Source organism: Sus scrofa, chromosome 16 (genome assembly GCF_054392235.1).
Source record: "Sus scrofa isolate SSC_HxYL_T2T_F1_AM1 chromosome 16, Sscrofa_HxYL_maternal_Yorkshire_Landrace_v2.0, whole genome shotgun sequence".
Classification (NCBI taxonomy): Eukaryota; Metazoa; Chordata; class Mammalia; order Artiodactyla; family Suidae; genus Sus; species Sus scrofa.
The window spans coordinates 14,209,352-14,281,440 of NC_139398.1; positions in this window are offsets into that span (position 1 = coordinate 14,209,352).

Consider the following 72,089-nt stretch of genomic DNA (forward strand, 5'->3'; position numbering starts at 1 on the left):
AATAATTTAGATAAATAAAATAAAATTATAAGGATTGGAGAAAAGCAATAACATTATTGTATTCAGAGATAATATGATTGTATGCTAAAAAATTAGATACTGTATAAATCAGCTAGCAATTTGTATTGGTTATGGTTACTGATTTCTAGATCAATATAAAAAATCTACAGCTCTTTATATAAATAAAGAAGTATATAAGAGTTCCTGTTGTGGTGCAGTGGAAAGGAATCTGACTAGTAACCATGAGGCTGCAGGTTCAATCCCTGGCCTTGCTCAGTGGGTTGAGGATTTGGTGCTGCCGTAACCTGTGGTGTAGGTTGCAGATGCTTCTTGGATCCCATGTTGCTGTGGCTGTGGCATAGGCCGGCAGCTGTTAACTACATTTGATGCTTGTCCTGGGAACCTCCATATGCTGTGGATGTGGCCCTAAAAAGATAAATAAATAAATAAATAAGTATACAATCTTCTCATAATACCAGAATATAAAAAGTATAGATGAATCCATTTAAATATGCATATGGTGTATTCACTGAGTAAACCAGAAAACATTTTAAATCATGTAGAATTCTTAAATAAATATAGACGTATACAATGTTCAAGGATATGGAGGTAAAGTATGAGTACATCAATCTTCTCCTAATTAATCTATAATGTTTTACTATACCAGCAGAATTTCACACAAAACTTGGCATGTTGTTCCTAAAATTCCCATAGAAAAATAAATAAATAAAGTGAATAAATATAGGAATATTTTGTGGTACACTTGTTATAAAGAGGTATAAAATATGTTATATAACATAGAAAAATATATTATTAATTAAAGCATAGAAAAATAGATCAGATAATAGAGATCAAACAGACTTGAGACTATGCAGAATCACAGTATATTATTATGATGACATCGCAAGATGTGTAGATGTGATTTCAAATAAATGTTGCAGAGATAATTGGTTGGAGAAAAAAAAAAGAAAAACTAAAATGACCCCAAGCACATCTTCTAGTGTACACTCAAAAGAGTACCTGAAAATAAAGTTGAAAATATTTTCTTCAGTTTGTACAAAACAATGTCCATTCAAGAAAACAAAATCCATGCCAGATAGCTTAGTTGATGGGATTTAATGCAGCAACTGGCTACAGAACTTGTAGAAAAGTTAAAAGGCTATATTAATCAGACATCTCTGATATTAATAACAGCAATATGGAACCGAATGGGCAGGAGAGTCGGGTAGTGAATGAAACCAAATATGAGGATTTGGAATTGCCCAAAAGGGGGAAGAGTTACAGTGGGACTCTTCCAGTGGAAATAAGGCCATAATGGGAAGGGCTAACTGAGGGACTTGAGCAAGCAACTGTGGGAGAGGACATCACCCACTGTCCAAACTTCTCCGTAGTTATGGAAGAAATCAAGCTGGCTAGACCTGACCATAAGTTAGAAAATTTTAAGGAAGTGTCAACATCCTATAAAACAAAACAGAATAGGAAAAGGTGGTAAGGAATATAATAGCAATATGACATGAAAACAAAATGTCAGAATATAAGATTGTTAGACATATGAAAAATAAAGGATATATAACATATTTTATAATTGACCACTTATACGTTACGGAAATTTTTACTGAGAAATAATTTTTATAAAGTAACAAATTCTTATACATATACAACTCATTTCAAGATAGAGAGCATTCCTAGCACTGTAAAAATTCAACTTAGCATATTTTCTAACCCAATAAAACTATACTATATATTAAATTTACTTCACTTAACAATTAAAACTAATATGAAATACAACACAGTTCATTTTAGATAAATGTCTTCACTAAAATATGGGGAAATTAATTTGGGAATGACTTTCCCACTTGAAAAAACTATAATTTGCCAAAATGAAACAAAGCAACAGTGCATTTTATTAGCCACAAATGTAGAGAACTTTGGCAAAAAGAAAGAAGAGTATGCACCTGTGACTACTGAGTTGTGTGAAAATTTCATTTCCTGATATAAAATTCTAAAGCACTTGGCTTATTGTTCAGGCACAATTCAAACAGCAACACCAGCCAAGTTTCATTTTAGTTCCCCAGAGTCTCATGCCAGGCAATCCACACAAGTTTTTGGATTTTTCTAGTTAAGTACATTTTGTAGTAAAAACATTTTTTTATATATACAATGCTTTTGATATATTTCCCTGCAAACTCTGAATGACATTACATTCAAATCTGAAAATTATTGTCATTAATATTAATCCATGATTTTCAGAAAGATTTATATTTGTAAACAATATGAAGCTTCTAATTTTTTTCTCCCTACCCAGTATATTTTGAAATTCAAATGGTAACCCTGCTAAAATTACTTTTTATCATTTTAAAATAGACTTATATAATTGGGAATTCAAAGTGTGATAATTTATATATATATATATAGTTATATTTATCGAATTTATATAATATACTGAAGTGGGTTTGTGTATTCATCGAATTTATATAATATACTGAAGTGGTTTGTTATAGCATCAACAAACCACTCTCCCTGACAGGTGGCACAAAGTTATATCTGGTGATGTCTAAAGATGCTACTACATATATTATATTCTTTTTTTTTTTTTTTTTTTTTTTGTCCTTTTAGGGCCGTACTCACGGCATACGGAGGTTCCCAGGCTAGGAGTCTAATCGGAGCTGTTGCTGCCAGCCTATGCCAGAGCCACAGCAATGCCAGATCCGAGCTGTGTCTGCAACCTACACCACAGCTCACGGCAACTCCAGATCCTTAACACACTGAGCGAGACCAGGGGTTGAACCCACAACCTCATGGTTCCTCATGTTTCTGCTGTGCCATGATGGGAACTCATCCCATATATTTTATTCTTTTAAGACATTTTAAGTTCCCTGGAAGGAGATAAAGAAGGACAACTGGATAAAGGAAGAAATGGCTCCTTTTATATCTGGAGCATATTTTGAAATGTCTTGGTAAATGTAACAGAGAAGTGTGAACATACTTATAACATATTAGATGTGCAATCTCACACCATAGTGCAAGCCTATTAAATTATTCTATTATTAAGTGAAGATTCTTGTGCATCTTTGACCCTGTTACCAAATAATAGTAATCTAATGGTAAATTGATGATTTATTCTATAACCTTATCAATGTTTCCAAGGTCTCAACTTTTTACATTCTATCTCACTACTCTAGCCAGTTCTTCCTTATCCTCATAGAAATCATCAAACTAGTTTCATTTCCAGAATTCTGAAAGGAAATGTAAATTCTATAATTCAGGAGTGGTAACAAAAATTAAAAAGATTCAAGTTACTGAAATTCATGTTACTAAAAGGTGATAAATAATGTGTTTTCACAAGATTTCTTTTTCTAAGTGTTTGGTGGGAAGTAGTCTTTGAAATAATTGCATCAAAATGTGACTGGTTGGATATAGTCCACATAATATTTGAACAATGACAGGTAAATTGCTTACTTGCATAAACAAAAGCTTATATCATTACATCTTCTAGTTAAGTAGAATATACCTTACATTTGAGGTTAAATTTAAATTCAATATCCTTCCAATAATCTAAAATGATTCAGTTTTTAGAACTTCAGAAATAATGCCAAGAGTTTAGTTTAGCTTTAGTTAAAAAAAAATTCCCCAGAAAACACTAAGACTTTGCAAGAAAATTTGGACATGAAAATTTAAAAAGATTTCCTATTCCATAAACCCACATAATTTAAATAAAATAATCTAAGAATGAAAATGCCAGACATTTAAATGTACTGCTATGGTTGGTGGATATGGACAATGACTATTTATTTAAAGAAAAAGAAAAGACTAAGTAAGGAGGTTGCTATAAGCAACAGAAATTCTACTTAGCAAATATAGATTAAAATAGATCATTTTCTTTAATATGTAAGTAGTTTATCAAAAATAAAATAGATGTTATATAGACTAATAGTGGGGATGGAATTTCTCTTATATAATTGATTCTGTTAAACCTGTAATGTGCAAGATAGTAAAATGAAAGGTATAACAGTAAGAGCATTTTTTTTTTTTTTTTTTAGGGCCAGCAACATATGGAAGTTCCCAGGCTAGGGGTTGAATCAGAGCTACAGCTGCCAGCCACAGCCACAGCAACACCAGGTCGAGTCCCTTCTGTGATGTACACCACAGCTTGTGGCAACACTGCATCCTTAACCCAATGAGGGAGGCTAGGGATTGAACCCACATCCTCAAGGATACTAGTTGGGTTCTTAACCCACCGAGCCATAATGGGAACTCCCTTAAGAGCTTTTTGAATTCACTTGATGTTAAATTTTTATTCAATCTTTTTTCTATTGTTTAATTAAGATGTTACTTTTTGGCATTAGATTAAAGATTATAGTCTAATATATATATAGTAGATCATGAAAGACTAGAAAAGTATCTGAAAGTAGTATTTTTGAGACCACTTTAAGAATAGAATCTTAAAGAGAATGGCAATCTAGCATATAGGTTATCTAAATATCAAATATCTAATAATGAGTGACAGAGTTGGAATCCAATTCCAGCAACCAGTCTCTAAAATTCATATTCTTAACCAATACTACAATGAAAAATATATATGGTACATAATTTAAAGCAAAATATTAATAATAACTATTTGGACTTCCCATACCAGTGGTTTGTATAGAGGTAACTCATTCATTCATATCAGAGAAAAAGAAATTCCCAGACTGATTCTATTTACAGGTTTAATAAGGGGAAAGTAAAGAAAGCCTTATTCAGTTCCCCCACACCCTTAAACAGTGAGTTCCAAAGGGATGGATATTTGTTTAAACCTACAGCTAATAAAGACTAGAGACATTAGCTAAGTTGCATGATAAAATGGAAGATGTGACTATTAAAGATATTTCCTAGAAAACAGAAGAGCAAGAAGAGCAAATCAAGTTGCGTGCATGTCTTATGATCTAACAATTCTCCTCCATGTGTATCCACAACAGAAATGCATGCACATATTTACCAAAAGATGTGTGTAAGGAAGATCATAACAGCAGTAATATTCTAAACTGTTAAACTACTCAACGTTCATCAATAGTGTAAATATTTAAAAATAATGATGCATTAATATACTGGACAGGTATATAGCAATCAAAGGCAATAAACTAATACTGCATGCAACAACATGGATAAAACTTACAAACCTAGTATTTGCAATGAAGTTTATACACATTTCAAAACCAAGATGATCTAGTCTATATGATTATGAGCTGGAATCATATTTCTTTTTTTTTTTTTTGTCTTTTGTCTTTTTTGTTGTTGTTTTGTTGTTGTTGTTGTTGTTGTTGCTATTTCTTGGGCCGCTCCCGCGGCATATGGAGGTTCCCAGGCTAGGGATTGAATCCGAGCTGTAGCCACTGGCCTATGCCAGAGCCACAGCAACGCGGGATCCGAGCCGCGTCTGCAACCTACACCACAACTCACGGCAACGCCGGATCGTTAACCCACTGAGCAGGGGCAGGGACCGAACCTGCAACCTCATGGTTCCTAGTCGGATTCGTTAACCACTGCGCCACGACGGGAACTCCTGGAATCATATTTCTACTGGGGTGAGGGAGTGGTGTAACTGGGTTTGAACATAAAGAGCTTACACGGATCCAACAATGTTCAGTTGCTGCCATTGTTATTCATTTCCATGATAATTACATGGTTGTTATCATTTGTAAACAATTCTTAGAGCAGTACACTTATGATTGGAGCTTTGTTTATCAGGATTGTTGTATATCAATAAAATGTTTATATAAAATTATCATCTAATCAAATATTTCGCAAAATTAAAACACACACACACACACACACGGGGCTATGATTCTGGAGTGGTGAGAACCACAGGAAGATTGATTTGATGTTTCCTTTTCTTGGGGTTTTTCCAGTTATGAGAAAATGCAAACAGGCTTTCTCAAGGCAGTTGGTCAATACTGCGTAGAGAAGTGGACAAAGTGTTTGGCTTTAATGTCTTCCATAAATTCATAAATATTTCCTCTTAGAGATGAAATCATCTTATCTTTACATATTATTTGTGACTTTATTATCTTGATATACCACTTGATATTTCAATGGTATTTTGAGATAATTGATATTGCTGGATGTCCACTATTTTATTTTCCCTTAGATTCGTCTGCATTTTATTTCTTGAGATTTTATTTTAGGAATTTATATTTCGCTCATGTTTTCTTTTATGGAAAGTACTCCTCACTGTTACAGCATTTATCTTTCAAAGTATTTTTATTTCACCCACTTGCCAATCTCTGGCTTACTTCTTTGCTAGTTATTACAGCATTTTTGACAAAATGTGATTTACATATTAAACCCTAATATTTTATTGTTTTTAATAACTGATATACTTCGCCACCACAAAATTTTACTTTATGACTCACAGTTTGTCTAGTAAATGACATAATGGAAAGACCATTTCTTAAGTCCTTTGAGTATTTCAATTTTAAAAATAATTATTCTATATAAATGTCATATTACTACAGAAAATATGACGTCTGATTCTTTCAAAATCCTCGAATCTCTTTTTATATGTTTTTAAAAGTCATTTTTGTATTTGATTCTACATGAATTATTTATATTTTTTACCAAGAGAAATGGCATCAGAATTATCACACATTTTAGGTACTCATAACTTCATCATATAAGATCAGAAATACTTTTTGGGGTTATACACAATGGTTCCAAAGACTCTGTGTGTGTGTGTGTGTGTGTGTGTGTGTGTGAGTGTGTGTGTGTGTGTGCATTTAAGAATCATTAACTTCTGTCTTCATTATAGACAGTTTTGGTTTCTTTTTTTCTTTTTTTCAATCAGGGGTTGAAAGTGGTTTCCTGCGTGTGATACATACAACATTTCTTCTTATATGGTAATTTGCAGTATTATGACTATCTCTGTCTAATGTAATAATAGAGAGTAAACATAGAATTATGACTGAGTTCTACACTATTGTACTACTAGTAAATTTTATAGAAACGTTAAGGAGACACATTTTGCTTCTGACTCCGAGTAGGTCTCAGAATCACAACATCCTCAAAATTGAACAAAACATTAGGAACTTTCTTTCTGAAATCAGACAGGAGGCAGTGTAGCACAATGACTCTTAAGATATGGGAAGCTAATAAAGTGAGCTCCATGTTGCTCAGTTTGAGGCCATGGAAATATCTCCGTAGTGGCTGAGAGAGGAGGAACCCAAATAAAACCCAGCAGTCTTGAAGAGAAGAGTTCCAAAAATCTGCATAGGTTTGGCCTTGAGCCTTTGGCATGCATAAGGCGAAATGCCCCAAGGGAAGACAAAGCAAATCCTGAAAAAGAATTATGAAGCAGCTATAACCAAATGATTCCCAGAGCTCACAAATGGCAGGCAAACTTTCAATCTCCACCAGTAAGAGTATAGTAGGAACACTCACTCTGCTTGCAAAAAGAAACTTAAACAAAATATTATTATCCCTTCAAAAATAAGATTTACTTAAAAATCAGTTCTCTTTCAATGATCTTCACTAGCTTTTGGATTTGATGTGAAATCTTGTATAGTATTTTGGAGAATATTTTTATCATTCAGAAGACTTTACAAAGAAGAAATTTTTATAAGCAGAATTTTGAAATCATCCATCCATAAATTTGTCTGAACCTGTAAATTTTGAGATGATATCTTTTAAAGCAAATCTATTTTTTAAAAAATTTGGCATATGACTTCAATATGTTAATTTTAATAACATTAAATAAAAGATAGGAGTACCCCATATCTATGCTCTTTGCTTCAAAACTCTTTCTTTCTAAACAACAGTATAAAACAAACATGTTTTCCAGATATGTAACATATTCTAAGACATAAAATTTGATTGTTATTTTGCAAATTGTTTTTGTATATTCTCTTGCTTAAAATAATAAACTGTTTAAAGCTAAGCAAAACAAACAAAAGAACAAATAAACAAATTCACCTCATACATACAGAGAAAGATAGTGGTTGCCAGAGTCAGGGGTGAGGGGCCTGGTGGAAGCAAAATGGTTGAAGATAACCAAAAGGTATATGCTTGTAGTTATAACGCAAATAAGCCATGAGGATGCCATGCAGAGCATGGAGACAATAGTTAATAATACTGTGCTGCATATTTGAAAATTGCTGGAGTTCCCGTCGCGGCGCAGCGGTTAACGAATCCGACTAGGAACCATGAGGTTGCGGGTTCGATCCCTGCCCCTGCTCAGTGGGTTAACGATCCGGCGTTGCCGTGAGCTGTGGTGTAAGTTGCAGACTCGGCTCGGATCCCGCGTTGCTGTGGCTCTGGCGTAGGCCAGTGGCTACAGCTCCGATTCGACCCCTAGCCTGGGAATCTCCATATGCGACGGAAGTGGCCCAAAAAAATAGCAAAAAGACAAAAAAAAAAAAAAAAAGAAAAAAAGAAAATTGCTATAAGAGTAAATCTTAGAAGTTCTCATGACAAGAAAAAAATTCTGGTGAATGTAAACTAGACTTATTGAGGTGATCATTTAGCAACATATACTAATGTCAAATACATTATGTTGCACACCTGAAACTAGCATAATGTATGTCAATTATACCTCAATAAAAATATAAACTATTTACTTTCAGTTTTTTTAGTTATAATTAGTATGTGTATTAAAACACATGTAAGTACATTTGGCAATCCCTATTCTTTTAAAATAGCTTTCTGCATTCACTAAGTTACATTTTCAGAAAGAAATGATAGGTGATAGCAGACCAAATTCAGCTGTTCTTATAATAAACAAAATTAAGATAATGTAATTTATTCATTCATTTTCCTAATTTGGGTCATCTTGCTATTGGTTTTTATGAATTCTGCTACAAAATGACGTTTCAATAATGATCTCTGAGTGTGTCTCAAATGCATGAACTTGGAGTTGAATTATTCAATAATTGGATATGCAAAAATTAGATTGAATATTCCTCAAGTTTTTTCCAATTATGTATAACATATCTTTGCTCAAGTAATGTATGGATATTGCTATTAACAAATTACTCAATCTGGTATTGCTCAGTTTTTTTCCCATTTTTCCCAAATCTGGTAAGTTGAATACATACTGTACGATAAGCTTCTCTGCACATGATTATATCAGTGTTTGTTGCATGTATTAAGAAGCTTTGCTATCATATTAAACTATATTTATTGCTATATCTTATAAATTGATCATTAGCCATTTTTTTTTTTTTTTGTCTTTTCGCTATTTCTTGAGCCGCTCCCGCGGCATATGGAGGTTCCCAGGCTAGGGGTCCAATCAGAGCTTTAGCCACTGGCCTACGCCAGAGCCACAGCAACGCGGGATCCGAGCCGAGTCTGCAACCTACACCACAGCTCACAGCAACGCCATATCATTAACCCACTGAGCAAGGCCAGGGATCAAACCCGCACCTCATGGTTCCTAGTCGGATTCGTTAACCACTGCGCCACGACGGGAACTCCAATCCTTAGCCATTTTGAAATTGATGTTTTTATCTATGCTAATGTGTTATCTCTGAATATCAATTTTGACTGATTTTAATATAATCATTAAATGTCTTCTTACACTCAATTCTTATCCGTCATTTGACTTTCAATCCATCTTCATTTTTATTTTTTATTTTTTATTTTTTTGTCTTTTTGCCTTTTCTAGGGCCGCTCCCGTGGCATATGGAGGTTCCCAGGCTAGGGGTCTAATCGGAGCTGTAGCCGCTGGCCTATGCCAGAGCCACAGCAATGCAGGATCCGAGCTGCGTCTGCAATCTGCACCACAGCTCACAGCAATGCTGGATCCTTAACCCACTGAGCCAGGCCAGGGATCGAACCCGCAACCTCATGGTTCCTAGTTGGATTCGTTAACCACTGTGCCGCAATGGGAACTCCCATCTTTATTTTTAAAATGCAGCTTCTCTGGAGCATGATAATGTGTAAAAATAGAATGTGTACATGTATGTGTAACTGAGTCACCATGCTGTACAGTAGGGAAAAAAAATGTATTGGGGAAATAACTATTAAAAATAATACTAATAAAATGCATCTTCTGTGGGTTGCTTACAATTGGTCTTTTAAAATTTAATTTAATTTAATTTAATTTTTTAAATTTTATGGTTGTACTCATGGCATATGGAAGTCTCCGGGCTGGGGATTAAATCTGAGCTGCAGCTGCAACCTATACCACAGCTGTGGCACCATCAGGTGCCTTAACCTACAGCACTGGACTAGGGATTGAACCTGGACTTCCACAATGACCTGAGCCGCTGCTGTTGGATTCTTAACCCACTATGCCACAATGGGAACTCTGGTCTTGTTTTATTTTAAATCAAATGACAGTCTTTGCCTTGTAATAAGCATGTTAAGTCCATCTATATTTAATTTAGTTATTGCTATTTGGGGACTTCATATCAAATTTTCCTATTTTTTTCTCTTTTCAACTTACTTGCTATTCTTTGTTTCAAATGTCTTGCCTTATTATGAGATTACTGTTATTTTCTGTGTTCCAGTAAATTTCCTTTATTAGCTTTTACCTAACCTGTGGGTTGGTTTGTTTATATTTAAGTGATTCCCCTGGGAATATAAAAAATTCACTATTAACTTATCATTGTGTTAAAGTTAATGTATAGCACTTTATGCAATGTCTAAGGATCTTATCACATCACATTTTCATTTGTCAGCACTCTGTCTTTTGTGATAATATTTTCTTCTAATGTAACATCTATCTGTGATAAAATACCCACTGGAAAATGTTATAATTTTCATATAATTTGTTGCCTTATTAGTAAATTAACAAGTGAATTTATATTAAAAAAAGACATTCTTGGACTTCCATTGCTAGCAAAGATGTATAATAGGGGACTTTCCAGTTGAAATAACAAAGAAAAAATTAATAACATGGACAAAATATATGTCAACAGCCTTCTACACCCAAAACATCAGGCAATGAAGAGCAGAGACCCCTGAGAAAACGGGGGCAAATAATGTGAATTCTAAAGTGTGACAGCTTACTGCCTTGAGAATTTCCAGACTGCAGCACTGGAGGGATAACCAAAAAGGAGCCTTGCAGACTCCTGAGTTGAGGAGATGGAGGTGAAGTTCCAGGAGGACTAAGGCAGCTAGATAAAGGACAGAGGACCAGAGAACACATGCGGAATGTAGAACCTCTACTCGCATGGTATTCAACAGCTTACTGATAGACATATTCAAAACTCCTGCAAGCAGGAAGGAGAACAGCATCCTCCAGGACTATACAGGGCCTCAAATACTTCTTGCCCCACCATTCAGACTGGAAACTTGTTAAATAATGAACCATGTAAGGAGTTCCCACTGTGGTACAGTGGGTTGAGGATCTGACTGCAGCAGCTCAGGTCACTTCTAGGCATGGGTTAAATGCCCAGCCTGGCATAGTGGGTTAAAGATCCAGTGATACTGCAGCTGTGGTGTAGGTCACAGCTGCAGCTAAGGTATAGGTCATAGCTGTGGCTCTGATTTGACCCCTGATCTGGGAACTTCTATATGCCATGGGTGCAGTCAATAAATAAATAAACAAACAATGATGAAACACATGATAGAGTATTTAGAAGTCTCTGACCGTAGCAGTGTGTAACAATTAAGCCCCAGACTAAAAATCATTCAGATCTCAACTAACAAATTTTAAAATCATAATAAGTGATCAAGAAACTTAAATCATCCCAGAGAAAAGCTAAAGCATATATAGTTCCATATATATATTTGTGCATGTGTGTAAAATTATTCAGCATTTAAGAAAATAAAATTTATAATTTGTGACAACCAATAAAAATTTAAAAGACGTAGAAAGTAGGAAAATATGACCATGGTTATGAAAAAAATCCATCTGTTAAAGCAGTCTCAGAAGTGACACAGATGTTAGGATTAGAAAACAAGGAAAACAGAAAGTTATAACTGCATTCCATATGCTCAGATGTTAAATATAGATATATTCATTATAAACAAACCAGACTCAAACTTCTGGAAATTAAAATCACAATGTTTGAGATGAAAAATAAACTGGATGGGACTAATGGAAATTTTAATCTTGCAGTTGAAAAGATTAGTGAATAAGAAGACACAGCAAGAAAATATACAATAAGAAATAAGTTAAAAAAAATAAGTAGAGATCAGTGAATATGGTAAAACTTCATTAAGAATAATTGGCACATCCAAGGGGGAAGGGAGGAAAATAACTGGAAAAATAATAGCTGAAAATTTCCCAAATTTGAATGAAAATGAAAAACACTGAGATCTAAGCAATTCAGTGAATCTTGAGTAGAAGAATACGGAGAGAAGGAACAAGAGGAAGAGAAGAAAATTATACCAAAGGGCAAAATAATAAGATTTTTCAAAACCAGCAATGAAAGTAAAGTCTTAAAAAAACTCAGATAGGGTGTTCCCTTTGTGGTTCTTTGGAAACAAACCCAACTGGTATCCATGAGGATGCAGGCTTGATCCCTGGCCTCACTGCTGTGTGGGTTAAGGATCCGGCGTTGCCACGAGCTGTGGTATAGGTTGAAGGTGTGGCTTGGATCTGGCATTGTTGTGGCTGTGGCATAGGCTGGCAGTGTAGCTCTGATTTATCCCCTAGCCTGGGAACTCCCATATGCCTCAGGTGCGGCCCTAAAAAGCGAAAAAAAAAAATAATAATAACTCAAATATAAAAGACACATAATGTACTGAGAAACAAAAATAAATGTCAGCAGATTGCTCATCAAAAACAATCCAAGTAAAAAGAGAAAAGGGAGCAATATCTTTAATACGACGAAAGAAACAGATCTTTCATCTTAGACTTCTATATCCAGCAGAAAGAAAATCTTTTAAAATGAGGACAAAATAAAAGACTTTTTCTAAACTTACAAAACCTGAGGGATTCAGCTCCAGCAGATCAGCAGTACAAAAAGGCCTGTACTTATTGAAGGTACTTCTTCAGACAGAGGGAAAAGACACCAGATGAATATGGATTTTCACAAAGAAAAAAGAGTATTAAAAAAGAGATCTCCATCAATAAATATGTATAAGTATATATTTTACTATTTTATATTTTAAGTACTTCAAATTATTTATATCTTTAAAATTTATTGTACTTTTTAAACAAAAGTAATAGCATATATTATTTATTTACTAATTGTACTTATTACAGCTTTAGGGAAACAGGACCTACAAATTTAAATTTATAGAACCACTACTTAATACACTTGTTACTTCTCAACATCATTAAAGAGATATTTCTCTTTGCAAATAAATACGAAATTTTTCTTTAAATATATTTTTTCGGGGAGTTCTTGTCGTGGCACAGTGGTTAACGAACCCGACTAGGAACCATGAGGTTACGGGTTCGGTCCCTGCCCTTGCTCAGTGGGTTAAGGATCTGGCGTTGCTGTGAGCTGTGGTGTAGGTTGCAGACGCGGCTCGGATCCGTGTTGCTGTGGCTCTGGTGTAGGCTGGTGGCTACAGCTCCGATTCAACCCCTAGCCTGGGAACCTCCATATGCCGCGAGAGCAGCCCGAGAAATGGCAAAACGACAAAAAAAAAAATATATATATATATATATATATTTAAATTAAATATTTTTTATAAATAAGAATGCTTAGATTAGAATATCAAAATTCTAATCTATTTCTATCAGCAACAAGTAAAATATGCAGCCTCTGTAATTATTCTGAAAGTTAAAATTAAAAGTAATTTTTTTTTAAATTTGATAAACATTTTACTGTTCAGAAATTTAACTTAATTACCAAAAAAAACCCTGTAGTTAGCTTTGACTTTTACCATAATGTATTTATTTTCCATCTACTTCATATTGATCATCATTTTTTTCCCTCATTGACTCAATAATTCAAATATCAGCAGTGATTTGCATGACACTTACTGCACAGCTCCCACTTTCTTTCTCCTCATCACTGCCCAAGTGCTTTTTTTTTCCTAGAATAAATCTTATTACATCACTTCTGTCCTCAAAAACTCTTGTAAGTTTCTTTTTCCAATAAAGTATTATGGTCTGGGCCCAATTGAATGAGTTGTCATATAGAAAGCACACTGGGCAGCATCTGCACACAGCAGGTGTTCAAAACAAGTCAGTTCCTTGAGTAACTTTACCTCATTTATCATTTACTCTGATCATAGTGAACCCCTATCAGTTATTTGAACATAATTCTAAAGGCAACCATTTTTACAAGTTATACCCTCTGCTTCAAAGGCCTTTATTCACCATTGACCCTTTTAATAGTTTCTTTGGAAAGATCCACTATCTGCCTGATTTGGAGCAGTTTCTATCTTCTCTGGATTCTTAAGTCCTTTCCTTGAACAGTGCTGAAACAGTGGCTTATGGATTTTGCCTGTTGTACATTTTCAACACCCATAAAAGCATTGCATGTGTTTAGGACCGTAAGTGATTTCTGAAACCATGTCACAGAAATAATGCAGAAATTTATTTATGGAACTGAATAAATCCTGGTTAGCCTTTAGAATTAGTTGCAATGGGCTCATTTATAAAATATATTTTCACCCTTTAAATATCGACACCCCTACAGCTGGTGCTGTAAACAATTCAACTGGCAAGAGAAACTTGGTATCCTTAGGAGAAGAAAAAAAAATGATTTTAAGATGCAATTTTGGTTGTTTATGGTAGCCTAAGATGAAGAGTGGCAGGTATTTAGAAAGTCTTTGTGCTGACATTTCACTAAAAATTTGAACATCTTATAAAAGACTTTAGAAAATGTTCTTCCAAAGACAGCTCCCAAGGTGTGTGTTAGAAATTGGGAGTGGATACCCCCCAACCCAGGTGACACCCTGGGACCTGGGGGATTTCAAGAGTTACAGGAGAGCAGGATATGAGGTGTCTCAGGTGTGTTTAAATTGCAAGCACTTCGGCATTCTTTAGGAGCTCTTTAATCTTTAATCCAGTCTGCTTAGAGAACTGCTAACACAGTCAGGTTAACCTGTGCCCTATTTTTAGCTTATTGAGAAATGAAATCTTCAGATGTGCTTTGGGTTATGCCAAAAATCTGCCATCAACATATTTACGGGTGCTACAAAGAGAAGAAATATGACTAACAATTTACATGTTAAACTAAGATTTTTATCATAACATATACACTGAATTTAAAAAATATCATATAGTACTGAAAGGATTATATGGCAGATATGAGTCCTTTCTCTAAACCAGGTGCCCAGGCCCTGGCATGTTTCCCAGAATGAGTGATTTTTTTTTTAACTTCTTTATTTTGATCCTTCTATTTAGATAATAGGCTTATGATTTTTTCTTACATTATCAATTTTAGACAGTTATATCTTTTGGCTTTTCTTCTATTGGTTAAATCTTTCTCGAGTTTACCCAACCATTCCCATCTCTGTTTTCCTCATTCACCTAGAGTTTGGCTCCATTCCAATATTTAATTTTATGTTATTACCATTTTAAACTATCATCTTGAATATCCTACTCTACTCTAGGCCAAGTGGTCTAGTATGACGGTTTCCCTTTTTTTGTAAAATTTTTGCTTTTCCTTTAATTAACAATGACTTTGCTTGAAATTTGTTTTCTTACTTTTACATATAGCTGCTACTAAAATACTCTGAAAGGAGTTCCCATTGTAGCTCAGTGGTAATGAATCCAACTAGTATCCATGAGAACCCTGGTTCGATCCCTGGCCCCACTCATTGGGTTACGGATCCAGTGTTGCTGTGAGCTGTGGTGTAGATCACAGACACAGACCGGATCCCACGTTGTTGTGGCTTGTGGGCTACAGCTCTGATTCAACCCTTAGCCTGGGAACTTCCATACATGGTGGGTGTGGGCCTAAAAAGAAAATAAATGATTAAATAAATAAATAAATACATACATGAGAGAACTGTCAATCACCTAGATACGACCATCCCCATGTTTAAAGATTTTAAATGATTTACTAGTGATGTTTTGCGTGTTTTGTTTATAGCAACTCCCTCACTTGGGAAGCCCAGCCTGCTTGGTCTCTGGACTTGGTATTCACTACCATGCTCTTCAGCTGGATCTCCTGTTTCTTGGGTCATGGGTCTCCTTTGTTTTTGATTTGCTACCTCTTTAGAGTGGTGCATACTCTCCAAAATTTCCTGTGTAAGAGGAGGGACCCTGTGCTCATTGCGATGAGCTACATTTTGAAGCAGTGGGACACGGCGGCCTCCAAATATCACAAAAGACCCTTTTAACTCAGGCTGTCTTTCTAACATGGTGCAGCAGGAGGCACTGCACATTGTAGTCAAACAGGGATGGATGCAGCTACAGGCTTCTTTGCCCCAAGTTTCCACTTTTCCCCAGCAATGAGGTTGGGAAGAGGATGTGGCCAATCTGACAGTGGCTGTGAAAGCTCTGAAAGAAAAAAAAAAAAAAGCAGCACACTATTTTCACACACAATTCCTTGGTCAAAGTAAGGGACACAGACAACATATAAGCCTAAGTATGGAAGAAAAAATCCTCCTATGTGCTTGGGAAGTATTCGAAATATATTCAGGGAAATAGAAATAATGGCCAAAACTGTAGTCAACTTATGCAAAGGTCCTTTGAGACCATCTAGTATCTTGATACTAATCAGATTGTCTGGGTTTTCCCCACCAAGCCAAAGACAGAACTAACTTCCATTCAGATGTTTTAATTTCCCCAGTTGCTGTCACATTTTGGCCACTCCTCCTTCAATGCCACATGCAAATAATGACATTGACTTTATGTTCCTAACCATACTGCTGATGACATTCCATCTTTCTTATATAAAACATAACGCTTAAACTCAATCTGATTAATTTGTTCATCTCTCTTTCCAGACAATATTGCTTATCAACCTAGGAAAACTTTTTCCTATATACACCCTACTAATGAAATTCTGTCACTACTCCCCTACACTCATGACCTTTAAAAATCATGACCAAATTAAGAGATTATTGAGAAGTGATTGCTGTAAGATGACATATGTTTACATAATCAGACCTTGCCTTTGATGCCCAATGTGTCTCCAAATTACCAAACAGCCAAGTTAATGTGATCATTTACTCCACTGCAGTGTTACATCTGGGATCTGAATTGGGATGTCAGTGGGGTTCAGCCCCTCCTGTGCACAGCTCGACCACCTCTTACAGGCCTAACTTTCAGACTTGGTCACAATTATTGGGTCTACCTTCTAGTAATTTCCCCAGAAACCTGAAATGTTATGGAACCCTCCAAAACTAGGGAGAGTCATGTCCTTATTGAACATATTTTCAATTCCACTATCAAAGTATTGATAAAAATGCCAAAAGGCTATTATAATTGTTTCTATTTAGATTGGCATTGAGCTGTAACTGCTCTTTAGCATAATCCTTCTATCATTTGGAAATCTGCAAAGCTGCAGCAGAACCAAAATGATTTTTAACTTGATTGATGAGTAGATCATTTTAGACAGTATCAAAAGCCATTTTTATAGTTAATTTCACTGCCATCTATTGATTTTTCTCAATAATATGGAACTGGAGGAAAATATTCTCAATTTAAGGTGCATACTGGTTGCAATGAATAATGCAAATACACAAGATCATTGATGATTTATTTATCCAAAGTTAGACATTTTGAAATTTTCCCTTAGTAGTGTGGTCTGAAAAAAAATCTACTGGTGATTGTGAGAAAACAAGGATATCATTTTATTTAATATGTAGTGGATTTGAAGTATGATCAAAACTCCAAAGCAAAGAAGGACTTATCTCTCACCTCAGTAAAGGCCAGATATAAGATAACATGTAAGGATTTTTAATAATGCAATTATAGTGTAATCTCAAAGCATCTAGCAACATGATACTTTCAAACAACCACATGCTCCAAAAGCATAAGGTCAAGGTTTTTGTTGCTGTTTAAAAGTTTAAAGTGTATAGTATTAAAGATTGCTGAAACCTGTAGCTTATTCCATTTTACCCTCCTCTCTTTAGTTAGTGGTAATGTTTCCTTTTCTTTAATTAGTGAGATTTGATTTTAGATTTATTATAAAAATGTTTCTTAGAGACAAAACTTAAGAGTCCACAAGTCAATATTTTGTCACTAGTTAATAAATATTTCCAAGCACATATCAGATTTTGAGAAATAATGAATAATAATGATTTTTTTAAATTATGACCACTTTTGAGCAGGAACATTTTCTTTGTGCCCCTGATTTGCAAGTTCCTCCATGGAATTTTCAAGACTCCTGTGGCTTTAACAATCTAGGGGTAGGAGTTCCCGTCGTGGCGCAGTGGTTAACGAAGCCGACTAGGAACCATGAGGTTGCGGGTTCGGTCCCTGCCCTTGCTCAGTGGGTTAACGATCTGGCGTTGCCGTGAGCTGTGGTGTAGGTTGCAGACGTGGCTCGGATCCCACGTTGCTGTGGCTCTGGCGTAGGCCGGTGGCTACAGCTCCGATTCAACCCCTAGCCTGGGAACCTCCATATGCCGCGGGAGCGGCCCAAGAAATAGCAACAACAACAACAACAAAAGACAAAAAGACAAAACAAAAAAAAAACAATCTAGGGGTAACTGTCAGTGTGTTTATGTTACATATGTAAATTGAGTACCCACAATCAAAGGTATCACAGCTTTATACATTCATTCATTTATTTTCAGCAATTCATTGATTTACTTGAAGATTAATTTCTCCAATGCAGAGCTTTGGACAATGGAGAAGTAAGCTTTTGTGGTACTTGCATGGGTCAGAGAGAGAAACTCTTCTTTAAGGAATAGGGCTACTTTCTTCCAAATTTCTATCTTGAAAAGCTTAATTCCATTCTACCTATCATTTTGGCTTTGTGCCTTATGCTTCTGTAAATTAACTCTCACCACTACCTGTTCTCTGCATCCAGGATCTTGACCTGTTTTGATAGCAGCAAGGCTCTTCTTTGCTCCCTGCCTTTTTTGTGTGTTTGGCAAATGGGAAGCACTGTCAACACTTAATGGGGAGAAGAGGGTGAGTTCAATGTGAGGTATCCTCATTTTGGATCCCCCTCAGCAAAGCTGCTTTTCTCTAGCCGTCTGCATCTCACCATCTGCAAGATGGTCGTGCCCACACACCCTTTCCATTTCCTGGTCCAGGTAACACAGCCTTCTTTCTACCCATGAGACATAGGGTTACTAACAGCCTAACTCACCAGCCCAGGGTACACCAAAATTCTCCATGACATTGCCACATTTTGTTAAAATCTACAAACTCAACCCTTTTAGTCAAAATTGCTTCAGAATCTCTTAATTTGAGTATGCCATATATTTCTTGTTTGGACTGTGACCAATTCAGGAATCCTAATGCTGGCAGTTTATTAATAGAGAAATGCATTTTTTTTCTTTGTTCAATGATCTCTCTCCGTGTGTGTGTGTGTGTGTGTGTGTGTGTGTGTGTCCATGTTAACAAGAGAGTGAGGACAATCCCTACCACCTACTGACAGCAAATTACTACCATTGTATGCCCTCCCAGTGCCAGGGGCAATGTGGGTGACTGGAGCTTAGAAAGAAAAGGCTGTATTGCTGTATTAGCTTTTTCCTAACTATGAAGGGTAGGGAACAGTCAGAGCCTGTGGCTCAATGACCTATTTCAGATAAATAAATAAGAACACGGCCAGATTCATCTTAAATTTGGGGGGATGAGTGATTCAACTGATTCTGGCTTTCATTTTGGAGTAAGAAATTAAATTATTCAGAAAATGTATAAACACTGCTGTGCTAGAAATTGGCTGATACTGTAATGATAAAATTTAATTACCAATGGTCAGATAAATAAAATATATGACTCACAAATTCTCATATCAATTATAATTCACAGACTAAAGATGCATAAGGAGAGGGTGAGAGTTGAGACAAGATCAGACAAGACGAGCAAATGAAGGAAAAGGCAAGAGCATGGAAGGGACAAAACCTAATGGGGTGACATTTGCTCAAGTCCTTCTACAAAGTCTAACACCGTAAGGCAGTTCCCCGCCTTTGTAAGATATGCAGGTACACAATTAGGCTGTAGGAGATCCAAATTTATATGAGGAGCGTCTGCTAATCACTCTGAAGTCTACCTTTTCCCGAGCCAGATCAAAATGACCTGCTGCAGACAGAAATGTTTTCTTCAGGACCAAGTGCAGATAAATTAATTGAATTTTCCTAATCCCTGCCTTAATCCCAATATTATTTTTCCCTGTGTCGAAATATTTTAACTTTTATCTGGTTTCTTGCAGGAAATGTTTACTGTAGTAGTGATTCTATTTGCCAATGTAAAGGTTTTTTTTTTTTTTTTTTCTATTTTCCTCTTTTAAGGAGATTTATAGAAAATTTCAGAATTTATTTTACAAAAGAATTATACAACGGCCTTTCTTTAGGTTTTAGTATATGGGGCGAAGAAATATTGTCATGCAGTGCAAGTGATGTTAACAGTGGTTTCTGATTCTCAGAAGGCAAATAAACTTGAAAGATCTAGTGAGACTTAGTAGCAGGTCAAGTGGAAAATATCGGTCTACTCAGAGCTGTGTATTAAAAATAGCAGTAATTGGAGTTCTTTTAAGGTGCAGCCAGCTAAGGATGTGGCTTTGTCACTGCAGCTGCTTGAGTCACTGTGGTGGCTAAGGTTCAACCTCTGGCCCAGGAAATTCCACATGGTGCAGATGTGGCCAAAAAAACATTGTAGTAATTATAGCTGAAATTAGTTGACAACTTGTCTTGATTAGGCATAGGAATTGTTCAAAGACTTTTCTTTCTACCAAATGCAGACTTTTTTTTTTTAACACATTTTCCACTCTAGAAGTGTGCTATCATAAACTCTCACTTTTTAAAAAAATAAGTAGACAAGATAAAACTCCCTTCATTCCATATTTTCCCACTTTTTAATGTATAAAATAATTGTCATCTTTTGGAATAAAATAATTTCTTCCAAAAATTTTTGGAATTTCTGGTATTTTCTATATCATATAGACATATTTTTATTTATTTATTTATTTTTTTGTCTTTTTTGCTATTTCTTTGGGCCGCTCCCGTGGCATATGGAGGTTCCCCAGCTAGGGGTTGAATCAGAGCTGTAGCCACTGGCCTACGCCACAGCCACAGCAACGCGGGATCCGAGCCGCGTCTGCAACCTACAACACGCTTCTGCAATGCCGGATCCTTAACCCACTGAGCAAGGGCAGGGACCGAACCCACAACCTCATGGTTCCTAGTCGGATTCGTTAACCACTGCACCACGACAGGAACTCCAAGTCATATTTTTAATATATGTTCAATTATTGTGATATTTCTTTGGACAGGTATAGACATTTTTTCTCAAAATCATGTTGCCTATTTTTTAATATTTCTATTCTCAAATTCCATGAAAAATCTAAGATTTTCATTACGTACTGATGTTGCATTTGCTCAATTTATTTAACTCTCCATTTTGTTTATTAGAGAGAATTTAGGGAAATAATAATTCCCATGTAAAAATATTAAAAATACCCTGTCTGGCTTATGAAAGAGAATGAACACATTTTTAGAAAATTTTGTTTTAATCTGAGACATAATATCATGTGGTTTTAGAATGTGGACTCAAAGAGCAAATATTCCTAAATTCAGGTCTCAATACTGCCCCTAATTGGCTATTAATATTTCTAAGCTTTATTAACTGTTATGAAATGAAGACAGATGTAGTATCTAAACCAGTCATGTTTTGAACATAGGAGTTGATAATGCAGCTGGAATAGTAAGGGCTTGTAAAGTCACTATTTTTAGTCACCATTCTGATAAGAGTTAGTTTAGGTGATTTTTTTATTAAGAATAAAATTAAGTAGACAAATATCTATATTAGATCATCACTTAACCTTTCTAATGAAAATAGAGAATTTTCTTTTTTACTCTTTATTATACTTTCAAAATGTCCCAAGGACATGATACAAAAGAAAAATTTAACATCTCAGATATAAAGGACATTAAAACCATCCCAAACTCTTTATTTCATATACCCATAAAGATAATTAAGAGATGCAAGGATGAAACATGCTACTGTTTATATTTATAAAATAAAGTAAGATGCATCAAATAAAATCAAATTATGAAACAGTAATATATATGATCAAGTTGTCAAATGATGTGAACAGTAAAAAAGATATAAACTATATATAAACATTATTTTTAAAGAGCAGATTCAGGATTCAGAAGACATTAAAATGATTACACCATTATAAGAATTGGATATGTTTACAGGCCATGTTAAAAAAAATCCAACAAACCAAAAAAAAAAAAAAAAAGCAAAACTTTTGTACTGGATGTTGAAAAAATATTATTATATATAATAATATATTATTAATGTAATATAATATCATTAAAATATTACCATATGGTTTATGGTAATCATTGTGGTTTTGGAGATGGTATGCTAAAATGGATATAAAAATCACTTTGATAATGAAATTTACTATATAATATACAAAATTATAGCTTTTATCTGAGCGATACAGATCTGTACAAGAACGAGGTGGCATTATTATACCAAAAAGACTGGGATTGTCCAAATCCTTCAAATATGGAAGACAAACCTTATAGATTAGGAAGCCTATAATACTTGTAAGTATTCATGGAGTACTTAAATTCCCATTTTCTTGATTAATTGTGAAAATAATTCTTGAAAATTTCTAAACTCTCATTTAATGACAATTTTATGATTTTATGTCTATGTCAATGACTTCTCACTAGAGTATATATTTAATTTGTATCTAAGATGATTTTTCCAAACAGAAAAACAGTTAATATAAATAAGGATCAGTTCATATGAGTTTGTAATTAAGTAGTAGAAAAGACAATTGGAATTGTTATGAAAGGCTAGGATAATTCTTGGCTCATATAAATTAATTTTTATATAAAATAGCTGTCAGAAAGACTGAAAAGTGGCCCAAGAGCATAGTGTTCATTTCTTACTGTGGTTGATGTACTAATGATAATGAGATTACTGCAGTAAATTTCAGGGCAACATGCTTCCTCATTAAGTCCTGTCAAGTTATACTTTTGCCTCCTGAAGTTCTTTCAGAAAAAAATAGGCAACGTCCTTCAGAAGATGGCAAATCAGTCTCTCTCTGCATATCACTGGCCCAGTAGAATGAGCTTTTTTTCTGCATAAATATGTAACAATAATTTTTGCTTATATATTGTAACAAGGGTTGTGAAATTATCCTGCTGCATTTTATCGCAATTTAGTCCTGGCAATGGATGTGCAGTCTTGTTATCTTAGAACTCATGTGGTGCATAGCAAAAGAGTGAATACCTGAAAGCCTGAGTTCTGTTTGGAGGGAAAATGGGGAAGGGAAAGATTTGATTTTGGAAAAGAAATGAAAATATTATATAATATTCCACAAAATATTAGTTTGTTAAAATAAGACAGACTGAAAAAAATACACTCCACTTATAAAATGATATTATTTTATTTTTTATAGCTAATTTGTGGTGACAAGCTAATGGTGAATATCTCCCTGTTTCTACAAAAATCTTCCAACACATTTTATACACCACAGTAAACTATACAAAAATAATTCCTTCAGCAAAACTAGAAGATTAGTTTGTATAAACTTTTTTTTATAAATTTTAATACAATGGTAAATTAAAAAAAAATGCATCTTTTTCTTGCAGAGATAACACTTGAGGACATGTGGTAAGCCTTTGTGGAGAGCTAGGGAATCAAAACAAAATGAAGACAAACAAAACCCATTACCGATGAATAAAAACAGCAGCAGCAACAACAGCTGCTGTATGGAAAAGAGAAGTTTATTGATACATGGACAGAGGCAGAGCACTCTTGGGAGGGCAATGCTTCTGAAGGAGAGCAGATATAAGGAAGCTGGTGGTGAGCTCTGAAACTGGACGATAAAAGAAAAAGAAAACAAGAGAGGAAGGTTTATGATCCTGAAGGACAAGATGTGGGCAAAAGTTGTTGAGTGAGCCATAAGTGCACATAAGTGCAGATTTAAATACCCAGATATATCAGGGATGAAGGCAGAAGAATAACATGAAAGTGTTTTACATACTCCTACAATAGAAATAATGCAACTAAAACAATGGGAGAAAAACAAAATGGGATAGAGGGGAAAAGAATGAGCACATTAATTATATAGGCAGTAAACGGCAGTCAATGACATGTTTACCACTGATATAGTGGTAATAAAATATTAAATAAGGATGAAAGGGAGTAAGGGCATGAGAAAGGTATAAGCTCCAAGGTAAACACTAGAACAAAACTATGACCATCTTTAAATTCCAAAACAACCTATAAAGTGCAAAGAAAATGCATTACCATATAGTAAGAAAGCAAATTTAATGTGCAAATAATAATAAGACAATTGTTGATGGATATTTATATTATTTCCATGTCTTGGCTATTGCGAATAGTGCTGCAATGAACATATGGGTGGATGTAACTTTTGAATGAATGTTTTGTCTCAATATATGCCCAGGAGTGGGATTGCTGGATCATATGGTAGCTCTATATTTAGTTTTCTGAAGTACCTCTGTACTGTTTTCCACAGTGGTTGTACCAATTTACATTCCTGCCAAGAGTGAAGGAGGGTACCCTTTTCTCCAGCATTTCTTAATTGTTGACTTGTTGATGGCCATTCTGACTGGTGTGAGGTGGTACCTCATTGTAATTTTGATTTGCATTTCTCTAATAATTAGTGATGTTGAGCATTTTCATGTGAGTGTTGTCCATGTCTTCTTCAGAGAAATGTCTGTTTAGGTCTTCTGCCTAAGACTCTGATGAAAAACCAAAGATGACACAAACAGATGAAGGATATACCATGTCTTAGATTGAAGGAATAATATTGTTAAATGACTACACTACCCAAGGCAATCTACAGATTCAATGCAATCCCTATCAAATTACCAAGGACATTCTTCACAGAACTAGAATAGAATATTTTAAAATTTGTATGGAAACACAAGACAATGAATAGCCAAAGGATTATTGAAAAAGAGAAATGGAAATGGAGGAATCAGTCTCCCTGACTTCAAACAGTATTACAAAGCTACATTTATTAAAACAATATGGTACTGGCACAAAAACAGAAATACAGATCAATGGAACAGGACAGAAAGCCCAGAAATAAACCCAAGCACCTGTGGTCAATTCATCTATGACAAAGGAGGAACGAAAATATAGTGGAAGAAAGATAGACTCTTCAATAAGTTGTACTGGGAAAACTGGAAAGCTACATGTAATACCATACAAAAAAATAAACTCAAAATGGATTAAAGACCTAAATATAAAGCCAGATACTATAAAACTCCTGGAGGAAAACATAAGCAGAATGTTCTTCAATGTAAGTCACAGCAACATCCTGTTTGATCCACCTCCTAGAATAAAGTCAATTAAAAAAATAAACCACTGGGACCTAATTAAACTCAAAACCTTTTGCACAGGAAAGGAAACCATTAAGAAAACAAAAAGGCAACCCACAGAATAGGAGAAAATCTTGGCAAATGATGCAACAGGCAAAGGCTTAATCTCCAAAATGTATTAAAAAACTCAAACAACTCAACAACAAAGAGACAAACAACCCAACTGAAAGTCACAATTTAAAATAAAGTTATAGACAGAATTATACAAGTATCTGATAACACAGTTACTTTTTCTTTTTTTCTTTTTTCCTTTTTTTTTCTTTTTCTTTTGCTTTTTAGGGCTGAACCTGCAGCATATGGAAATTCCCAGGCTAGGGACCAAATTAGAGCTGCAGTTGATGGCCTATACCACAGCCATAGCAATGTCAGATCTTTAACCCACTGAATAAGGCCATGCATTGAACCTGTGTCCTCATGGATACTAGTGGGGTTTGTAACCCACCAAGTCACAAAGGGAACCCCCTCACAGTTACTTTAAAAATAAGAAACTGAAGTAGTTTCAAGGAGCTATGAATGGAGATATACTAATAATATATTTTAAAAATATAAGATATTAAGCCACCAATATCAGCATAAAACAAATAAAATTAATACATATATAAACAAAGATAGAACTAGCTATATTTGGATAAGATGGATAATAGATGCACTGCCAACTCATACCCTCCAGTAATACAGAATATACCTTCTCTTCATGTGTTTTTTGAACATTCACTAAAATTGCTCATATATAAGTTTATCAAGATACCACGAGTAAATTCCATAGAGGATAGCAAAAATACTCTAAAAACAAAGCATTAAAATTAGAAATCTAAATAAATTCACAAAACAAAAAGCCTATTTTAATGAGAAATTAAATTTAAAATCTTCCATTAAATAACTCACCCTTGAAATAGTACATATAAACCAAAATTAAAGATTGGTTAAAAATAATAATGTTAAGACAAAACATATCGTATCACTATTTGGGATATATTTGAAGCAATTAACACATATTTTAAAATATAAACAAAAATAAAAATAAAATAAATGAATAAAAAATAAATTCAAATCCAATCTCAACAACAATGAAAAAAAAAAGTACAAAGATGGAAATCATAAAAATAAAAACAGGGAGGCAGAGCAAGATGGTGGAGGACTAAGAGGTTGCACACACCCTCTCCCACAAACACATCAAAAAACACATCTACATGTAGAGCTACTCACACAGAACATCAACTGAATGCTAGCATAAGAATTTAAACCTCCAAAAAGGGCAAGAAACTCTTGACACAACTGGGTAGAACAAAAAAAAAGAGAGAGAAAAGGAATCAGGACTAGCATTCCCAAGAGAGAGCCATGACGGAGAAAAGGAAGCCACCTCCTGGGAAGCCACCTACTGAGGAAAGATCAGCTGAATTGGCAGAAACTCAAAGTCACTGAGAAAAGCACAGCAGCTGGACTGAAAACATCAAAGCAGAGTGAGAGCCATGGGACCTCAAAGTCGTCAAGAAAAATGTAGCTGTTGGACTGAGAATAGCAAGGCAGAGTGAGAACAACTCAAATAATCTGAACTGCTGGTTCGGATACACAGCCTGAGATGCTCGGGTAGGGGCTGGGCGACCAAGACTCAGGCTCCAGAGGTCAGTCCCAGGGAGAGAACTAGGGATGGAATGAGGGGCTAAGGAGCGGTGTGCAATGGGCTAAGGAGGGGAACGCCATGGCAGAGGGAACCTGGGAAAAGGTCCAGACCCAGGAGAGGACAAGATGCCATTGTTGGGGACAGTTGAGGAGGATGGGCAGGGCACCATAGGAAACACCTGCTCCAGAGCATGCGATTGCCTGTGGGATCAGAGGGTGGGGTGGCTCTGCAGAGGCTACAGGCGGCGAGAAGCCTCTTGCTGGTTTAGGGGAGATTAGGCAATTCTTGTGCAGGCTACCTATTGTGTGGGCTTAGGGCATAAGTGGGCTAATTGTGACACGGTGCCTCTTGCACAATCTACAGGTGGCAGGGACAGAGGCCAGAGGGAGGCATGTCTTGCCACCACAGGGGGCCTGTGGGTGGGATCCACCAGCGACCCCAGTCACCTCAGGGATTAGTGAAAGAGAAAAGAAGAGAGCATTGCAAAAAAGCACCATACACTGTTGCTCTCACTCCCCTGGGAACACAACCACCCTGCAGCCGCCACTGCCAAATGCTCTGGGTGATGCCCAGACACTTGGTCACTGTCCTTTTGCAAGACCCTACCAACTAGAAGCAACTGGTGCCGCACCTCCTGCTTAGGTTAAGTGGGACAGGGTGCTTGTGTGGTCTGCAGGCGGCAGGGGCAAACCACCACAGTTATCCCTGATTCCAGAGGTGTGCATCACCCACTGCCATTGGAGATATCTGAACAAAAATCACTTGCAGCCCCATTCACCTAAAGGGCACCACAGAGGAGGGCATTGTGACCAAACACCACCTGTTGGTGCTCTCACACCCCTGGGAACACACCCGCCCTGCTGCTGCCACTGCCAAATGTTCTGGGCAGTACCCACATGCCTGATCTCTGTCGCTTTCCAGGATCCTGCAACTAGGAACATCTTTAACAACACCTCATAGGTGGGCTAAGTGAAACGGGTTGCTTCATGCATGGTCTACGGGTGGTGGGGGCCAACTACCACAATTATCACTGATTCTAGAGATGGACATGGCCTGTTCCCAATAGGGGTCCCTGAACAGGCACCACCTGCGGTTGCAGTCACCTCAGAGGAGGCCATGGCCATCAAACACAAGCTGTTGTTGCTCACTCTCCCCTGGGAACTCAGGCACCCTGCTGCTGCTACTGCCAAATGCTCTGGTCACCTTGAGGATCTGCCTAGAGCTCATGACCACTTCCCATGGCCCTGCAACCAGGAGTAGCCTGAGCCACCTTCCTACAGGTCCTTGCTGCTGTTGAGAGCCCAACAACCAGGCACTGGCTGTTGGCCCTACACATTAGCTCCTCCTCCCTGAACACACAATGAGCATCCTGGGAACAACAGCCTGCTCACACCAAAGAAAGAGACAGGGAATATTCAAACTCCCACACCAAAAATAAATAGTACCCCGCCCGACCCCCAAAAAAATGAAGGGGTATTGTTGCATAGAAGAAGCCGTGCAAGACTACAGTTTGGCTTCCCCAAACTCACAGAAAAAGAAAAACCCAAGCAAGATGAAGAAGCACAGAAAAGATTCCCAGTTAAAGGAACAAGGGAATTCACCTAAAGCAGTCAACAAGCAACCAGACCTCTGCAGTCTGACAGACATTGAGTTCAAAAGGGAGGTATTGAAAATACTGAAGGCATTAAGAGAGTCTATGAACAGTAATGCAGATTCCTTTAGCAAGGCACTAGAAAATAGAAGGAGGAGCCAGCAAAAAACTAGAAAACTCATTTGCAGAGATACAAACTGAGCTGAAGGCAACCAAGAGTAGAATGAATAATGTAGAGGAATGAATTAGTTTAAGATAAGATAATGGAAATACCCAAGTGGGACAACAGACAGAAAGCCAAATGAAAAAACATGAAAGCAATGGAAGAGACCTACGGGATGATATAAAGCAGGCCAATCTATGCATAATAGGAATTCCAGAAGGAAAGGAAAAAGAAAAGGGGATTGAAAATACATTTGAAGAAAGTATGGCTGAGAACTTTCCAAATCGAAGGCATACTGCTATCACGATACAGGAAGCACAGAGGGCCCCAAACAAGCTGAACCCAAACAGGCCCACACCAAGACATATGGTAATGAAAATGGCAAAAGTTAAAGACAAAGAGAGGATTCTAAAGGCAGCAAGAGAAAAGCAAAGCATTAATTACAAGGGAACCCCCATCAGGCTATCAGCGGATTTCTCTACAGAAACACTCCAGACCAGAAGGGAATGGTAAGATACATTTAAAGTGCTGAAAGAAAAAAAAATTGCAACCTAGAATACTCTATCCAGCAAGAATATCATTTAAAGTAGAAGAGGAAGTAAAGAAATTCTCCAACAAACGAAAGCTAAAAGAGTACAGCAACACTAAACCCATTCTAAAAGAAATACTGAAAGGCCTTTGCTAAATTAAAAAATAGATAAATAAAATTGAGAGAGAGAAAGAGAAAAGAGGAATTAGGATGGAGGAAACCACAATTGGAAAGCAGTCACTTAAATAAGCCTGCATACAGATCTATACATGAAGATGTTAAAAAAAAAAAAAAAAAGAAGACATCAAAATCATACAATATGGGGAAGGACAGTAAGAAAATATGGATTCTATTTTTTAATTTTAATGATGCGTCTGAACCTATATGACTATTAGGCAAAAGCAAGCAGATATAGGAAGGGCTTAGCATGCTTAAAAACAGGGCAACCCCAAAGCAACATCAAACATTACATTCACAAAGACTGTACAGAAACGTCCTCGAGCATAAAATAAATGGAAACCATCCAACCCAACCAAGCAAAGAAGAAAGGAGAAACATAGAGTCAATGGGAAAACAAGGTTTCAAATGGCAATAAATACGTATCTCACAATAATCACCTTAAATGTCAATGGACTAAATGCCCCAATCAAAAGACACAGAGGGGGCAGATTGGATAAAAAAGCAAAAACCTTCCATCTGCTGCCTACAAGTAACTCACCTTAGAGCAAAGGACACATATAGATTGCAAGTGAGGGGATGGGAAAAGATAGTTCATGCCAATGGACCAGACAGGAAAGCAGGAGTTGCAATACTCGTATCAGACAAAAGAGACTTTAAAACGAAGGCCATAAAGAAAGACAAAGAAGGACACTATTTAGTGGTTAAAGGAGCCATTCAAGAAGAGGATATTACAATTGTCAATGTATAGGCCCCTAATAGAGGAGCACCCAGATACCTCCAACAAATACTAACAGATATAAAAGGAGAAATTGATGGGAATACAATCATAGCAGGAGACTTTCACACCCCATTCACAACAATGGACAGATCCTCAAGAGAGAAAATCAGTTGGTCAATAGAGATCCTAAAGGACACAATAGAAAAGATAAATGAATTGGCATTTTCAGGACATTACATCCAAAACACTCAGAATATACATTCTTCACAAGTGCCCATGGAACATGCTCAAGAATTGATCACATACTGGGGCACAAAGCTAACCTCAGCAAACTGAAGACTATAGACATTATTTCAAGTATGTTCTCTGACCACAATGGCATGAAACTAGAAATCAACCCCAGGAAAAGAAATGAGAAAAAACTTATGACATGGAGACTAACTTACGACACGGCTACTAAAAAACCAATTGGTCAATGAGGAAGTCAAGAGGGAAGCTAAAAATACCTTGAGACAAATGATAATAAAGACATATCCACTCAAAATCTGTGGGATGCTGCAAAAGCAGTGCTCACAGGGAAGTTCCTAGCAAAACCGTCCTTCCTCAAAAAAGAAGAAAAATCTCAAAATGACAACTGAACACAACACCAAAATGAATTAGAAAAAGAAGAACAAAACCAAACCTAAAGTCAGCAGAGGGAAGGAAATCATAAAGATCAAGGAAGATATCCATTAAATAGAGATTCAAAAAAACAATTGAAGAAATCAATGAACCAAGAGTTGGTTCTTTGAAAAGGTGAGCAAAATTGACAGACCTCTGGCTAGACTCACCAAGAAGAGGAGGACAAAAACCCCAAATAACCACATTCAGAAATGAAAAAGGAGAAGGCACAACAGATACGACAGAAACACAAAAAACCAGGAGAGAATACTATGAACAATTGGAGGCCAACAAAGTTGACAACCTGGAAGAAATGGACACCTCTCTAGAGACTTACAGCCTGCCAAAACTGAATCAAGATGAAATAGATCAACTGAACAGACCCATCACTAGAAATGAAATTGCATACGTCATAAAAACACTCCCTACAAATAAAGGTCCAGGACCAGATGGCTTCCCAGGTGAATTCTACCAAATGCACAAAGAGGAACTGGTGCCCATCCTCCTTAAACTTTTTCAAAAGGTTGAAGAAGAAGAAACACTCCCAAAGACATTCTGTCATGCCACCATCACCCTACTTCCAAAACCACACAAAGATACCACCAATAGAGAAAATCACAGGCCAATACCTTTGATGAGTATAGACACAGAAATTCTCAACAAAATTTCAGCCATTCAAATCCAACAACCTATCAAAAAGATCATGCACCACAACCAGGTGGGATTCATCCCAGGTGCACATGGTTGGTTCAACATACGCAAATCCGTCACCATACACCACATTAACCGAAGTCAAAAACCACATGATCATCTCAATAGATGCAGAGAAAGCATTTGACAAAGTCCAACATCCATTCATGATCAAAACTCTCGCCAAAGTGGGTATAGAGGGAACATTCCTGAACATAATCAAAGCCACTTAATGCAAACCCACAGCAACTATACTACTCAACAGACAAAAGCTGAAAGCTTTCCCACTAAAATCTGGAAGAAGACAGGGATGTCCACTCTCACGACTGCTTTTCAACATAGTACTGGAAGTCCTAGCCACAGCAATCAGACAAAACAAAGAAATAAAAGGCATCCAAATAGGAAGAGAAGAGGTAAAACTGTCAGTGTATGCAGATGACATGATACCATCCATAGAAAACCCTAAGGATTCAACCCCAAAACTACTTCAACTGATCAACAAATTCAGCCAAGTAGCAGGCTATAAGGTGAACATTCAGAAATCCATGGCATTTCTATACACTAGCCATGAAATATTAGAAAAGGAAAACAAAAATACAATACCTTTTAAAATTGCACCCCCACAAAACAAATACCTGGGAATACACCTGACCAAGCAGGTAAAGGACTTGGATGCCAAGAACATTAATCAAGGAAGCATTAATCAAGGAAACATTAATCAAGGAAATTAAAGAAGATGTAAAGAAATGGAAAGATAGTCCATGCTCCTGGGCTGGAAAAATTAATAGTGTAAAAATGGCCATACTACCCAAAGCAATCTCCAGATTCAATGCAATCCCTATCAAATTACCCAGGACATTTTTCACAGAACGAGAACAAGCAATCCAAAAGTTTACATGGAACCACGAAAGACCCAGAATTGCCAAAGCAATTCTGAGGAACCAAAACCAAGCAGGAGGCATAACTCTCCCAGACGTCAGGCAATGTGACAAAGCCACACAGTCATCAAGACCGTGTGGTCCTGGTACCAAAACAGACAGACACACCAATAGAACAGAATAGAGAACCCAGAGATAAACCCAGACACCTATGGCCAATTTATCTTTGAAAAAGGGGCAAGAGCATAAAATGGGAAAAAGACAGTCTTTTCAGCAAGTGGTGCTGGGAAACCTAGACAGCTGAATGCAAATCAATGAAACTAGAACACACCCTCACACCATGCACCGAAATAAACTCCAGATGGCTGAAAGACTTAAATATAAGACAAGACACCATCCATCTCCTGGAAGAGAACATAGGCAAAACATTCTCTGACATCCGCCTTACAAATGTTTTCTCACGTCAGTCTCCCAAAGCAACAGAAATAAGACAAAAATAAACCAATGGGACCTAATCAAACTGAAAAGCTTTTGCACAGCAAAGGAAACCAAAAAGAAAACAAAAATACAACTTATAGAATGTGAGAAAATAGTTTCAAGTGATGTAAGTGACAAGGGCCTAGTCTCTAGAATACACAAGAACTTATAGAACTCAACAGCAAAAAGCCATCAACCCAATGGAGAAATGGCAAAAGCCCTGAATAGACATTTTTCCCAGGAATATGTGCAGATGGCCAACAAGCACATGAAAAAATGCTCAACATCCCTGAGTATTAGGGAAATGAAAATCAAAACTACCATGAGATACCACCTCACACCAGTCAGAATGGCCCTCATTAAGAAGTCCACAAACAACAAATGCTGGAAGGGTTGTTGAGAAAAGGGAACCCTCCTGCAGTGTTGGTGGGAATGTAAGGTGGTACAACCACTATGGAGATAAGTATGGAGATACCTTAGAAATCTATACATAGAACTATCATATGACCCTACAATCCCACTTTTGGGCATATATCCGGACAAAACCCTCCTTAAAAAATACACATGCATCCACATATTCATTGCAGCTCTATTCGCAATAGCCAAGACATGGAGACAACCCAAATGTCCATCGCAGACGATTGGATTAGGAAGATGTGGTCTATTAACACGATGGAATCCTATTCAGCCATAAAGAAGAACAAAGTAATGCCATTTGCAGCAACATGGATGGAACTAGAGAGTCTCATACTGAGTGAAGTAAGTCAGAAAGAGAAAGACAAATACCATATGATATCATTTATATCTGGAATATAATATATGGCACAAAGGAAACTTTCCACAGAAAATAAAATCATGGACTTGGAGAATAGACTTGTGGTTGCCAAGGGGGAAGGGAGGGAGTAGGATGGATTGGGAGCTTGGGGTTAATAGATGCAGACTGTTGCCTTTGGAATTGATTAGCAATGAGATCCTGCTGTGTAGCACTGGGAACTGTGTCAGGTCACTTATGATGGAGCATGATAATGTGAGAAAAGAGAATGTGTACATGTACGTGTAACTGGGTCACCATGGCGTTCAGCAGAGAAAAAAATGTATTGGAGAAATAACTATTAAAAAATAATAATAATATCAAATCAAGAAATGTTTTTTAAATCATAGCTGTTTTATTTCCTTCATTTCTAAAATCTTAATCATTCCAATTTTTTTTTACCAACTGTGAAATGGGTAACCAAAGAATTCCATACCTAGTAAATGGTTTTCATGTTACAGAGGCATGAGTAGATTGTGATGTAACATTGCTTTATTTCTTACAGCCACATTATTTTTATTGTTGTTTTAAAAGTATTTTGTCCCTGGGATTAATTAATTTTACAAAATACCCAGAGAAGTTTTGGGGGTTTGTTAATCTTTTTTTTTTTTTCTGTTTGCCAGCAAACCATTCACTCTCTTATATTTTTCTTAAAAGGAAAATAAAAATCAAACTCACAATATAAAAATTAAAAACAGAAAATAAAAACATAAATTTATGAGGTAGGAATTACAAAACAGGATCTAATTAATATACATGTTATTTTAGTAAAAATAACAAAATAGATAATCCACTAAGTTAACCAATGAAAAGGATGGAGTATACATGTGTAAAATATAAATAGAAGAAATAATTATTGAAGGAAAACATATTAAAAACTAAGAGAACATTTTTCAATTTTATGAAAATATTTGAAAGCAAAAATAAAATTACATAATTTCCTAAATTTGACCCATTAAAAATAAAAAGATCAGAGAGAAATTTCTGTAGAAAAAAATCAATAGTTATTACAAAACTATACCTCATAAAGGCACCAATCCAAGAGAGGTTTGGATTCTCTTTATGACACAAAAAAAAGAATAATATCTAAATCTGATAAGACAACACGATGAAAGCAAGACACAGGCGTATTCCAATTTTACTATTACATAAGCTCATCTATATAAATGATATACTACTCAATTTATTTACATTTTACTCTTTCGTAGTTTTACTTTCTATGTGAACGCTCTTTGTATAGAGTAATTTCTATGTTTCATGCTTGTTAAAGCTAGTGAGATTTTTTTTCATTTTTACATGACTGACTTAATTGGTTATGAATATCCAAGAGCAGTGATTTTTTAAAATTAATCTTAATTTACTAAAAAAAAACCAGAAACTAACTCACAGATTTCAAAAACCAACCTTAGGGCTACCACAGGCAAAACCCTGGGGGGGAGGAACTATTGCAAAGGAGGGACTAACACATACACAATGTGTTTTAAAATAGATGATTAAAGAGAACCTACTGTATAGCACAGAAAAGTTTACTCAATAGTTTGTAATAACTTAATGGGAAAAAGGAATATATATATATATATATATATATATATATATATATGAATATTCGTATGTATGACTGATTCACTTTGCTGTACACCTGAAACTAATACAACATTAGAGATCGAACATACTCCAATAAAATTAAATATAAAAAATTAATTGATGGTAAATCTGGAAAAACTGAAATTTTTTCATATATCTCAGGTCAGCTCCTTTCCTTTTTTTTAAATTGGTTTCCCCATGTAGCTATTCATATAATCAAAGACCAAGGCAACACCAGAATGAAATATTAAACAAAATATATATATACTCCACAGTAAACAAGAGCTTCTCAAGTGGGGACTATTTTGTGTCCAAACTCTCCACAGAGAATATTTAGTAATGTTCAGAGACAGTTTTGGTTGTCAAAATAGTGTTGCGGGGGTGGGGGGTGCTACAATCGCCTAGTAGATACAGGCTAAAGATGTTATTAAACGTTCTACAAAGCACAGAACAGATCCCCAAATAAAGAATCATCCGGGCCTGAATGTCGTCAGTGCTAAAATTAAGAAACTCTGGGTGTTCCCCATTGTGGCTTAGCAGAAATGAATCTGACTAGGATCTATGAGGTTGCAGGTTGATCCCTGGCCTTGCTCAGTGGGTTAAGGATCCAGCATTGCCCTGAGCTGTGTGTGTAGGTTGCAGATATGTCTGGGATCTGGTGTTGCTATGGCTGCAGTGTAGTCTGGCAGCTACAGTCGAATTCGACCCCTGGCCTGGGAACCTCCATATGCAGTGAGTGTGGACCCAAAAAGATAAAAAAAAAAAAAAAAAAAAAAACCCTCTGGAGCATCAGCATTTGTACAGAATACATTGCATATCATGCATAGAAAGCTTTCACCCAGTTTCTAAATTACAAGTTAATTTCTTTCTTCTTTTAAGTACTTTTAATTAAGTACTTTTAAGTACTTTCTTCAACTATATTTTAAAGATCTGGCTTTAGGAAATTGTTATCAATTAATCTTTCTGTTAATTTGATAAATTCCATAGTAAATTCATTTCCATGAGGTGTTGTAAAATAGAGTCCCACAAAGTATCAAATTCTATAAGGAGAAGACAGAGTTGACAAATTAGATAAGTCAAATACTTGCTAAATAATCTTCTTTTAAAATGGCACATAGTTGTGTGTATATATATATACTGCAAATAATACATATGTTAGCATATAAAATTTCATTTAAAGAGTGCTATGATTATATGTAGTCCTCAATTTCATACAAATATAATTTCAAATGCATTTCATTTCTTTTGAGCATTTTAAATAGAAAATACATGGAAATGGTAAAAAATCTTTTTTTGATGTAATAAATTGTATCTTATTAACTAGTGTTTTTTTCTCTTTCCATACAGTATTTTTGATAAACCAAGCATTCTATAAAACTATAAATACTGAAAGAATTAAATGAACATTAGTATATTAAACTTAGAAATATATTTTTTAAAAATAAAAGACTCAAAAAAAGAAAAAAAAAACTCATAAACTGTTCTGATTGCAATATTGGATACTTCACCAAAAACTATTATAGTATGTGAAGTCAATTTCTATACTTTTTAGAGCTGTTCATTTTTGTTAAATAAATACACATATACTAATAACTTACAGTTTAATAAATTAAAAATATCTGCATAGCTACCAATGCCAAAAATTTTGAGGAGCACAGAGCTACATAATTCTATACATTTAATGGATTGGAAATATATTTTTTATTAACCTGAAAAAGTGAGAATAGAAAGATTTTATCCCACAAACTGAAAAATAAAACTGACTGCTCCCTGGCAGTTGTCCTGATCTATGAATAAGTAGTTACATGACCAGTATTAAACCTGTTCCAGTTAGTAACATTGAGATCAATAATAATATCCATGCCTCTGAAAGTCAGCCCATCAGGAAATTCACACCCCAATCACATTCTTCCATAGCTGAAAAGGGAAATTTCAGAAAGTCCACCAATTGTTGAATTCTGTATTTCCCCAAATCCCATAAGCGATGTTCCTTTTTCCAAGAATCTGTATTTTGCAAACCTGGCTCTTCTGTACATCGCAAGCAGTAAATTCAGCTTTTTGTGTGCCTCAAGAGAGTGATGAGTCTTTCCTAGGGCACGCCAAGTATAACTGCACTAAATAAAAGCCACAATTCAAAATACATATGCTGTTCAATAAAAGTGATATATATACCTCAGTAACAGAAGAGAGCAGTAAATATTAATTAATGAAAAGCAATGAAAAGAGAGAGTAATTATGATGTGGAATTATTATAGATAATATGAAAGAGGAAAATAAAATAATTTAAGTGTAGAATTTTGCTTCTTGACCATTACATTGGCAAGTGAAAATATTTAAACATTTTATCTGATAGGCTTTAAAAAATAAAAATTAGGAGTTCCTGTTGTGGCATAATGGTAATGAACCTGACTAGTATCCATGAGGATGCGGGTTTGATCCCTGGCCTCACTCAGTGGTGTAAGGATCCAATGTTGCTGTGAGCTGTGGTGTAGGTCACAGACATGGTTGGATCCTGTATTGCTGTGGCTATGGCATATGCTGGCAGCTATAGCTCCTATTCAACCCCTAGCCTGGGAGCAGCCCTAAAAAAAAAAAAAAAAAAAAAAAAGCAAATCTTATATAATATACATCATAGGTCTATTTTTATAAGTATTTTATAAGATTTGAATCATTTAATTCTTGCAACAGTCTATAGGGTTCCCCAAAAAATAGCACCAAATTATGGTTCATTTCTTAATTTCCCCTTTTAAACATCATAAACATGCATTTTTCTGAAGTGGAAGGACAAAGAAGCCACAACATTAATGATGAGGTTAGCTCAGAGTATCTTCGAAGAGTAGGCAAAAATTAGAATAGTCAGAATGGCTTTTTATATAATGCAGTACTCATAAAAAGTACAATTTCACTTGTATTTGTGTAATAAAAACTAAAATGCTGATTTCAATGAAGAATAGTGTCTTATTGATGCCATAAATACATTTAATGAAACTGTACTTAAAATATTGTTAGAAAATTCAAACCATGAATTTCCCTAGAAAAATATGGTCTGCTAAACCATAAAGTACAAATAAAGACAATTTGCTGTAATCAATTAAAATTAGCTAAAAAGGACATTTTGAATCAGTAATATAAATATTTATAATGAAATAATTTTAACACTGTTCAAAGAATGTTGATGTAACAAAAAAATTTCAAAAAGTCTCATCAGAGTTTTTAACAGTATGTTAAAAAAAAAGCAATCAAGCATTTGAAAAATATTATGTATTTAATATAACTTCCATGGGAGAACTATATGAAAAATATTCATATAGTCATTGATATATGATCTGATTTGCAGCAAAACATACAAATACTTGATTGGAAAACAGCTTGAAAAATATAAATTAATGAAAATTGACAAGTCCAACTGTGTGAAAGAAAAATGACTTTCTGAATTAGTTAAAATGTAAACTTTAAAGCTAATGGAATGGTATATTTGGATTTGTTTACCTTGAGGTCCTAGAAGGAACATGTGAAATAATATATAAAAAGTTATTGACAGTGTTTAAGAACAATGGTTTTACTGAAAAATCTATGTTTGTTTTTAAAAAATGACAGTGTAATGTTAGGTGCAAAAGCCTGAAATTCTGACCAAATTTTTAGAAAAGTTATGATATATCTTATTGTACTTCTATGTTAACCTATTTATCTGTGGAAATTAAAGATACAAATCAATTAAGTCACATTGTCTCTTGTATTTTATATTTCCTAATCCTCATCAGAAAAGATCACAGAGATTTAAATTGTATATTTGAAAAGGTGGCATTAAAAGTACAAAAATTTGGGGTGGAATTTGGTGAAGTAGGTGAGGAAAACTAAGAGGTACAGATTTCCAGCTATAAAATAAGTAAGGGATATATGTTTAAATCAAGGGGATATGATATACTATATCGGGAATATAGTTAATAATATTGTAATAAATTCTGTGGCAAGTCCTATACTTATGGTGAAAAATTTGTAATGTATGTAAATGTCCAATCATCATTATATACCTGAAATTAATCTAATATTGTATGTCAATTACACTTGAATAAAACAGGAGAGATTAGGAGTTCCAGTTGTGCCTCAGCAGTAACTAATCTGACCAGTATGCATGAGGATGCAGGTTCAATCAGGACCCCATGTTGCCATGAGCTGAGGTGTAGGCCACAGAAGGTTCTTGGATCCCACGTTTCTGTGCCTGTATGTAGGCTGGCAGGCCACTGTAGCTCCAAATGGACCCCTAGCCTGGGAATTTCCATATGCCACAGGGGCAAACCTTAAAAAAAAAGATGGGGCAAATTAGAAAAATATAAGTATGAAGATTATAAAATATTTTGTAGCTTGAGTGACAGCTTTTTGGTACTCGGATACTTAAAGCAGGTTGGGATTAATAAGATTATTGAAATATTTGAGTATTTGACAAAAATAAAGATACTAGATATTTTGGATGCATTTATTATATTACAAAAGATAGAAAGAGCTATTTAACATTACAAGTAAGAGACTAATTAAAACAAGGATATTAACTAAACATAAAAAACTGAACACTTAAGAATGAATAAAGAAACCTATGAAAGAGAAGAAATTATGAAAGAAAGAATTATGGTATTCTCTCAGACTTTAAAATTGACAATTTCCGAGACAAAACTCTTAGCTTATGTAATAAACTATAGGAAATAATATTTTATTTGATGAAAAACATGATAAATAGAAAGAAAATCTTTCAATTATATTCATGTCTAGAAATTGATCACATGATATTTATAAATTGTTGTGGATTGCTTATGAATAGAAATTGAAAAAAGTAAACAGCTTTTAAATATAAAATTTTAATAAATTTCATAATTTTATTATGACATTGACTATAAAACTAATGTAAAAATTTCTAGGTAGACTAGACTAGCATACATAAGAAGTTAATTTTTTTCTGATTTGGATTACATATAAAATATCTAGCTGATCAGATACTTCTGATGGAACATGATAGAGGATAATTCTTTTTACATGTGAAAAAAAGAATTCATATATATGCATAATTGGGTCACTTTGCTGTACAGCAGAAATTGACAGAACATTGTAAATCAATTATAATAAAAATTTTAAAAAGAAATTAAAAAATCTAGCTGACTATTTTTAGGCTATCTCTGAAGTATTCAAGCATTACTAACTTTGCAAAGATGATATTAAAAGACAGAAAAAAAAAGAATTGATATAATTCTCATCAAATAAGTTTAATTATTTCTTAGTTCCAAATTGAGCTAATAATAGAACATGATGAATTTTTATTTTGACCTTATTTACAAGTTAGTTTTTAGAGAAAATCTTACTTTGGTCAACATTATCTCATTTTGATGTTCGTCATTGAGTATAAACTGTGGGATTCAAACAGAACACCCACAATATCCTTAGAAAAATGTATTATTTTTATGCATGCATGATTTGATTTCAGTGTGATAGTGTGGTGTTTTCTTTCTCTCTACATATATGTATATATCTAGATTTTTACTATTTAATATTTTATCACCCTATACACAACATACCATGTTCTATTTTTTTCTTTTTGATTTTTAAGCCCTCACCTACAGCATATGGAAGTTCCCAGGCTAGGAGTCAAATCATAGCTACTGCTGCTGGCCTACACCACAGCCACAGCAAAGCAGGATCCATCCCATGTCTGCAACCTATGCCATGCCTTGTGGGAATGCCAGATCCTTAACACAGTGAGGGAGGCCAGGATTGATCTGCATCCTCACAGACACTGTGTCAGGTTCTTAGCCCTCTGAGCCACAAAGGCAACTCCCTGTGCTCTATGTTTAAAATAAATTTTCAAAAATAATATTTAAGTGCAATGTTTCAGCATTATGCTTACCATCACTACTCAATATCTCTTGATTGCATAAGCTTTTGCATCTATAAATGTATGACTTTCTAATATTTAAATACAGTATATATAGTACATAATTTACTTTTCTCATGTAAAATGTAGAATACAATGATAATATTTAAATTTAATAATAAATATATCAATGCATTTGAAAATACATATATTGATGACTACATATTTTTAGGATGAAAATTAAATTTATTAAAAATTGTGTTTTAAACAGTGTATGCTTTATTTATAATGAATAAACCAGGTTTTTCTCAAACTTGGTACAATCAATATTTGGGGCTGGGTAATTCTTTGTTGTATGATGCTGTCCCGTGTATTGTAGAACATTTAGCAGTGTCTCTGGCCTCTATCCACTAGATACCAATAATATCCCTTAGTTATGACAACCCAAAGTGTCTTTAGATATTTTCAAATGTTCCCTGTTGAACAAAATCACCCTGGTTGAGAAACACTGGAATATGCGTAAGAATATATCTCCTTTCAAAAGTATATCTTCTTTCATATCCATCTTATGAAATACAGTATCTATATATCCACTTTCATTTGTTTATATATATATATATATATATAAATTTGTTTCTTAGGCCCACACCCATGGCATATGGAAGTTCCCAGGCTAGGGGTCAAATCAGAACTGCAGCCACTGACCTACACCATAGCCACACCAACACCAGATCCAAGCCGTGTCTGTGAACTACACCACAGCTCATGGCAATTTCGGGTCCCTAACCCACTGAGCAAGGCCAGGGATGGAACCCGCCTTCTCATGGATACGAGTTGGGTTCATTACCACTGAGCCACTGGGAACTTTGTAATACTGATTTTGAATTTTAGTGCTCTAAAAACTCATCACTGTTGTCTGAGTCTGTCAGGGTGCTAAAACAAAGTATCATAGACTGAGTGGCTTATGAATGAGAGGAATCTACTGTTTATATTTCTGTGGGGTGGAGGTCTGAGATCAGGATGTCAGCATAGTTGGGTTCTGGGGAGAGTCCTCTTTGGAGTTTCAATATGCTGTCTTTTCCCTGAGTCCTCACATGGCAGAAGGAAACAAGGGAGCTCTTTGGAGTCTTTCATAAGGGCACCAGTCCCGCTCATGAGAGCTCAATCTTCATGATCTCATCTAAATCTAATAATAAACCACACTTGCAAATACCACCACGTTGTGGATTAGTTTTCAACACATGAATTGGGAGTTGGAGGAGAGGCACAAACCCATAGCAACTGTCAGTCTATAATAACTGTCAAATATTTTATAACCATAGAACAACTACTGAACATTTAAAGCCTGATTTATGTAGTTATTCTGTTTTTTTTTAAATTTTATCTCATAAAATTACATTTAGGGCCCACCCACTAATCTAAGTTTTAAAGACAAAACTTCTATTCCCATCCTGTCTAGGTAGTGTTCTGGAAGCTTATCACTACCAGTCTATCCTTGACAAGTGTATGTGCTTGCCTAGTGTACCTACTCCTATGTACCTCTTGTTCTTAAAGAGATTCTATTCTTAAAACACACACATGAAAATATAGTACCCTATTTATGGAAACTTTTCTGTTTAACCATGTAGAAATTATGTCACTGTCATCAGCTTATTAAATAATCTCTATGTCTATTACAATAATTTTGTTTTGTATAAGGTTTATCTTGAATTGTTCACATTTGTATCACTCATAGGTCTTAGTCATAATCATATCTCAGTAGATATTTGTGAATAACTTCAGTCACTCCTATCAAAAGATTGCTTCTGGTTTCTAACCACCCTGAATTCACTCGGAGCATTCAGCTATGTGCATAGTTTACCTTGGGAGGACAAGGGGACTATTGAATGGACCTTATATTCTCTAAACCCAGATTGTCTTAATAATGTTTCTTAAAAGAAGAATGAAATCTATCATTAAATATATCATAAATCAGTTGACCAAAAAAAAAAAAAGGCTAAACTACAGCCATCAGATGTGATTGTTTCTGGTAATAGTTTTGACATGCATTGATTGGTGTGTCTCTTGTATTGAATCTTATCTCTCTTCCCAGATGTGCCTTAGAAAAATACAACAGCCTCCTGCCAAACCACCAGATGACATTGATGCCAGGTTGTTTTTGACAGGAAAATGCAAGTTGCTCAGGTACTGACTAGAACTATTCTAAAATACACTTTAAATGTCAAATGTTATCTTAGAAGCAGAAAGTGAAGGGATGGAAAAAGACACTCCGTGCAAATGATAACCAAAAGAGAAAAGGGGTGTCTATACTTGCTTTGGACAAACTAGACTGCAAGTTATAAATAGACAAAGAACATCATTATATAACCATAAAATGATCAGTTTATCAGGGAGATATAACAGATATAAATATCCAACACTAGAGCACAAAAATATACAAAACAAACACTGACAGATCTGAAGGGAAAGATAGACAGCGGTACAATAATAGTAGATTTCAGTACCCTACCTTCACTAACAGATGGAACATTCAGACAGAAAATCAATAAGGAAACAGCAGATGAACAAGGCTATGGACCAAATAGACCTGATAGACTAGTACAGAGCGCTCCATCAACAGCAGCAGATTAAACATTCTTCTTCAATATACTCTGAATAATTCTCCAAGATTGATTTGTTAAGTTGCAAAACAAATCTTAACAAATTTAAGATGGAAATCCGTATCTTTTCTGACTACAGTTGAATGAAACTAGAAATCAATAATAGAAGGAAAACTAGAATATTCATGTGTGTGGAAATTTAGCAATTCACTCTTAAATAACCAAGGCATCAATAAAGAAATTAAAACGGAAGCTTAATGATATATGTATTTTCCATGTACACTCTTATTTTCCTCTATTCAAAAGTGGATTACCAGATATAATAATATTATTTTCTAATATAAAAGTTATGCATGATCAATAGATAATTTTGATAATTTATTAAATATAAATCAGTAGATGACCAGTTATTATAGCATATAACTGTTAAAGACCTTCATTAGGCCAATATCAGTGGGAAATACTATTTTTACATTGTGTCTTTTAATCCTTATACCACTTTATGACACATTCATTGTTGTTTTATTTTATGACACACAGAGAGATTAAGTGAACTGCCCACCTACAGGTCACAGGGGACGAAGTTCTCATCTGTGCCATAGTTTCCCAGCCCAACATCCTGAAAACCTTAGCATATGTGGAGAAAAAAACTGCTGGGTTAATCTTCTTAAAAAAAAGAAGTTCTATTTTGTTACAGAAATAAAACTAAGACTTTTGAAATGCAAAAAATAATTTGGTGCTTGTGAAAACAGAATTATTTCAAAAATTCCAAGTTTTTTATGGTAATGACTGAATGACAACATTAAAGTATTCATAGTCTTTGAGAGAATCTATAAGCATCATTTTTATGAAAATGTTGCTTGAAGTATAATACTCAAATGTAATCATGTAAAGAGTGTCATCTTATCGCTTCTATTAAAGATTAAATTAACTTTCCAGTTAACCAGGTTTTTATAAAATGACTTCCACTTAAAAAAAAAAAAATTAAAACTTGTTGCAGATTTCAAAATGTTATTAAAGGGAGAATACTTTTAGGTACTTACTCAAGGGAAGAACAGATGCAGGCAGATAGAAAAGTAGATACCCTGTGAGGTGAAACCTTGCATGATGACATAAAATTTATTTGTATTTGTTTTTAATAAAATTTAAATTAATACACCACTTTTTTATATTTTTCTTTGATTTTAATTAAAATGTTTATTGATTAACAGTCTATTATATTAGGTAAGGCAAAGAATAAAAATGTTTTATTCTGTTTTAAAGAAGTATGCTAGGATTTTGTGGTATATAATCCATGAAAGCAAAAAATAACTCTGCAGGTATTTGCGTGATGCATGTTAAGTAGAAAACAGTGGTTGAGCTAAAAATTTCCTGTCAGAGTGAATGACAAAAATAATCACTGAAAAAAAGTCAGTGAATGTGAAGGAGCACCATGGTCAATCCATTTCAGCATGTAAGTTATTTTGATAAATAAGACCCTTTCTAGGTTGCTAATTTCTTCTTAAAAAAATATTATCGCATAACTTACAATTTTGAGGCCCAAACCAGCTACCAAAACTTATGCAAATACATTTTTACAGACCGTAATTTGCCATGGTATATGCAAAGTCAGCTTGTTCTGCTAGATAATCTTTAAAACAAGCAAAACAAAAGCAAATTAAAAAAAAAACCATAAAATGTCTATGATCATTTATATTTGGAAAATACAAAATGCTTTCCCATAAGGACAATTATAAATTAATTTTGCATAATGCCATTTTCAAAAGTTCTACAGTAGTAAAATTGTATCAGCTTTGTTAGAAAATCCATAAAAGTAGACCTTTCATTAATTACAGGAGAAGAAAATCCCAGAAATATGACACAGTGATTAGCCACCTTTGTATTTCACTTATAAATTCTCCACCTTTAATATCATGACTAAAATTATAGTTTTATTTAGTTTTGTTTTTCTCCTAAGAAAAACTCAATTCATATTTTAAAATATGAAATTTTTAAACAAATAAATATAAGCCTACACATTATTCAATGCTTTGGTTTGATCACTTGACAAAGCATTTACTTCAATCCCTGGGAGGGCTTATGACACCTATTTCCTACTTCAATTGAAAAAAAAAATCATTCTTGGTATTTGGTGTACACGCTCTTGGATATGTATGTATACTTCAATATCAAAGGTTATGTATTGCAAGTATACAATTTAATCTACTAAAAAGGTATTGTTACAAGAATCTCATTTTACATCTGACATTCTTCACAGAATGGTATGTTTTTAAAATATGTTCAGCATGATGTAGTTATAGACCTTGGCTTCTATCTGCTGTGTAGTATTTGCTGTTAATGATTATTAACAGAGTGTTACTTATTTGTTGCCTTGTTTTGGTCATTGTTTGGTCCTTCTGACTGCCAGCATAATCAGTAATTAAAATACAGATTCAGAAATGTAACTTCTGTGTAATAATATATAGATATTTCTTTTTATTTTTTTATTATTATTTTTTTTATTTTCCCTCTGTACAGCAAGGGGGTCAGGTTATCCTTACATGTATATATTACAATTACATTTTTTTCCCCCACCCTTTCTTCTGTTGCAACATGAGTATCTAGACATAGTTCTCAATGCTATTCAGCAGGATCTCCTTGTAAATCTATTCTAAGTTGTGTCTGATAAGCCCAAGCTCCTGATCCCTCCCACTCCCTCCCCCTCCCATCAGGCAGCCACACGTCTCTTCTCCAAGTCCATGATTTTCTTTTCTGAGGAGATGTTCATTTGTGCTGGATATTAGATTCCAGTTATAAGTGATATCATATGGTATTTGTCTTTGTCTTTCTGGCTCATTTCACTCAGGATGAGAGTCTCTAGTTCCATCCATGTCGCTGCAAATGGCATTATGTCATTCTTTTTTTATGGCTGAGTAGTATTCCATTGTGTATATATACCACCTCTTCCGAATCCAATCCTCTGTTGATGGACATTTGGGTTGTTTCCATGTCCTGGCTATTGTGAATAGTGCTGCAATGAACATGCGGGTGCATGTGTCTCTTTTAAGTAGAGCTTTGTCCGGATAGAGGCCCAAGAGTGGGATTGTGGGGTCATATGGAAGTTCTATGTATAGATTTCTAAGGTATCTCCAAACTGTTCTCCATAGTGGCTGTACCAGTTTACATTCCCACCAACAGTGCAGGAGGGTTCCCTTTTCTCCACAGCCCCTCCAGCACTTGTTATTTGTGGATTTATTTCTGCTTAAACTTCTTAACCTTAATAATTTTCCACTGTTATTATAACCTTTATAAACCTTTTTTTTGGGGGGGCCGCATCCACGGCAAATGGAAGCTAGGGGATGAATCAGAGCTGCAGCTTCTGACCTACACCACAGCTCATGGCAATGTCAGATCCTTAACCCACTGAGCAAGGCTAGGGATCAAACCCACGTCTTCGTGGATAATAGTTGGCTTCATTACCTCTGAGCCATGACGGGAACTCCTAAACCTTGTTCTTTATTTAGTGTCTCTCTGTCTCTTTGGCTGTTTAACATTAACATAAATTCATATAACTTCATATTTTAAAAGAATCAGGATTTAAAGGTACATGTGGTGCAACAGTCAACCAAAGTTTCTGTCCTTTCGTGCAATGGACTAAGGATTTATCATGCCTCAGTCTGCAAATTTAGATGAGAACTGCATTACCTGTGTTGTAATGTGTTTAACAGAATACAACTCTGACTCTAACTACTAGTGGCACACATGGAAAGTATGTGTTTGGAGTGTGGCTTTTGTGACTAGCTATGTAATATGGATTTGTATTTATATTACATAGCATCAAATAGTATTTTCTTATACTTATTTGACTCTGCCCTAAAATAAATAATATATAGCTATATCTCCTATTGCTTGCCATAGGGCCATGTGGTATTAAAGAAACATTCATATAGGAAATAAATGCTGCTTATTTTTTACGTGCCCATCAAAATGTTGCTGCCTCTTTGATTGATGCTGTTCTTTAACACTTAAAAATTACAGTATCATCATCAACACTGACCTTTAATCAGTTTGAAGACACTATGCAATAGTCCACATATAATTGGTAAATTTATGCATGACTTTTTTCACACACATTTAAAAAAATAATATTCAATTTTTCCAGTGATATTTGTTACCTTACCTAAGCACTTTTTAACTCTGTCTGTATGCTGGGTTTCATCCTTGCCTACTAAATACCATGAAGGACAGAGAAAGACAATATTACTTTCCAATCTTCTGTATATTTCCTGCTGTGGCTTGTTCGCTCTCTCCTCCAAGTCAATTTCCTTGCATTCAAATTTAGCGTATTATATTTTTATGTTCTTTCTGTTTTAGCATCCCCAGCTCCTGCTGCTTTTTGTCTCTTTATTTGTATGTGTACATATTCACTACTCTATTTAGTGTGTGTGTGTGTGTGTGTGTGTGTGTTTCCTTCTTGAGTGTATTTGTTATTTAAATGCCACTTTCCCCTGATGGCTGCTATCTCACTTTAGTTTCTGACAGCTGGGGCTGTGCCTTTAGGTTACATGCATTGGCCATCACTGTGGATTTCTCCCGGGCTATTCTGCCTCCTTATAATTTCCCAAATGGGTTACATCCTGCTTGGCTGCTGGAGAGTTCTGCTTTCTGCTTGTTTGTTTTAAAGATCGTTGAATTTTACTCATAAACGCAGTTTGGTTTTCTTTTCGAAGGGAATTCATACATTTTACCCTTTTTTGTTTTGCTACCATCCCTGTGTCTGCAGAGAATCATTTCATAATTTTTCCTATGTTGTATAGAGGTTTTCAAATATTTTTTACACAGCTGTGTCTGAGCCTTAAGGCCTTCCCAATTTTGGTTTTATGTTATGTTAAATTATATTTATTTTCTTTAGAACACATTTTATTGTAAGGACAATGCTGTATTACACTGAAAATTAGTATAGAAATGAAGAATAAAAGTAAATAGAGGCAAAATTATCATTTTCCAAATGATAATTATGGAAAGGTCAAGATTATTTCATGTAAATAATGTCATCATCTTAATTTTCATTTTAAAATAGACTTTTTTAAACCGTTGCATTTAGTGCTATTTTTTAGCACGATCATTTTGTACATAGTTAAAAATCAAATAAAGTTACGGATTTATTATTAAAAAGAGTACTCCTGGAGTTCCCATTATGGCTCAGCAGGTTAAGGACCCCTGTCTCTGTGAGGATACAGATTGATCCCTGGCCACCTCTCTCAGTGGGTTAAGGATTCAGCATTGCTGCAAGCTGCAGTGTAGGTTGCAGATGCTGCTCAGATCAGATGTTGCTGTGGCTATGACATAAGCCTCAGCTATAGCTCTGATTCAACCCCCTAGCCTGGGAACTTCCATATGCCTCAAGTTTGGCCATTAAAAAAAAAATATATATATATATATGTGTGTGTGTGTGTATTATATATACATACTTGTATACATGTATATAATTATATATATAATTGTCTTTTCTAAATAATATGCTCATATAAATGTTTATATACGTTTTCAAATTTACACAGTAATTACTTGCTAAAGAACATTAGGATTTAGATCTTTTACACAAGTCTCCTTTATAGATGCTCCTTTCTCTTTTGCTAATTACATACTGTATAATTTTCTCTCTCTTTTTATAGATAGATAAACAGGTAAATTACTAAATGTTTGTATGGGTAGAATTATATAAACAGTATTTTCATTTAAACCACACATTGTTCCACATTTATATTTCTTTTTGTATAAAATATTTGGTCTCTTTTCTGCATTTTATCACTGCATCATATTTATTTTATTCACTGAGTTTCATATGTCTTTGATTATATCACAACCACACTCTAAGTCTAAAACCTCTTTTGTTTTTTTTTTTTTGTTTTTTTTTTTAGGGCTGCACCCACAGCATATGGAGGTTCCCAGGTTAGGGGTCAAATCGGAGCTGCAGCTGCCTGCCTACACCACAGGCATAGCAACTTGTGTCTGCGACCCACACCACAGCTCACAGCAATGCCAGTTCCTTAACCCACTGAGCGTGGCCAAGGATTGAACCTGCAACCTCATGGTTACTAGTCGGATTTGTTTCTGCTGCACCACAAAAGGGACTCCTAAAACCTCTTTCAAATTGGCCTTACCTTCTAGTAATCTAACACAACTGTCTTTAAGTGGTTCTAAACTTACAACATTTTTTTCCCATGATTCTTTCTATGAGTTTTATGGCTTCAGTCTTACATTTAAGTCTTTAATTCATTCCTAGGAACATACAACCCTCCAAGACAAAATCAAAAAGAAATAGAATATATGAACAGACCTGTTGTTAGTAAGAAGATTGAATCAGTAATCAGAATTCTCCCACACTAGAAAATGTTTACTTAATATAAAGGAAGCAGTAAAGGAAGACTAGAGACCCCAAAAAGGCATGGGGAATGTAGAAAACCAAAGGAAAATCATAGCAGCACATCCATCTATGTCAGTAATAACATTAAATATGACTATATTACACAATCAAATCAAAAAGTAGAAATCATCAAACCAAATAATAGGAAAATGATATCCAACTACACACTGTCTAAGAGACACGGTGAGAGTCCAATAGATTAAAATCAAAAGGAAGAAATAATATATGTCATGAAAATAGCAACCATAGAAAAATCAAAATGGCTATAAAAATATCGGACACAGGAGACACTGAAACAGAAAATGTTACTAGTTATAAAGACAGACATTTTATGATATAGGTAAATCTGTAGGAGGCTTGACTGCTCCTTTTTTTTTTTTTTTTTTTTTGTATTTTCTAGGGCCACACCTGCAGCATATGGATGTACCCAGGCCAGGGGTCTAATCAGAGCTGTAGCAGCCGGCCTACGCCAGAGCCACAGCAATGCCAGATCCAAGCCGCATCTCCAACCAACACCACAGCTCACAGCAATGTTGGATCCTTATCCCACTGAGTGAGACCAGGGATCGAACTCGCAACCTCATGGTTTCAAGTCAGATTCGTTAACCACTGAGCCACGACGGGAACTCCAGACTTCTCCATTTTTAATATTGGATAGAACAACTAGGCAGAACATTAACCAAAAAAAAAAAAAAAAAAAAATAGAAGATGAATGAAACTAGACACAAACTGTATTTTGTGTCTTAAAATCAAATTTTCCAGAGATTGAGGTGCTCCCATTAACTAATATTTTCCTTAATGGTTTATGTTTAAACATTTTATGACAAGTTTTTCATACTCTTTTTAAAACATATTCCGTAATCTCTTTATCGTTCTCATAATCTTATATTTTGTTTCCATTTTAAATCAATCTTGAGTAAAGTTTTGCATTTGCTATTAACCGAGATCTAAATGTTTTTGTCTTTATATGGTAAGCAGCTTTTACAAAGGTTTACACTAAGCAAATCTACCCTTGTATCATTGATTTGCGATGTTTTCTTTATTGAGTACTAAGTTACTATAGTTATATGAGTCTGTCACAAAAGTAGGTATTCTCTTCCGTTTGTTAGTTTTGTAGTCTGCTTTTATATTAACAGAACTCCACTTATATTACTAAGGCTACTAGGATATTGCTATATTTGTATGAACACTCCTGCTCTTTAGGCTTCTATTTTATTTTTTTAAGTTGATCAATTCATGGAATTTCCAATTTTACAAGCATCATGCTTATACATAAGAATATGAAGAGCTTCATAACATGGTGTCTTCATTAACACACAAAAATAATTGCTAATTGAAAGGTCAAAAAGGTATTATATAGTTATATATATTATTTGTATACTAATACATGATTTATAGTTATGTGTAATATATCAAGCAAGGTAAACTATGTATGAGAACATGCTATATACATGTATGTAATGAATATCATATATAATTAATTAGATATAAATTTAGGGAGTTCCTGTTATGCAGTGGAAACAAATCTGACTAGTAGTCATGAGGTTGCTGGTTCAATCCCTGGCCTCACTAAGTGGGTTAAGGATCCAGCATTGCCATGAGCTGTGGTATAGGTCACAGACATGTCTCAAATCGAGTGTCGCTGTGGCTGTGGAGTAGACTGGCAGCTGTAGCTCCAATTCAACCCCCTTGCCTGGGAATCTCCATGTGCCATGAGTGTGGCCCTAAAAAGCAAAAAAAAAAAAAAAAAAAAAAAAGAAAAATTTAAAAATGAAACATATAGCTCTTTGTCATCCACGCACATTTTCAAGTAGCACCATCTCCTTTCTAGAAAAATTCCAGTTGATCATAGTGACCATTTTGGTAAGATTGACATCATTATAATATTAAATTGCCTTATCAAAGAAGGTTAATATGTAGGCCAGCAATATGAAAGAATGAACAACTTCTTGGCTGAGCTTTCAGTCAATAAGTGAGAAGAGTGGGCGGACGTATCCTCCATGAATCCCCTGACTCTTGGGTGGGATACCTCTGAAGTGCTACTTTTTAATGGTAACTTGCTTCATAATAAATCCTTCTTTCCCATCAAGTTCTTATTTCCTCATTCCCAAACCAAATTTTTATTGGACTACTTCACAAATTAAACTCATTTTAAATCTAATGCTATTTTCTAGACCTACCTGAACCTCATTTTTTTATCATCAAATTTGCTTTTTCAGATTTATCTTCCTAACTTTCAGGCATCAGCTTCTCTAATGTGTTTAAGTTCTTTGATTTTGTTTCTATCTAATGACATTCTTCACATTGTCTCATTCTGTCCTTTGGCTTTAAATATCCCTATCTTATTGACACAAATGTATATCTTTATATCCCAAACCCTGTGATCCTGATACATTCATCTACTGCACACTAATGATTTTCCTTTGGATATCTGATAAAATTCTCAAATTTACAATTTCCAAACTTGAATCATTAATCCTTCTACACTGTGCCACCTCTTGACCTCTAGTCTTCCCCTTTCCAAGTAATGCCAACTATATTTTTCCAGTTTACCCATCACAAATTATTTAAGATCATTATTGACTCCTTTTTTAAAAGAAAGAGTGAAAAAAAAAGAATTATTTCTAATCTAGTCATGGTGACTTTTGAAATGTATCTAGAACTAACCATTTCTTCATTCCTCACCCCTACTGCCTTTGTCAAAACTTAGCTTAAATAGGTTCCAGCCTTGCTCCTAGACAAATAAAGTTATTCTTGTGAAAATTATGCCAAATAATATATTGAGATAGTCATATCCTCCTTTGGTTTATATTTCCTTGTACGAAATGGTCCCTCTACCTTCTTTGATATCATCTGCAATCATTAGCCTCTTCATTCTCTCCATCCATGCCTGTGGTCTCCCCACAGTATCTGAAACACTTCAACCACGCTCTTTCCTCCAAGAAATTTCTATTTGGTCTTCTCTACAGCTGGAACAGTCTTTCACAAAATGACCATATGATCTCTTTCTTACTTCATTTATTATTCTCTGTAAATATCTGTCAGAGAGACTTTGCCTGTAAACTGTATGGTAGAATAACATGCCCACATTAGTCTTTATTTTCACACCCAGTTTATATTGCTTCTAAAACTTATTCCCATCTGACAATTTTATGTTTGTGTGTGTGTGTATGTACTCACACACACTGTGCCTGATTATGTTTTTCTGACGTTAAGTTCTATGACAACAGCCATTTCATCCACTATGTCCGCTTCTGAATTCCCAGTGCCTGGTTCATAGGATGTGTTCAATACATACTTGTTTAATGAGTGAGTGAGGGGATGAATGCATGACTTTGCTTCTCTGTAAGCTAAGATACAATGGGCTAGTTTTTACAGGCTACTGAAAGCAATACAAAATGTAGTAATAAGCCAAACCAAAGCCAAGTCAGACTTCTAAGAATTCTAAAAGGGTTTCATTCTTGTACTTGAACACTTGTACACTTGAAAAGGCTATCCCAAAAGCTTTGCTACTAAGATAATTATTATTTTATTTATTTTAATGCATTTCTAAATTCTGCAGATTCATTGGTCTTAACACATTATAAGATAACACTAAAATGCAAAAACAATGGGGAATTATACACATAACCAGAATTATGCCTTGGATTATTTTTCTTTAAATTCCCTCCAATTGTCTGGACTAAAAGCCAGGTATTCATCCATAATTGTTTTATTGGTAGTAGCTATATGATTTATTATTTGTTGGGGTGAATATTTAGGCAGTTATTTTATATTATGAAAACATACATATTAAATGAAGGTGTATGTGTGTGTGTGAGAATCTGCGTGAATTTTTTTCTGAAAAGAATTTCTTTTAGTTTTTAGGAAAAATTCAGAGGTTCACGTACAAAATTTTTAAAGAATCCTAATAATATGTGACTTGAAGTCATACTTATTCTATAAAGAGGTCTATAGCAAAAAGAATTCAATGGCAATAATGACACTGAAAATAAAGCAAATGTGTTTTTAAACCAAAAGCAGGTCAGATATGAAAAAATATAAGAAAGTATTTTAGGACTGCAGATCTTTTGGATTATTAGCCTGGGAGAAAGTCACAGAAAGTGAGTTATTCTCTCTTCAGGAGTTTGGCACTAACTGAGTTTGATGTGAACTTTGGGGATTGAATCAAAGTGAGTGTGAGAAGGATTGGTTGCCTTGTTCATAAAAATATTTGACAAAGTTGTTTCCATCCACTACCTGGGGACATGGTTTCATCAAGTGTGTAGTCATCATGGTTTCATCAAGTGTGTAGTCCAAGGAAGATGGAAGGCAGAGAACAGCCTTACTGTCAGGAACTGAGTCAAACATACACAGGCCGAGTGACTGAATTTTAAATATTATGAGATGAAACTCTAGTTTTGACACTCTAGTTTTGAACTAAGGCTACAGGGGCTCCCAGTAAATCCAAACCTTAGGGTATCAGCCAAGAGATAGGGAGGGATGACAAGATAAAAGAAACTAAAGCACATTCATAGAAATGCAGACAAGATCAAGCTGCAAGGTAGAGTTACATGAAGAAATATAAGAATCAGAAATTAGATTCACTCTAGAATATATAAAAAATTTACAGATGTACAGAGACACAGGGAGTATACACATCCACAGTCATACCCTCACAAAGAAGAATTATTAAAGGATGCACTTTGTCATGAAGAATACATAAACAAGTGGGCAAATAAATTCACTAATGCACAAAAAAGTGATAAATTATTGATCTTGAAAGTATATATTTTTTTTATTTTCTTATAGCCCCACCTGTGGCATATGGACATTCCTGGATGAGAGGTCAAATTGGAGCTGTAGCTGCAGGCCTATGCAATAGCCATGGCAACACTGGATCTGAGTTGTATAGCTTAAGGCAATGCTAGATCCTTAGTTCACTGAGCAAGGCCAGGAATCCAAACTGCATCCCCACAGAGACCATGTCGGGTCCTTAATCCACTGAGCTGCAATGGAAACTTGCTATTTTTTCAAAGATTTTAAAAAGAAGTGTCTAGATTTTATAAAAATACATCCCAGGGCATGGGTCTGAGATTTTGCTGTGTATATTAGAAAATATATTGAGTATGAATTTAAACAATTATATTGACACCGTGAGGATGAAATAAGTCGTATAGCTCCTAAAATAGCAGAGGTGCTTCTTCAGCAGAAAAGAATATTAAAAAGGAAGAGGTAACTTTGATAAACTACACAGTGAAAGGAAAAAGAAGAAACATGGGGAATTTAGCTTTCTGGAAGAAAAAAGGATTGCCAAAAACAAAACAAGACAAAAAGCATCCTTTATGCTACTGTCCACAGAAACAAAAAGCAAAAGTCCCTATATTTCAATACCCTGACAGCTCACTCTAAAGAGAAGTCCCATAAATGGTCCCACAAACATCTTTCTAATTGCAAAGGGAAAGAGAATAATTTACAATGGAGAAAGTTGGCAGATTCTTCTTTAACCAAGTGATTAAAGTTAATGTCACCAGTAATGAGGCCCATGGTATAATGTCCACCCTGATCTAAGTCACTGCGAATACAGAATCTATTCAGGAACATTCTTGCAAAAAAATACATTACTTGAACCAAGTCCTTAAGATAGGTCAGAAAAATCTAATTAAAAGGATATTCTGTATAAGATAATAGTATTCTGTCTACAACAAAGTTCCTTGCCAAATGATTCAGAAAAATAGAGAGGGAAGGAAGACAGAGAGAAAGACAGAGAGGAATATAAGAAAGTTTAAAAACTATAGCAAATACTGTAGAATACTTGACTTTGGGGGAAATGGGTAAAATGTATCTACAGGAAATAAATTATAGTGTCCTTGTAATTATCTATTGTTTTAAATTTTTATCAAAATAATTTCTTTAATTTAAAAGGAAACTATATAATTGATACTGAAGTAAATCAGTAATCATATATTTTCAAAAAACATACAGTAAATTATTTAGAGTAGGACTTTAGAGGGGTTTTTAATGAGTTATTTTGGGGTAAAAATTAAAATAAAATGAAAAGAAATGTAATAACTAATGAATAGAAAGTATAAAAATTAAAAGAGCAAGTAACTCCACAAGAATGCAAGTAACAATCGACTAAGAGGCATTAATATATACTCAAAAAGTAAAGTGGTTGTAGAAGAAGAATAATTCTATAAAGTATGATATTACTGGTAGAATGAACATATTTAGATCTTCCTGAATCAATTAGAAAATTAACTTGTTTTTTGAAACATGAAATGAACATTTAAAACAATCCTTCATTAATAAGTCACAAAAAGTATTGATAAATTAAAAATGTTAATTAACCATATTATTATTAAAATTAAATTAATTTAAAATTGATAATCAAAACTATAAATGTTTTAGTATGTTTATAGATTTAAACATGCAATCCTAAAAACATTATTTATGAATTTATGTTCACATTAAGATTATTCAAATAATTTATAGAAAAATATTGTAGGCCTCTTTCATTTATAAAAATAAATGTAAATATTTTGAGTTAACCTTAAATTTATGAGTTTGGAAAACAACATATATGATTAGTACTTAAAAATCCATCACTAATGTCTGCCTTCTAGTCCAACATGTCAAGTCATTGCTCCTATGCTTATAAACAAGGAAAAAGCAGAAAACTTGAAAATCAACTCTTCTGAAAGGATCAGAGAACTGAAGTCACAGGACAACTACCCATTTTATGAACTGAAGATATAGGTAGAAAAAGGGAACCATAGTTTGCTGGGAGGAAAAACCATCACTGGAACCAGTATTGCATAGGGATATGTAAAGGCTAATTGACTAATTGCTGTAGATTAAACATGGACAAACTTGAGAAGTTACAAATTCATGGAGGAAGAGTTTTTTGGGGGCCCCCCAAATTTTCATAAATTTTACTCTCAAAATTCCTGCCAGTTGCAAACTTTAGGAATTGGAGAAAAATTACCTCAAGCTTCTAACAGAGATAGAGTTAAAGCAACCATTTAGAAGTATGCTTGGAGGGAGTTCCCTTCTTGGCTCAGTGGTTAATGAACCTGACTAGAACCCATGAGGATGCAGATTCAATCTCTGGCCTTATTCAGTGGGTAAAGGATCCAGTGTTGCTGTGAGCTGTGGTGTAGTTTGCAGGTGTGGCTCAGATCCTGTGTTGCTGTGAGCTGTGGTATAGGCTGGCAGCTACAGCTCTGATTCAACCTCTAGCCTGGGAACTTCCATATGCCATGGGTGTGGCCCTAAAAAGCCAAAAAAAAATAAAAATAAAAAGAAATATGCTTGGAGTGTTTCATTTTCCTTAACAAGGTCCTGATTGTGATGGACACTGCTATACTAATTAACTAGCACAAATTTTGCTGGAGCTTAACTCAAGTACAAAAAGGAAACCACCCAATTCTATCCCCCTTGAATCTTTCCATCTCACAGTTAAAAAATAAATAAAATTTTAGAAGCAGTGTGAATGTCACAGGACAGTGGCACAGTGGCTCACTAAAGACAGAACTAATCCCAGGATTATGGAAGCTTCTTCCCTGCACTTTACCACACCAGATCCTACAAAGTAACAGAGTATTGGAGTTCCTGTTGTGGCTCAGTGGGTTATGAGCCTGACTAGTATCCATGAGAACATAGGTTCAATCCCTTGCCTTGCTCAGTGGGTTAGGGATCTGGTGTTGCTATGGCTGTGATGTAGGCCAGCAACTGCAGCTCTGATTTGATTCAGCCTCTAGCCTAGGAACTTCCATATGCCACATATGCAGCATTAAACAGAAGAAAAAAAAATATAGTATTACAGCAGAAAAATCTGCAAGGTTCTGAACCTATATAAGAAGGAGTCTCCAGGGAAATATCAAGACATCAAGGGAGACAAAAAGGAGAAAAGAGGAAATTGAGGCCTCTGATATATGCAGCCTAATTCCTACTCAGGTAGACATAAAACCTCACAATAAAGACCTACTTACCTCAGTTTCTTTTCTTCAGTATGCTATGTATATCATACAACAAAAATTTACTAGCCATATTGGAGTTCCCATTGTGGCTCAGTGGTTAATGAATCTGACTAGGAACCATGAGTTTGCAGGTTTGATCCCTGGCCTTGCTCAGTGGGTTGAGGATCTGGCATTGCTGTGAGCTGTAGTGTAGGTTGCAGATGTGGTTTGGATCCCACATTGCTGTGGCTCTGGCGTAGGCCAGTGGCTACAGCTCCGATTAGACCCCTAGCCTGGGAATATCCATATGTTGCTGGAGTGGCTCTAGAAAAGGCAAAAAGACAAAAAAAAAAAAGTACTAGCCATATTAAAAGGCAAAAATTACAAATAAATAAATAAATAAAGGAATAGTGCAAATTTCAGTGCCAGACTAACATATGCAGAAATTTTCAAATTATCAGGGCAGAAATTTAAAATACCTATGATTAAAATGCTAATTGCTCTAATGGAAAAAAAAGGTGGACAACATGCAAGATCAAGCATGTGATATAAGTGGGGAGATAGAAATGCTAAGAAATAATCAAAATAAAATGTTAGAAAAAAAACCACTTGTAACAGAAAATAAGAATACTTCAGTAGACCATTCTGTAGACTGCACACAGCTGAGGAAAGAACAGATGACATATATCAATAGATATATTAAAAAGAAAAAGAAAAATGACTGAGCAAAATGGATAGAATATCCAAGAACTCTGAGGCAATTACAAATGGTGTAATACACACTATAAACATGATACATAATAGAAAAAAATTGGTATATTTGGAAATACTTCATTAAAATTATAAACTTCCGCTCTTTGAAAAATGCTGTCCAGAGAGTAAAATGACATATCATAGACTATGAAGAAATATATGAACCCACAATAAAGAACTGGGGTCAAAAATACGGAAAGAACTCTTAAAACTCAAAAATTAAAAAAAACTCAACAGCAAAAAAACAAATCAATCAATGGAAAAATGGGCAAAAGACCTGAATAGACATTTCTCCAAAGAAGATATACAGATGGCCAACAAACACATGAAAAAATGCTCAACATCGCTGATTATAAGAGAAATGCAAATCAAAACTACCATGAGATACCACCTCACACCAGTCAGAATGGCCATCATTAATAAATCCACAAATAACAAGTGCTGGAGGGGCTGTGGAGAAAAGGGAACCCTCCTGCACTGCTGGTGGGAATGTAAACTGGTACAGCCACTATGGAGAACAGTTTGGAGATACCTTAGAAATCTATACATAGAACTTCCATATGACCCTGCAATCCCACTCTTGGGCATCTATCCGGACAAAATTCTACTTAAAAGAGACACATGCACCCGCATGTTCATTGCAGCACTCTTCACAATAGCCAGGACATGGAAACAACCCAAATGTCCATCGACAGATGATTGGATTCGGAAGATGTGGTATATATACACAATGGAATACTCCTCAGCCATAAAAAAGGATGACATAATGCCATTTGCAGCAACATGGATGGAACTAGAGTATCTCATCCTGAGTGAAATGAGCCAGAAAGACAAAGACAAATACCATACGATATCACTTATAACTGGAATCTAATATCCAGCACAAATGAACATCTCCTCAGAAAAGAAAATCATGGACTTGGAGAAGAGACTTGTGGCTGCCTGATGGGAGGGGGAGGGAGTGGGCGGGATCGGGAGCTTGGGCTTATCAGACACAACTTAGAATAGATTTACAAGGAGATCCTGCTGAATAGCATTGAGAACTATGTCTAGATACTCATGTTGCAACAGAAGAAAGGGTGGGGGAAAAACTGTAATTGTAATGTATACATGTAAGGATAACCTGACCCCCTTGCTGTACAGTGGGAAAATTAAAAAAAAAAAATTACAAATGGGTAAAAGATATGAACCAACAGCTTAAGGAAAAAGATATGTAAATCAAAATTAAGCATATGAAAATATGCTCAACATTCTATCTTATTAGGGAATTCCAAATTAACTTTGTGATACCTGTACCCACCTATTAGAATGGCTAAAATCTAAAACACATAAAAACTAAATGGGGGTGAGTATGTGGAGCAATGTGAATTCTCATTCATTGCTGGTAGCAGTGCAAAATGGTACCCAGTTCACCTTTTTTTAGTTTCTTGCAAAGCTTGGTATCAATTTATCACACAACTTTGCAGTCATTTTCCTAGATATTTAAACAAATGAGTTGAAAATATATGTCCCCACAAAAATCTGCCTATGAATGTTGGTAGCAGTTTTACTCATAACAGTCAAAATTTAGGGACAACCAAGACATCCTTCAATAGATGAATCTGTTAAAATAAAAATGGGCTATCAAGCTATGTAAAGACATTGCAAAAACTTAAATGTTCATTTGCGAGGGCTGCAGAGTGGATGGTTTAAATAACAGTAATTTATTTTTGTCGCCATACTGAGGGCTGGAATCCAGTATTAAGGTATCAGGAGATTTGATTTCTCTTCAGATAACCGTCCCTGTCTTTTCTCTGTGTCCCAAGCTTTCCTCCCTGTTTTCATAGCCTTGGTGTTTTCCTATTCTTATAAGGACACAAGTCCTATTGGATTAGGGCTGCATCCTTATGACCTCATTTAACCTTAATACCTCTCTAAAGGCCATATTTACTAATACAGTCATATTGGAAGTAAGGACTTCAACATATGAATTTTGTGGGACACACATTAACATACAACTAAGAAAGTCCAGTCTAAGCAGCTGCATAATGTGTGATATCAGCTATGTAGTATTCTGGAAAAGGCAAAACTGGAGACATAGTAACAGGATCATTGTTTGCTGGGTTCAGGTGAATGGCATGGGATGAATATGTGAAGCACAAGTCATTTCTGAAGCCTGAAATTATTCCCAATCAATCTGTATTGGTGTATAAATATCATTATGCATTTGTCAATACCTATAGAACTGTACAATGCAAATAATGAAGTGTAATGTAAACTATGGACTTCCTTTATAATAATGTATCAATATTGATTCATCAATGGTAAAAAAAAAAGTGTACCACATAATGCAAGGTGTTAATAATAGCGAATATATGTGGAGGGTAGAAGGATATATAGGAAGTCCGAGTACATGCTGTGCAATATTGTTATAAACCTAAATCTGAACAAAGTCTACTACTGAAAAATAAATCAATACCGCAAACTAGATTTTTTTTTTCTTTTTAGGGCCACATTTGTGGCATACGGAGTTCCCAGGCTAGGGGTCAAATCAGCTACAGCTGCCAGTCTACACCACAGCCACAGCAATGTGGGATCTGAGCCACATCTACAGCCTACAGCACAGCTCAAGGCAACACTGGATTCCCAACCCACTGAGTGAGGCCAGGGATCAGACCTGCATCCTCATGATATTAGTCAGATTCGTTTCCACTGTGCCATAATGAGAACTCCAAAATACATTTTTATGTGAGAAATGCAAGAATGTTCACTTAGAATTTTTATGAGGAAGAACACTGCCATGATTAACTTATCCTACATGTAGAACAAATTGTAAAAAGTAAATATTAATTCATGACCAGGTTTTAATTTACAAACAAGAGGTAGTCTTAACTCAATCACCATTTCTTACGTGCAATACTTACCAAATACCATACATCTTGGTTAATGTCATTCCCATCAAATCCATAAACACACAACATCTGACCACAGACTGTATTTGTTTACTGTCAAATTGGAGGTGACAATCAATGAAATAAGACATTTAGAGTTTTCAAATAAAAATGGAATTCATTAAGAAAATTTATGTTTAGAGAAAATATTGTCTATGTGGGAACCACAGGTGGAAATATAGGCTATAAGAAATAATAAAATAATTGCTTAAGTACATGGTCAGCATTAAAATTTTAAATTAAAAAAATCCATAGCCTTATTGGATATCAATAAGAAAATATAGGAGAAAAATATTAGGGTGGATCCTGGGAAATGAAATAGGAATCTTCAGGGTTCTTGTTACTTACACCCCCCCACACACACACGTAACAATGTGAAATGGTGGATATTTAATTAACTTGATTGTGTTAAGTATTTCACAATGTATATGTACATCACATTGTACATTTTAAATTTACACACATTTTAATTATCAATTATATCTCAATAAAGCTTTAGAAAAATCCCACAGAAATATTAATTTGAAAATGACATAATGGTATTTCTCGAATGGCATTTGGAAGAGGCTGACTACCCTCCCAAGGGTAGAGCTCACTGACTTGTGAAGACAGAAATAAGAATGCCTACTGTTCTAGTAAACTAACACAATAATTTAGATTTTGATGCCGCTATGTTTCTATGTGTGTTGCCTCTATGTGTCTTTGTGTGTGAATATGTATACATATGTAATTTTTGCTTTTTTAATTCTTTTAAAGTATACAGTTCAAAAATGCAAAATAAATTACATTTTTATTGAACTATAGGTGCTACAATATTGCATCTGTTTCAGGTGTACATCAAAGTGATGCAGTGATTGATATATATATATGTTATACATGTGGAATAGATGTATTTTATATATTTAAAATATATAAAGAGTACTCTCTCTCTATTTTTTTGCAGTCTCTTCCATTATAGGTTATTTCAAGCTATTAAGTAATGTTCCTCATATGTAATTTTTAAAAATAAAAAATATCCCATGTATTAGAATCTAAATTTAACACCATTTAAAAATAACTAGAGTGGATTATTTTAGTTTAAATTTGTTTTCTTTATATACAGAATCTGGTATAATGTGTTGTACATAGTAGAAGAAAAAGTAATCAAAACTAATCACTTTGTGAATATTTATCTTCATTTAGTTCCTCTGTAGTAATTGAAATACTTGACGCTAAGATATATTCACATGGAAGATTAATTTAGTGGACTTCTACGTTTAATTTTTAATTTAGGGTCAATTTAAAAAATTATGCTATATCTGCCAAAGTTTTATGCAGTTTATAAAAGAGAATTAAAAGTTTCTATCCAAATTAAAGGGACTGTAGCTGTGTTTTTAAGAGAGAAAACTTATTATCTATCTTTAAGTTTATCCACATACATGTGCTTTTGCAATGTCCACAGTTACTCTAACATTTCAGGCTTATAAGAGAAAAAAAATTTAATTTTTACCACCTTGAAATTACATTATCTCTGGACTTTTTGATAATAATACTCAAAGATATTTTCAAGAGTGTATTATTTCCTTTTATATTTTCTGGGGAAAATAAAGAAAGTCTACTTTAGCCCACTGTTCACAAATTTCTCTACATCAATTTGCCAAAATCTTAAGTACAATAAGGTAGAGCTGACCTCTTTTCTCTGTCTTCCATTATCTCTTGCTTCCAAAAGAAACAACAATAACAAGCAGTATGCCAGGGGAATGTTAAAAGGTGTCAAATCATCAGCTTTCCATCCCTTATTTTTACAAATCTGAAATCCAGATGGAAGGAGAGTACATTGTATTACCATGTATTTAACATGACAAAGTAAAGAGATCTGAAACTGGTAATGGGAACATTGATTGACCTTTAAATATAATTATCAGGCTGTTTCTATCTATAAGGCTCACACTGACACTTTAGATCCTGAAACACTAGCGGCTTAAGAGGCTGGAGTTAAGACATGATAAGTGTAATTTTATGAAACTGTAAATATAAAATTTAACTATTTTAAGGTTGTGATTCATGAGTTACAGTTCAATTATCTCCATCTTTATTGTTTAGTCAATATGCACTTTACTCCCTGTCACTGGAAGCAGAGATAAAACCATCACATTAAAACACTACTGTGACATCAGAATGTATTTATTGAAAATTATTTCAATAAAGTTTTAATAACTTATTTCTTTTCCATATTAATTGAAATGGTGTCAGATGATATACTTTTGAGTGGGTAAACATAACAAGAACTCTCTATTTTGGGGTGCAGCATGGTACTTATTTTTGGAGGGAACTATTTAGTGTCAGGTGATCAGTTACAAGTTGTCTTTATTTACCTGGATGGCATTTACACTCATTTAGAAGGCAATCCTCATTTTTAAGGGTAAGCTTTATAAAACTGTAAAAGGCATCTTACTATGATGAAAGATTAGACTATTTTTCTCATGAGAGTCTATCAAAATGTAGTTTCAGATTGAATTTTATGATAATCAAACTTGTGAACGTGCTTCAACAGTCAATTGGTGAAGCACTGCGACACCATAGGTGTATTTCATGAAGGATTTTGAACCTGACAAGCTACTAAGTATCCCAGTCAGTAACATTCTCTATAATGAATCCCAAGGCATATTATATCATTGGGGTATAAATACATACAGCAGGGCTTGTCAAACACTTGACTAAGAAAAAGTTCTAAGTCTTTCTGAATTTCAGCAACCTTTGTCACATGGTAGCATCATTCACATTTTGTGAATTTCTCACATCTCTGACTTCTGTCTTTGATACTATTAATTTTGATCTTGCCTTTTGTCATCTGGTGAGCATTCCCATTCTTTGTCCTGATGGCTTCCTTCTGTTATCATCTGTTAGGAGGATGGAAAACGATATTTCAAAGCAATGCACTGAGAGGATATATAATTCATTTAGAAAGTCTTTATGTCAAAATTACTTTAAAAAGTGTATTAAATGATTTACTCAAGCAAAATCTGAGCCAGTACAGAATGCCCTTTAAGATAAAATAGCTATGACCATCATCTATGGGGCAAATATGACACATTTATATATTTATTAAAATTATAATTAGAGATAAAAATTCACTAAATTTAAATACTTTTTCGTAGATTTCAATTCTGACAGTAAAATAATTACATGATATTTCTAAGAAGTACCCAATTTAAATGAAGAATAGTACTATTCTCCTAAAGTCCTATATTCTCTTTTTTTTTTTTTTTTTTTTTTTTGTCTTTTTGCTATTTCTTGGGCCACTCCCGCGGCATATGGAGGTTCCCAGGCTAGGGGTCGAATCGGAGCTGTAGCCACCGGCCTAGCCAGAGCCACAGCAACGCGGGATCCGAGCCTGTCTGCAACCTACACCACAGCTCACGGCAACGCCGGATCGTTAACCCACTGAGCAAGGGCAGGGACCGAACCCGCAACCTCATGGTTCCTAGTCGGATTCCTTAACCACTGTGCCACGACGGGAACTCCAAAAGTCCTATATTCTTATTTTCCTTCCTTTCTTTCCTCCTTCCTTCTTTTCTTTTTTTCTTTCTTTCTCTCTTTCTTCCCTTCTCTTTCATCAAAAGTTTATTGAATGCTTACTATATATGCCAGATAGTTTTAGATTCACAATAATAATCTTAGTACTAATTATAATAACAAAAGATTTCTGCCATGTGGAGCTTATGTTTAGTTTGGGATGGTAGAAAAAATCTATAATAAATAATAAAAGGCATAGTAAATTTGACAATGATATGTAGTACTGAATAAAGGAAAAGCAAAGCAAGTTAATCATGATTGTTAGTGTAGGGCAGGCATGCTCATTTATAGTGGTCCATCAGGTGGTCAGGATAAGCTTCATGGGGAAAGTGAGATTTATGAAAGTACAAAAATGAGATCAGTGAGTCATCCAGGCAAGTATCCGAGGGATACAGTATATATTAAGGGTGCTCTCCATGGCTGGTGTCTCTGAAAAAGAACCATAATCTATCATTTGGCTACAAATGTTTCTCTCTCCCCATATCTAGCAAAGTGTTAATGGGTTGTCAGCATGATACAGTGTCAGGAAATTAATTTTTGGGTCAGAGATTCTTCAGTTTGCATATCTCTTTGCCTACCTACCAGCTGGTTAAGTGTAGACAATGATTCAGTCCTTGTGAACCTCGGTTTCCTTAAATATGTCACCATGACACCCAATTTCATGGGCCTTCAGGACAAGTAAATTTAAAACATTCAACATATGGAGGCAGTGGAATTGCACTGGAGTGGCAAAATGTGACATGCTAATTCAAGCTTATATGATGCTAAGCTGTGCTTGGTGGGAATTGGAATAAGTAAAGTTACCTCTGGAATTTTTCTGTGATATTTACTATTCAGAAATATATACATATTATCATTTCCTCACACAGCATTAGTCTCTTCTTCTGGTGTTCTCAGGATAGAATGAGTGATCATCACTATGATAGAATCACTTAAATAAACCTATTTAATGCATTTAAAAATTTATCCCCTAAGTTATTAGTTTTAAGGAGTATTTTCTGAGTGACCTACTTTCCTTCTCAAAACTACCAAGAAACATAGAATTACGGGATACTTACTTATTCATATAAAAATGTTCTTGTCATGCCTCTGCCAAGGAGGGTCTCAGGTATACCCTGGAAACTGCTTAGGTCCTTCAGCCTTTGTTTATCCAGGTACCACAGATACACCTGGAGATGTGTGGCTGCCACTTGCCTGAGTGCTTTGATTTCATTCTTATTGTTATCTCTACAGGACACAACTCAATTATGAGAAAATCATCTTTAGTATCTGTTTTACAGGTACACCAAGTGAGGAGTCAACAGAAAGTCTTCTTAAAGAGCATAGCGTCTGGCTGAAGTTACTTTTCCACAATGATCACTAAATTCTGGGATGGTTTTGACAAAGTCAGTCAACTTTCCAAAAACTCCTTTCCAAATTTATGGAGGGAAAAATAATTCCAATCCATCTCCTTAATGGTAATCCTTTGAAATATTTTTATATCAGTTTCTTTTTTAAAATTTTGAACAAATAATTTTTTTGGCTGCACCTGGAGCATGTGGAACTTCCTTGGGCCAGGGATTGAAAGAAACTGTGTCACAGTAGTGACCCAAGCTGCTGCAGTGACAATGCTGGATCCTTAACCCCTTAACCTGATTTGCCATAAGAGAACTCCTTGAACAAATAAATATCATACCTCTTGATTCTTGTTTCCTAGAGTCTTTTTGATACTAAGCTTTCCCAGTGGTACTCCCTTAATGCCATCCTTTGCATCCATATTCAGTTTTGTTTTAATTACTCCTTTTTCTCATTCCTTCTTTCTCATCAGTTCCTTTGCTAAAGATGCTAAGGCAATTCAATGGGGAAATTACATTCATTTCAACAAGTAGTATAGAATTATATAATATCAACACAGAAAAAATGAGTTTCAAAAGTCACTTCATGGGAGTTCCCATCATGACCCAGTGGAAACGAACCTGACTAGTATCCATGAGGACACATGTTCGATCCCTGGCCTTGCTCAGTGGGTTAAGGATCCAGAGTTATTGTGAGCTGTGGTGTAGGTTGCAGATGTGACTTGGATCTGGCATTGCTGTGGCTGTGGTGTAGGCTAACAGCTACAGCTCCGATTCAACCCCTAGCCTGGAAACCTCCATATGCCACAGGTTGGTCCTAAAAAGACAAAAAAAAAAGTCATTTCATAGAGTTCCTGCTGTGGTGCAGCAGGTTTAAGGATCTGACCTTGTCTTTGCAGCAACACAGGTTAGACCCTTGTCCTGGAGCAGTGGGTTAAGGATCCAGTATTGCTGTTTCTGTGGTGTAGGTCACAGTTATGGCTTAGATTTGATTGCTGGCCTGGGAATTTTTTATGTTGTGGGTGTGGCAAAAAAAAAGAAAAGGAAAGAAAAGTCACTTCAAGCCATAACTGAAACTTTAGTTGAAATGGACCATGACAGGTTTCCCATGTGACTCAGTGGATTAAGGAGGTGTAAAAAAAAAAAAAAAAAAAGATCATTTCCTTAAGATCATCAATACTGTCCTATACATTCCATACTACCTATTTTAGTGTTTAAATGATACATAATGTAGCTCCTGTATACTTTTACAGAATTGTCATTAATTATACCCCAGTACATGCTCTATGCTTTGACTTTAGATAGCTAAATTTATTGATTAGTTCTTTTGAAACACTCTTCTAAGCACTTTGTGTATAATTTTTTTGTGTATATTACTATATTGAGAAAATCATAACTGTATCCAATACAAACATCAGTATTCCAGTTTTACAAATAAGATAACTAAGCTCAGAAACTTGCTCAACATCACAGAAAATAAATTTTAGCCTTCAGATGTCACCTGGCAGTCTGCTCCAGAGCTACAGTGTTCTAACATGATTTGGTAGTCCCTTGAAACAACGTGCATCATATTTTGAATAAGCTGTGAAAAAGAGCTTAAAGAAATGAAAAAAAAATTCATTTAAGAGAGGCTATTTAGCTGTTTAAGGTTTGTGTTTCTCCTTCACAAAGAATAAGAATAATATTAAATGCTTTGCCAAAATCTTATGTCTACTGGAGGGATTAAATTACTTAGCAAACATTGGTAGTCTCTAACTTGACATATGATACAAAAATCATAGATATTATTAATATCACTTTAGCTTATAATGTTGAAAATATTCCTAATCCACAGCTGTAGAAAAATAAGAGTGGTTCTCATTTCCTCTTAGAGTTTTCAAAGAAATTACTTATAATTTGAATTAATAAATATTGAAACAGGAGATTAAACATTTTTCATTATGTTTGTTTCCATTTTTCTTCAAATTTGTACAGTTTGATTATAATTTTGTCAAATAAATTCAAAGATTACTTATCTCTGATTTATTTTCAATCTTAGTTGCAAATGCAAAATTCAGTGAACTAATTATTACTTTGAAATGTTTAAATTGCTATTAAAACTAATATGAAGATTGATTAAAGTCTTAAATATTAATGTATATATCAGCTACATAAATTGTCATGATATAGTAACTTCTACACAACTTTGCTTAGAAAATAGTTTAAGTTTTAATGTATAACTAGACCATTGAAATTGTTTTATGTCAAGTAATAAGTTCCTTCACAAAGAGCACAAGCCTGTATTTAATTTTGAAGAATAATTAATACTACTGATCTTTAGGAGATCCTGTCATGGCTCAAGTGGTTAATAAATCCACCTAGGAACCATAACGTTGCGGGTTTGATCCCTGGCCTTGTTCAGTGGGTTAAGGATCCAGTGTTGCCATGAGCCGTAGTATAGGTCAAGACATGGCTCAGATCTGGTGTTGCTGTGGCTCTGGTGTTGCCGCCAGCAGCTACAGCTCTGATTAGACCCCTAGCCTGGAAACCTCCATATGCTATGGGAGCAGCCCTAGAAAAGGCAAAAAGACAAAAAAATAAAGAATACTATCGATCTTTACATAACATATGCTATTATTTATATCATATGGCATTTAAAAAATTGTCTATTTCAAATATTTTTATCCATTGCATAATAGTTTAAATATAACAGGTTTGATTTTTTTTAAAAAAATGTTTTTCTGCTGATAAGGGGTTATAAAACTAATTTGAGTATTTGCAGCAGAAATTTATCAAAGACAATTGAATTAAAGTATGTTTAAAGTGCAAATTTTGCATAATGTGGTAAATACTGAAAAATTTATTAACATGTCTCCTTTTTTCTTGTAGGTTTACACTTTAAAATATCATAATTTCTTCACATTTTCATGCAGGGTCAAGAGTTCTTTGAGATATTTATAAGTTCTTGACACCATGGCTACATTAATTTCAAACTTGGCTAAAATATAATGTACTTTACTTAGAAAAACCACTAATTTTACCATCAGGATTTTTTTTTTCCATAAACTGTTCTCACTTCCAATATTTTGGTTATTTTGATTTCTGCTACACCATCCAGAAGCGGTAGTGGAAATTATGAGAAGAGGTCCCCTTGTTGTAAGTATTTTGAAGGATGGGTTGAATGTGGGATATGTAAAAAAGAGGAATTATGGATAATTTTAAAGAAATATCAATTAGAAAGATGGAGTAAATATTTTGAAATGTGAAAATAATGCAAGGTTTGAAGTTTAATAATTAGGAAGATTAGGATAAACATAATTATATGGTCATCCCCCATAGATAGAGAAAAATAATTTTTTACAATCCAATGTCTGTAAAAGGTATAATGAAAACAATTCTCTTCACAGGGTAGAGGATTGTTTAGAGGTTTTATGAAATCTTCAAGGGATGGAAAATAAGTAATTTATTTGTATGATACTGGAATTCGGAGAAACATCTGATTGGTCTATAAAATTAAAAATCATCAGCAGAGGCCGAGCAAGATGGCTGAGGAGTAAGAGGTCACAAAAACCTCTCCCACAGACACATCAAAAAAAGACTTCTACATGTAAGACTACTTGCAGAGAACATCAACTGAATGCTGGCAGAAAAACTTAAACCTCCAAAAAGGACAAGAAACTCTTGACATAACTGGGTAGAACAAAAGAAAAAAGAGAGAGAAAAGGAATCAGGAAAGGACGAGTATTCCCAAGAGGGAGCCGTGAAGGAGAAAAGGAACCCACCTCCTGGGAAGCCACCTGATGAAAGATCGGATGAGTCGATGGGACCTCAAAGTCACCAAGAAAAGCAGAGAAGCTGGACTGAGAACAGCAAATCAGAGTGAGAGCTGCACAGATCATCTGAACCACAGGCCTGGACACCACAGCCTGAGATGCTTGGGTAGGGGCTGGGCACTGAGACTCAGGTTACAGAGGTCAGTCCCAAGGAGAGAAATGGGGATTGAATGAAGGGTTAAGGAGCAGTGCGCCATGGGCTAAGAAGGGAAACACCATAGCAGAGGGAACCCAGAAGAAGGGCTAGACCCACAGGAGAGGCAAGGCGCCATTGTTGGGGACAGTTGAGGAGGATGGGTGGGGAACCATAGGAAACACCTGCTCCAGAGTATGAGCATGCCCATGGGATGAAAGGGTGGGGAAGCTCTGCAAAGGCTACAGGTAGCAAAGCTTTTTGCTTGTTTAGGGGAGATTAGGCAATTCTTGTGCAGGCTACCAGTGGCCAGGCACCTATTGTGTGGGCTAAGGGCATAAGGGGGCTAATTGTGACATGGTGCCTCTTGCACAATCTACAGGTGGCAGGGACAGAGGCCAGAGGGAGGCATGTCTTGCCACCACAGGGGGCCTGTGGGTGGGATCCACCAGCGACCCCAGTCACCTCAGGGATTAGTGAAAGAGAAAAGAAGAGAGCATTGCAAAAAAGCACCATACACTGTTGCTCTCACTCCCCTGGGAACACAACCACCCTGCAGCCGCCACTGCCAAATGCTCTGGGTGATGCCCAGACACTTGGTCACTGTCCTTTTGCAAGACCCTACCAACTAGAAGCAACTGGTGCCGCACCTCCTGCTTAGGTTAAGGGGACAGGGTGCTTGTGTGGTCTGCAGGCGGCAGGGGCAAACCACCACAGTTATCCCTGATTCCAGAGGTGTGCATGACCCACTGCCATTGGAGATATCTGAACAAAAATCACTTGCAGCCCCATTCACCTAAAGGGCACCACAGAGGAGGGCATTGTGACCAAACACCACCTGTTGGTGCTCTCACACCCCCGGGAACACACCCGCCCTGCTGCTGCCACTGCCAAATGTTCTGGGCAGTACCCACATGCCTGATCTCTGTTGCTTTCCAGGATCCTGCAACTAGGAACATCTTTAACAACACCTCAGAGGTGGGCTACGTGAAACGGGTTGCTTCATGCGTGGTCTACGGGTGGTGGGGGCCAACTACCACAGTTATCACTGACTCTAGAGATGGACATGGCTGTTCCCAATAGGGGTCCCTGAAGAGGCACCACCTGCAGTTGCAGTCACCTCAGAGGAGGCCACTGCAATCAAACACAAGCTGTTGTTGTTCACTCTCCTCTGGGAACTCAGGCACCCTGCTGCTGCTATTGCCAAATGATCTGGTCACCTTGAGGATCTGCCTAGAGCTCATGACCACTTCCCAGGGCCCTGCAACCAGGAGTAGCCTGAGCCACCTTCCTACAGGTCCTTGCTGCTATTGAGAGCCCAACAACCAGGCACTGACTGTTGGCCCTACACATTAGCTCCTTCTCCCTGAACACACAATGAGCATCCTGGGAACAACAGCCTGCTCACACCAAAGAAAGAGACAGGGAATATTCAAACTCCCACACCAAAAATAAATAGTACCCTGCCCCCCCCCAAAAAATGAAGGGGTATTGTTGCATAGAAGAAGCCGTGCAAGACTACAGTATGGCTT